This window comes from Chaetodon trifascialis, chromosome 6 (assembly GCF_039877785.1).
Source record: "Chaetodon trifascialis isolate fChaTrf1 chromosome 6, fChaTrf1.hap1, whole genome shotgun sequence".
NCBI classification, from domain to species: Eukaryota; Metazoa; Chordata; class Actinopteri; order Chaetodontiformes; family Chaetodontidae; genus Chaetodon; species Chaetodon trifascialis.
Genome location: NC_092061.1, coordinates 14,941,500 through 15,012,162, shown reverse-complemented (window position 1 = coordinate 15,012,162; position 70,663 = coordinate 14,941,500). Strand labels below are relative to the sequence as shown.

Below are 70,663 nucleotides of genomic sequence, written 5' to 3'. Positions count from 1 at the left end.
ATGTGCAATCCATTACAATAAACATCAAGTCTGCATAGCGTTTGTCAATGTGACAAATCAAACTTGCACTCAAATAGCCAATTCACTTGAAAAGCAAAAACCGATTTTTTCCCATTTGCCTTTTGTCATACATTTGTGTCATTTGAGTGAATTCACCCTTTAAACAGAATTACCACACAACCTCAGTGTAACAATTAAGTTCATCAAATAGGATTCAGATGATAGCTCATTCATTATAATATGGGCCAAAATTAATGTTAACCACTGGCAGACAGGAGCAGGAGAAAAAATAAATTCAACAACTGTGTGAAAACCTTTTCAGTACAAATATGAAGTAAACACGATGGGTTGCTAAAACTAGTAAAAACACCAGTGTTGTCATTTAAAGCTTTAAATTCATCTGATTGGTTGTTGTTGCATATGTTTGTAGGGGTGTCAATCGTATACTCACCCTACAAATAGATACCTCTCTGTCATCTGTCCCTTATTCTCGCATACACAGACACAGAAACACACACACACACACACACACTTTTGGGGACATTACTCATTTCCTGGAGACTTACCCTAACCATAACTCTAACCTTAAGCCAAGCCTTCACCCTTAAATTTAACGATTTACATTATGGACACCTGCATTTTGTCCCCATAAGTAAGGTGAGTCCCCACAATGTAAGGACTACAAAGACACACACACACATATACACACCTATGCATAAAAGCCCTGTCCTGCTGCTGGGAAGTGGCCTCTTGACTTTGGCTGTTAAACCAATAAAAGACAGCTTCATTATGGTCTCACCCCCAGCAATTGGACAGTTACACCGTGGCAATAAGTCGACAGGCAATAAAATCATGAGCTACCTCAAGGGGACAGATGAATGCACACACACATGCACGTAAATGGATTTGATAATCTTCACTGTGGGTCTTTACAAACACACACACATGTACATTGGATTAAAGGTAAACTCAGCATTTTTTGCGTGTTTCGTCTACTAAAGCACATTTTCTTTTTTGCGTTTCTTCATGAGTCTGTTGAACCTCTTCCCCTCAAGACTAGACTCTATGACCCTAAACATACTGACAGGATTCGCCCTGGGCTTCCTCTGCAGCCCTTTTCTTCCAGCATTTAAAAGGGGTCAAACTCTGTATCTGTGGTTGACAATTTAAACACCAAATCTGACCAAGCATTGCTCCAAACATTGCAGTTGTGTAATAGTTATGTAATTTCCTGGTGTGTTTCCTTAAAAAAGTTAACAATTTGCTAATGAGTTTTGCTTTATGGATATGCAGGCAGGGAGGATGCAGAGGAGGGAGATGATTTAGCTTGCAATGGCTTTACTCAGTATACCTCAGCAGTTTTCTCTTTTGGTGTGGTCTCAGTGGCCTTCTCACCTCCTTCGCTCGCCAATCCACAACACCCACCTTCCCCTTCCCTTAATCATAGTGACCCAGCCCACCTTGAGCCTATGTGCTTTAGCATACTCAGCAGTACTGTGGTAATCAGTAATCAGCCTATGGGTCTAAGCCTCTCTCAACACCAACAGCACAGACTCCTCAGTCATCTCATCCCAGTCAGAGGAACATAGGCAGAGCATCATTGTGCCTGCCTTTTGCTCACACAGGAATAGGCTAATGATGACAGTATGAGTGGCTTTGAGGCATTGCAAAATCTACAAGATGATGAAACCTCCCCATTTAAAAGATAAACTTTAGATGATTGATAACGAGCCCAATTGTCAAGCATTCGTACCCTGCAGATAAACTGAGAACCCATGCAGACAGCACAATGTTTGCAGAGTGGCACCAGGATGAGTATGCACAGACACACAGGGACACATCCACACATTTATGCATGTGTAAACACACGTTCAGCAAGAGGAATCCGACACGTGAAAATACCGATCATAAAACTTTCACAAACACGTCAGTTTTGTCACTTGAAAACCTTTCAGGTCCACATCTGCTGGTTTTCACCTTTTCACTTCACCTGCATCATTACATAGCTCTCCTTGTGAACACAAAAACGCACAGTCTTTGTTCTTGAGAAGATGAAATGACAGTGAAAACATATAACTCTGTGAGACTTTTACATTTTGTCAGCTGATTATCCATTTGTGCTTGTAACTCCAGTAAGTCATTTCGTCAGAGGAACACTGTGGTAAATGTTTGTTTCAGCGTTTGCACCCTAATGAATTGTTTTTATAGCTGTATGCGCTCTGTGATCAGATAATGAGAACATGCTCCATCAGAATGCCTTGGGTGCTTTGTTTTCCATTTGTTGATGTTTTAAGACTTTTGCTCCAGCTTGATTAACTCAAATATATCACAGTCTTGGCACTTTCATTTTCAGTGTTTGGCAGCGACTTGTTCAAGATTGCAAATCTTAACTGTGAGAGAAAAAAAAGGTGTATTTTTGTGGAATTTTCTTCCTGAGACATCACACACACACACACACACACACACACACACACACACACACACACACACACACACACACACACACACACACACACACACACACACACACACCATGTTAAATCAAATGCTTTTCCATAAGGGTTTGCACTGGCAGCCGCAATTACATAGTATGTTGAGGAAAGGACCAGCACACACAGACAGAAGAGGTGGGTATCATTAGCGTTGCCACAGCAACCTCCATCACCCCACCACCACCTCCACCCCACCTCATTTTATGAATTTCCCCCACTAATCTCGCCCAGATACAGGGAAGCGGCAGTAAATGATTTATTAACAAGCTGATGGAATTATTTCTGATCATCATTCATGTGCATTAATTCTCAGAGTGCTCAAATGTGACATTGTACATGCATTCATTTGCTGTACAAATAGGCATTTATTGGTTGGGCATTCACCGAGGTCATCATTATCATCTTACCTTGGTTCTCTTTCATTTAACACAGAATGCTGGAGCGCAACATCTGCAGTGCTATCAGATTTAATAATCTTGTCATCACTGTTTCACTCAAGGCTGACTGCACTGTACAGTCTGTGTGATACAAGGCTGTTTGAAAGATGGAATGAGCCCATTCCCATCCTACATTTGCCAGCAAATAATGACATTTCTATAGCTTTTTAATATAACTCAGAAATCACAGAAGTATGAACACTTTTATTGGGCACAAAGGAGTACATGCTACATTTGTAAGAGGAAAGGGCTCCAGGGGAGCTTGGTCATCTGCAGGTCCAAATTGTAAGTGCATGCAGGCGATGACAGAATAGCTCATTGTTAATTTATTTTATCTTGTACTTAAAAACATACCATAAATCTCTAAAACATATATTTATTGGGGATGGAAACACAATGAAGCCCTATGCTTTATTTCCACTGTAGTCCTCCAACATACAACAAACACAAACAATAACACCAGATTAACCAACACATCAGCATAATAAAGGTAGAATGTCTATTCTTAGATTCTCCAAGCTCTTTTGTTGGACAATATGAATTCTTTTGTACTAAGGGAAAATAAAGAAATATTATTTTCCCTGTCAAACCTGAAACAGAATAAGAAGAAAATCTGTTGGACTCCCTTTCTATTGTCTAATCATGAACAAAGCTAAGGCCTTGACCACACATATACGGATATATGGATTAAAAAAAAAATCAGACTTTCATTTTACAGAATTTCTCCGTACACATGGGAACGATTCCAAACGTTCAAAAAGCATGTGGGCCAATAGATGCTAATAAAATCTACATCAAATACATCAAATACCAGAGAAAAACATCATCATCATCATCATCATCATCATCATCATCATCATCATCATCTTGTTGTGTATGCTTGACTTTTGTTGACAGCAGTAACTAAAAACACAAACAATAATGGCTAATTATCTATTTATTTGCCGTATTTAATGACTTTCTGGTTTACGGCCTAACAGAGCTAACCAAACGTTAACTAACCAGTAGTATGCTACGTATGCTAGCAGTATTGTTGCTCTTCCAGACACATGCACATTGCACAAAGCAACAATGGGCATGCATGAATTGATGTGATGGTGCAACTGTTGGGAGAGTGGGTAGACTGATGGGGCTGCTCCATAGCAGCACCCCACAGGCATTTAGGGGTTTATTGCCTTGCTCGAGGGCACTTCAGCAGTGCCCAAGAGGAGAACTGGTACTTTTCCAGTGACCAGTGCACGCTATTAAAGCCATACAGTAGTATGTTGAATTTAAATGAATGGCAATTCAGTCAGTTGACGCTACTGTTACAGTATATTTGCAACTATAACACAAACCCACTGTGTTTGCGGGCCATTATTTATTCACATTTTTTCCTTTTTAAACTCTGATATGCAGGTTAGACCCCTCTTCATACAGTGTATAGTGCACTTCACGTTTTCTCCACTGGAAGGGCATCCTGTTTTCTCTACTAAAAAGGCATTGTACAGGTCAATTGATTATGTTTTCTCCAATACAAGCTACTCCAAAGAGCTCTTATCACATTTTCTCCAGTAAAAGGGCACCCTAGAGGATGCTTCATCACTTCTTGCACACTGGGCCACTACAGAGGGCACTCTGTCATGTTTTATCTACCACAGAGGCATTCAACAGGGCACTTTTACAGTGTTCACCAGTGATGCTGTCATAATAAAACATGATTGCTATAATATCTGATGGCTGCCTGGGTAAAATGACAAAATCTCTGATTAATCCTTTTCTTCTGTAGCCTCCTCTGTTTGTGCTGTCCTCTCTTACTTCATTCCCTTATTAATATCCTTTCTCCTATCTTGCGATCTCCCTCTCATTTTTTCGTAACCATCCCCTCTCTCTTTCTTCTCCCGCTCTTTTCTCTTTCCCTGCTTTCTGGCATGTTCATTAGTCTGACAGGAGAGTGCTGTTAATCGTGGCGAGCGGAGGAGGGAGGCGAGAGAACCCTGGGTCCATAATGGGAACCAGCATGGTGCACGCGGTACATAAACACATCATTGCTGCCACCTTAGACACCCTGCAGAAAGGGAAAGGGACTGTATGTGTGCACATTCTCAACAAAACAGTCATTATCATGACATTAACAGATAGGTTACACACATGACTGAGGGCTGGTCTACCAGATCTGGATCAACACTTCCCTACACACACACACACACACACACACACACACACACACACACACACACACACACACACACACACACACACACACACACACACACACACACTCAGACACACTGTCACTACACTGTAAGGCACAGGTCTGTACATGAAGGTACTGTGTTTTATTCTGTAGCTGTGTTTTTCAGGAATGCATTACATCCCTCTTGGATAACCATCTCAAATAGATGCTGTAGCTAAATATGGTGGTCATAAGGTCCCATCACTCCATAAGCCTGAAACTACCCACATCCCACACTACGTAACAGTCTCTAACAGTCATTTTCTTGATGATGTAAAAGAGTCCACTAAAAGAGCTTTTCAAAGTTTAGTTACTGCTCCGTCTTTCCCAGTTTGAAGGTGTATTTTCACATTGCATTATTCACTCAAATTGTCTGAGTGTTTTAGCAGTCGGTATTATTATTTACCATATAGAGTGTCTTTATGGGTTAATGAACCAGCTCAGACAATGACTGAACTAAATGAAATTAACTCCCCAGACTCCAGTCAACACACTCGGAAAGCCTAATTATGGCCTATGATCTAGTTTTTCCACCAATATTTAGTTAAATCTTTTAAATGTTTCTTGAGATCTTGCTAACAGACAAACAAGACAAAAAAACAAACAAAAAAAAAAAAACAGTGGAAACATGAAAAATAAACTGCTATGCTGCTTTTAAACTCGTCCATTTCATCCTTGAGCTTTGGAACCATTTAATCCAGTTAAAGTCCTTTGTTAGGAATTGTAGAAAAACATCAGAAAGACAAAGAGCTCAGAAAATATGGGGAAAGTTCTAGTCATGCACATAAAGAAGCTTTTTAATTAAATAGGTTGCCCAGATCCCTGACATTTCATAACATATAGCTCCTACTTGTTGTTTCATACTTGTGCCGTGTCGTGTATGGCGATAACATACAAGCTTATTTCAGCTGTAATCAGATTTTGAAAGGACCCCAAGCTGAAACAGCCCTCCTGTTATCAGCAGCCTAGAAAGCACCTGGCAATATTTGATTCTGCTTTATCTTTCTTATTTCTTTATTTGGGGCTGCACGGTGGCGCAGCAGGTAGTGCGCGTGCCTCACAGCAAGAAGGTTGCCGGTTCGATCCCCGGGTCAGGCGGGGCCTTTCTGTGTGAAGTTTGCATGTTCTTCCCGTGCATGCGTGGGTTCTCTCCGGGTACTCCAGCTTCCTCCCACAGACCAAAAACATGCTCATTAGGTTAATTGATGACTCTAAATTGTCCGTAGGTGTGAGTGTGAATGTTTGTTTGTCCTTTCATGTGGCCCTGCAATCGGCTGGCGACCGGTTCAGGGTGTACCCCGCCTCTCGCCCATTGTAGCTGGGATAGGCTCCAGCCCCCCGCAACCCCGAAAGGGATAGGCGGTATAGATAATGGATGGATGGATGGATTTCTTTATTTGTTTTTAGAAATATCACCCTTTCTGTTGGGAAAACTAATTGAGAGAACAGTGTCATGAAGTAATCATTAAGTAACACCAAAGATGAGCACTTTAGCTCTTGTTGCTCCAGCTCTGGTGTGGATATGTGACACAGAGCACAAGGAGAAATCATGAATAACCCCTCTTATGAAACCTTCATTAGGATCTGTCAGGGCTGCGTTATTAACATTAATGGAACCAGGCCCCATTTTTAAAACCATTGCTCCTGCTTCCTCCTCCTTCTTCTTCTTCTGCAGAACCCTCTCCTGCCCATCGCTCCTCCCTCCGTGTGCATCTTTTCTCCTCCTTTTTTTCTTTCTCACTTTATTCTGTCTTCTTTCAGTGTCGTCATTCTCTTGTCTTTTCCGTCCTCTCACCTTAATGATCTCCTCCATCCTCACCACCGATTCAGATTTTGTGCCAGTGAAGAGTATTCTTTCCCTCCTCCCTCTCCTCCTCCCTCTTGACCTATTCCAGCACCTGCACCCCGCCCCCCAACTAGTTCCTCCTTTCCCTCATGTTGTCTATTTCTCTCTCTCTCTCTCTCTCCTCACCCCTGCAGTCTCCCCTCTCTCCCTCTCTTTTCTCTCCTCACCTACATGTTCTCCATTTCTTCTCTCTTTGCCTTTTTATGCAGATAGCTCCCTCCGCTCTCTGCTCTCCGGACCCTTCATTGCTGAAAACCGTGTGGTCCAGCTCCATTCATCTTTGTCTGACTGCATTAGTGCTACAGGGAGGCACGCAAACACACACACACACACACACACACACATAGGTCCCTGGTCTGGTCTGCCATGGGGGTTGGGGAGGCCATGACAGCAGGCCTCTCCAAAGCTGGCCAATGAATATAGATCACCTTGCTATTCTGAACCACTGGGGCCCTGAGACCCTCTCTGGCCCTCTGGGACTCCCAGCCCTTAGACTGGGTCAGACCTGCTCTGTGTGGACTTGCAGATAGAGTTTTCACCAGTACAGCACCAGCACCCATGCACCGTGTGTGCATGTATGACTCGTATGACCATTTTTGCAGGCAATAAATGGGCAATTGCACAATTTCTATGTGGTGTTATTCGACAGCACACCCCAATTTGATTTTTATAGGAAACTGTAGTGCTACTGTGTTGTAGCTCTGGAAGGAAACAGCATCCTTGGGATAATGGAGGGAATCACAGGCAACAGCCATGTTTACTTTTCGCTCAGCAGAGCAGATGGGCATGTGTCACATGAGAAATTTTCAGTCAGTCTTTTTTGATTCCACATATAGTTCATATGAATACTTGCTCATGACAGGGGCTGTAGGTACCACTGAGGCCACTGAGGTCATGGCCTCTGTATTTTTGTGGGATTTGAGGGGATTCAGGAATCTAGTTTGCATTAATGCTAAAACCTCACACATGGTTGGTATTTCAAAAGGTAATTTCCGTATTTTCAGGCAATATTTGAATTTTACTACTTATATGACTTAAAAATGAATAATTCAGGGTTTCCTCACCAGGAATTTAAATCCTTGCAGTGTTGAGATGGTTTTAACAGCATTCAGACCTTTTTAGGAAATAAAAAAAGATGCTTAGAAAATGTATTCTAATAATGTAAATACTCATGTCCTCAGAACTCCTAAAAACCTGGCTATGGCCATAGTGTATGTAAAGGGAGGGACAAAATATTAGGAACACCTCTCAATATAATTCAGTGTGGTTCAACACCAGAGCAAACTACAGCCTCAATAATAAACAGGAAGTTAAATGAATACCTCTCTGCCACTGTCAATCAAAACCGGTGAGTGTATATTCAACAGTCATAAAGGGAGAAATCATACATGCCAATTTCCCCAGTGAGTACAGGTGCAGCAGACCAGCATACATTGCAGTCACAGGATATTTTGATTTGAATATCTGCTGTGGTTCTCAGCTGTATATTACTCTGTCTCACTACTGCTTTTACATGCTGCATATATAACCTGCAGCTGAATGAACTAGACACTTTGATGGTTGGTTGTTTATAGGCATTTTGGGAAATGTAGGAAATCATAAGCAGTAAATGAAGCCGGTTTTAAAAACTGGATATACTACATTTAAATAAATTGTTGAATGCACTGTAGAAAAACAAGGTTGGCATTTCTACTTTAAATGAACATTAGCACCCCAGAGCAGATTATCTCTGAGGTGGAAACAAGCCTTGCTACTTGCATGTGAACGCTCATATATTTGTTTTTGTAGATAATACTATGTATTGTTAAGAATGTAATATGACCTCTGTACAAACAGAAGAGATCAACACCAGATGATCAGGCTCAGGGTACTGGTGTGTGCAGGGTAAGTGCACATGCGTGTTCATGTTGGTATGTGTGCTGGCATGTGTGCTTTTCTGTGTGTGCATTGTACAGTATGCATGTGCTACATATCTGGAAAGAGTTGCATCATGTGTGTTTGTGGATGCCTGAGTGGTTTTAAATGTAAGACTGTAAGAGGAGGAAATCAGCAGTAATACGTCTCTACCATTGCTGCGGTCAGCCGTGTGCCACTGTGGATAGGTAATCTGTCTTGTTGTATTGTTGGACTCTGTGCTTGTGTGCCCAATCCCCTGCAAGCATGCAGTAGGCATCCTAATCTGCTTGGAGAATTAGTAAACCAGCTCTAAGCTCAATGCTGCTGTTTCTTGAAAAACAATGAAAGAAAAAGAGCTATTGGTGTTTTGGACGTTTTGTAAAACCTTGTGGTTAATGGGCATGCTGCCTATTTGCAGTTATTTATGCAAAACTAATAATTTTGATCTTTCATTAGATTGTATTCTATGCTGGAAACAAATCTATGATTAAATAAGTACAAGAAAGAAAGAGTTTGTGTTGTACACAGGTACAGTATACAGTGTATTCAAGTGTAAAGTGCTGTTAGTGTGATCTCAAGCTCAAAGCATTGGATCACCCCTCCTTGATCTCATTAGGGACAAATGACCCAGTTGGTGTAAGCAGATTGCTGATGCCTGGGCCACTCTGAGGGCCAAGTGCCAGTAGTGTAAGAAGGACAAGGTAAGAGTCAGAATTATATTGTGGCGGAGGATGGATTATAAAACGATTGTGAGGGCCAGCGCTCATGCTGTTGTTCCACTGTTCAGTCAACTTTTTTATTCCATACATTCTGTGGTATCTAACTAGTCCCATATGCGCTGTGCTACAAATATCACATGAACATCAAGCTGTGCAGCTCATTCACCAGATGCGTGCTATTACTTGTGGTTTTCAAGCATATTCCAGTGATTTCATACACATTTTTGAAAATCATGATTTTATAATGCAAGCTCGTGAGAGGAATGATCCAGCTTGGTGCAGACCTGATGACAGACGCTGGGCTACAGACTCCTTTTGAACTGTAAACTTCCAAAGCACTCTTTGTGGTGAAGGCTTTTTTGAGATTTTTTGGGGTTTTGTGATTTCATCACTATATCATGTGATGAGCTAGAGTGTGGAGAAGTGTTTTCTCTAAACCAGAATAACCCTAAAATGTATCCACAAGCCTTCCCTCTCTCTCTAAATGTAAACCTCTAAGCCACAGCAGACATAGTTCTGTTGATATAAACCTTATTTGATTGGTAGAGCACCATTAAGCTCTCATTTGCAGTCATATAAACTGCAGGCTGATACCGTTCTGTTTCTTAAACTTACAATTTCCTAAGTTTTAACACTGTATAAGACATTTATCATTGTACTCTGCTTCCCCCACTGCCATTAATATTGCTAGAAATCATAGCAGTACTTTCTAACTGAGGATTGTAACCTTTCCACACATTCACACTCTTAACATCTTTATATTTTACCTAATGTAACCACAGTATATCTGCATGACTGTTTGCTGATTGCTTATTCTTCTTCTGCTTCCTTACATGTTGTAAACACCTTCTCATAACTTCATCTTTCACGGCAAATAAAATTATTCTAGTAATGTGAATTTGTGAGGTGTTTTGCTTGAGGTGTTGGCTCTGTGCCGAGCACTGCTGTCTCATCGCCAACGCCTCCAGGTTCATAGTCACCCGCTCTGGGTGTGTTGCTCGTAATTGACATGGATCCTCCAGGTAATATTGTTCTGATTGTTGAAGTTGGGCACATCTTCATGCCTTCACAACACTATTAGGCTCACAGGTGTGAAGCTTTTTGCTCTCCCTTTGTCTACCATTGTGGATATGAATGCCATTACATATGTCACTGGCACTAAAGCAAAGTTATTATTTACTAATACAGAAATGTTCTCCATAAATTCACATATCAGAACAACAGAAAAAAGCAATTCATATTCTGATAAATCTATGATTTAGGAATTGCCTCAATGATAAAAAATTGCCTTGGCTTCTCATAAATGTCCTAATGAAACCTGTTGCGAAAGAGAAGGCATGTCGTTTGAGAACGCAGCAGACTTACCTAAGTTCACTTCATGGGTAATGCCTCACATGTCCTCAGCCTGTGAGGCACTTCTGTCACAGTGAGAGCTGTCCCCTTGCAGTGTGTGTCACTCCGTCACACTAAATGTGATCTGTTCTTAATGATTTATGTTCAATGACATTCCAAAGAGCAAAAAACCCACAGCCTGTTTATAATTTATTCATTTGTTAACAATCATGTTGGGAGTAGACTTTAGACTTTAGACTGCTTCTTTATCGATCTCAATTTGGGAAATTATTTTGTTGCAGTAGCAATTAAAGATACAGACAAACACAGAATGTATACAACATAGTTGTAAAGCATGCTTGTAGTAGAGATCAAATAAGCTGCGTGCATGTGTACATATTTGTTTTTCTTCTTGTCTCTCTTTTTTCAATGTCTCTGTCTGTCTGCCCATGTAAATGTTCGTCTCACTATGGGCAGATGTTTGCTGACACCCAGACACACAAAATGCCCCCAAACATATTGTACACACAAACTGTCAGGAAGCAGTAGAAGAAGTGCCACTAGACATGCAGCATAACACACATGAATATTAACTCTCTAATACTCTAAAATGGTAATTGTGTTTGGACAGCCCCAAAGGTAGTCAGTGTCACACCGGAAGGTGTTTCATCATTCCTTCCAAGAAGCAGAATTGCCATCCAGAGATGAGTAGCGTTTCCCAGGGCTATTTGAGATTCAAACAGACAGTTGAACTGCTCACACACCCACTCCTAGCATGCAAATATAAAGGGATTGGCCCGCAGGCCCTCGGGGGGAATTGCAGAGGGTAGCTATTAGAGAGAGAGGAAAAAAAAGAATAACAGATTACAGGCAGAAAACAGACAGAATGAGAGAGAGAACGAGCCACATTCCTCCATGCCAGGGGACTCTTTACTGCAAAGACAATTACTTCCTGACAACACGTACCTGTCAGTGTGAGCAGAGTGAGGCTGTACATCCAAACCTGTGGTACAGGTTGCCCTGTTGAGAGCTTTATGCGAGATGCAGCTGGAGATTATTTGCAAGTACATTTGTATATACAACTCTGTGGTAGAAAGTCATGTGTTTATGTGCACACAGCTTTGTGGCTGTTAGCCATCAACAGGAAAGCTGACACAGAAAGTGAAAACCAGAAACAAATGAGTTCAACTTTGTAGTCATATAAACTTGAGTCATTATGTAACAGCTAGTTGTAGTTCGGGTTTTTTATTGTATATGCTGCCCTGCTCGGGGCGAAGCAGACTAATTATGACTTCATGTGCCAACTCCACTTCAGATGCCAGCATGCGTCTATAAATACCAACCTGATAAATGCAGTCATGACTGACATGTAAGCAAGTGATGCTGCCCGACAAGGTTTTTTAATACATCCCAAAAGAATTTACATTTAAATTTATTCCACTGACACTTTTATACAAAGCCACTTACAAACCGCGAGGAAAAAGTCTCATTACGCACATATCATCAACAAACCACTAACTGAGCCATGTTTTGCTTTTTTCTGTCGTCTGGCACCACTGGTCAGCAGGTATCACTGACTGTTACCATGGAAACGGGGAACATGAACCTGCCTGAGACGGATCTAAGGGCACAAATTAAAATTGGCCTTACAGATGAATCTTAAATGTCTTTGTGAAACTGGCCCCAAGTCTCAAAAATTAAGTTAGTGAGTGATATTTTATCATTACCACTGGAGTGATGTCCAAATCCATGAAGATAGGATACAATAATTCAGTAATACTGAAGCTGATGCTTCCCTTAGAGCAGCTTCAGTTTACCTTGCTGATGTACAGTATGGCAGTCAATATGTTATTCAATGAAACAGTATCTTTGACAGAATGAACAAAGTCAACTTTGGCACTAAAAATGAACTTCAGTCTAGTTCTGTCACACACCGAGACGGTAGCAGAGAGGAAAGGTAATATTTCGAGTGTGCGCCTTGTTTCTTCCTTGACCTCTGTTTATGCATGCATGCGTGTGTGTGTGTGTGTGTGTGTGCATGTGTTTGAAGTTAAAGAGAGAGAGAGAGAGAGAGAGAGAGAGAGAGAGAGAGAGAGAGAGAGAGAGAGAGAGAGAGTTGTTGCCTGCTCCCTGACCCCTCTCGTGTAAACACGGACACACTCCGGCGAGGTGCTGAATGGCAGTGATTATGAGAGAGCTCTGCAACACACACACACACACACACACACACACACACACACACACACACGCACGCATGCACGCATACTGGGAGCTTGGCCAAGGAGGGAAGACCTACAGAGCAAGGCTTCCCCTGGCTCGCTGCCAACAGTCCATTACCAGACGGAGGAGGAGAAGGAGAGCGGGAGGGAGGGAGGGAGGGAGGAGGGAGTGGGAAAAGAGGAGGTGAAGAGGAAGGAAAAAGAGAGGGAAAAGTATTAACAGAGGGGAAGGAAAAGGAGTGGAAAAAGTTGATTGTATTGGGAGGATAGAATGAATGTCCCAGTGGCTGTGTATTCCTTTTATAATCTGAGGATTAGAGCTGAGTTGATAGGATAAGAAGGTTGATGGAGCAAATGACTTTAACAAGATTAATAAGTTTAAAAACAGTTCTCCATCACAATTGCTAGGAAATACAGTAATCAGATTATCAATATTTTCGTGATTTGGCAGACATTAAATATAATTGTTTTCAGTGACATGTTCTGTAGATGGAAACTGTGGCTGTGATGAATGAAAGAAATTGTTTATTTCACATTAAGTTAAAGGGTTTTCAGAGCCACTTACTGTGAGACAAAACTGGATGAAAGGGCTGTGAAATGCTCCAAACGGCAGCATTAGTATTGATTGAACAGCTAAAGAGCTAAAAAGAGATGGAAAGTTTACTGGAGACAATTATTAGTGCACTGTGTCGTGGCTCTGAGAGCTATGCTAAACTGTTTTACTTATGAGTTATATAACTGGTGCATTTTGTTTGCCTTTTTGTACCTGGTCGGGTTTTTATCAGGGTGTTAGCAATCTGAGCAACAAACATTTGAGGAGTAACAATGACAGCGTTAAAAATGGAAACGATCCAAAAATAAAAAGGGCAAAAGTTCTCATTACTTCCGGGTCATCAGGTCCAAGAAACTCATCTCTCTCAAGGAAGCGATGCTACAGATCCCAACAACATGTTAATAATTCAGAAGAAATCGGTGGAGCACTTGGCTTCAGTGTACTGAGAGAGAGCCCAGCGTAACGCACTTCAAAGGAGAGTGACAGAGAGAGTCTGAGAGAACCAAATGGACAAACAAGGTCAAACAGACAAAGACATTTGTAGGGGTCATGTGTTGTTTGCCAAATCATGCTCTTCCTGTCCTTTGCCCGTCTGGCCTGTTATCACAGAGTGGCTCAGCCACTTGTCAGCTGACTACAGATGACCATGCATTGACCTCTGCAACCTCCAGTCAAATCATATGATGCATTTGCTCCAGAGCCACAGGCAGCTGGACACACTCATCTTCCAGCACAAGAGAACTGTGAACTGTGAATCCCCTAAAAACGGATGCGCTCAAGTCAAAGCAGGGGCCTCAAGACCAGGAGACGCCATAGCTCATAAAGAGTTCCACCATTTATCAGCAGCATAGATTGTTGTGAAGGCAAACACTACGATAAGACATGCACTTCAAAGTCTTTCCTTCTGCTGTGATTTGATTTTCAACACCCCCAGCATCCAGCTGACAGGAGTCACATGTGGTTGTTTTGTTTGTCAGTGCTATTTATAGAAAAGTTTGGATGCATACAGTAAGATCTACACATGCACATCAGCTTCACCTGATGTCAGGCTTTGGTATAGAGCTGTGTCCTGTATCACAGAATGGGAGGAATGGCCTTCTTCCCAGCTGAGGTAGCTCAGTGTAGGTTTGATCTCATTTCAAAGAATGAAAGGCTTGTGTTTTGTATGAACACTGGTGGGAACAGTCACAGTCCTGGCTGCAGCCAGGATATTAGAAATGCAGAGGTGTCAGTGGTCCCCAGCCCTGCACCTGCAGGAATAAAATGTTATTTTTAAGTATGCTGATTCCAAAAAATACTGGAATCCGAATGGAGTGGAATAAAATATCCACTGTGTGTGTGTTTCCTAAAAACACAGAGGACATGACCTCAGTGCCCTCGATGATGGCTACAGCCCTGGATGTGAATACATCAAGTGACATTTTGAACTGTTTCTTCAACAGAAGACAGAGAAGAAACTGTGTTTAATCAGATCTAATTCTTCACCATTTGTTAAAAATGAGCGTGCAGTTTCTTTAGCTGGCTGTAAATTGATTTCTGACCAAAATTGCTCAGAGTAGCTTTATTTTTTTATGATTCATGTTGCACCAGACTGTGTAGTTTTACCAAATTCAACTAGGAATTACAAATCAATGTGAAAATTGTTTTGCAGCCTCACTGATCCACCATGTCTTCATGGAGTGGCCTGCTGGAGCAAGAACCAATTGCATGAGTGTCGTGAGACAGTGTTTTCCTTTCCTCCAACATCACATTTGATGTCATTTCTCATGAGGCTGCTGATTACAAGCCAGCTGATAGAGATACAGCAATCACTGTTCATGACATTATTTAATGCACTTACACAAATCCTCCTCATTAAAGATGACCAACACAGGAAATCGGCAATAACTCCATGTAATGACCAGAACACAAGGCGCAGCGGTGTGCTACTGTGTCTGATCCAGAGCGCACATCTCTTGACTGAATTCAACACAACAGGCCGACGTTGCCACATTTCAAAGGTTCCTGTAAATGTGGCAGAGACAGTGAATCCCCCATACGACCTCATATGACCACAAAAGTCGAATCCTTTGCAGCCCTCAGTATCCCATAATCCACCAGTGACCATTTGAGTCACTTCTTCTGGATGAAAAATGGACTGCAAGAGCTTCACAGCGAGGAGTCCAAGTCTGTCGAGTGAGAGACATGAAAAAAAAAAAAAAATCAATGTGAACAACTAAAAATAAGATGAGCAGGCTTCTGATGTGTATTTTTCCCCACTTGACAGAATGAGTGATGTTATTTGAGAACATAAGAGAAATTTCCCACATTAGATGCAACAATAAAATCACCGTTGTTCTTGTATGCCAGCATCCTGACAGAGCAGCTAAAGATATCAGACCACCGGCCTCTTGTTTAATGGAGCGTCCAGGAGATCCTCATCAGCCCATAAAGCAGACATGACCGTGTCAAACAGCTCAGATGGTCATTGATCACCAGTAATAATAGTATCACTTGACCTAATGAATTCAGTTGTATATATTTAACCTACACTCTATTTTCCAGAACTCAGGTGCCTTCTGTGCTGTTTGAGGTAAAGAAAAGCGAGACTGACCCTTTTCTCACTTTGTGAAATTGGAAATACATTTTTTTTATTTTTTTTTTAAAGGCAAAATGGTGCTTTCCTTGGTCCATTGAACACCACACCGGCAATATGAGCCTCCCTATGTATGTGTGTGTTAATGGATTCAAAGCTCAATTTTCTGTAATGCTGCTAAGATACACCAGCAGACTGCAAAATGGAATTTGACCCATGTGATGTCCTTTTTAATCAGAGGTAATTGACACAGATAGACCTTCATCATAACTGCCTTTGCCCTTGCCAGCCATGCAGGAGCCCTGCAGTGCTCTGCCTCCACAGCTTCCTCCACTCATAGTAGATTGACAAAATAAAGTCCTGCAGTCCAAAGACAAGAAGCCACCTGGCCTTTAGTGCTACAACAAATCACTTTTATGTCATGATTTTGACAGAAAAAGGCATGTTTGTTCAGATTATGTCCTTCTAAACATCACATGAATTCGACAGAGCCTCTCAGTAAACGTCTGCAGCTCATCTGCAGCTTTCCTGCATGCAAAAACGTGCACTTCTTTTCTCCAAGCTCCCTTTTTTTCATGCTAGCCTTGCACAGTTATGTGAGAACTTTGTGCCACTGGATGGTTCAATTAATATACAGTAACCAGTTTCTCCTTTTACCCTCCATTCTCCTCCCTCCCCTGCTGAGGGGAAAAATGTGTCTCATTCCAATTTAATGCATGGCCAATTCCCACCTCGACAGAGCAGTAATTAAAATCCACACGCAAAGCCCCATTCATCAGCAGAGATGACAGAGAGAGAGAGAAGAGGTGGGGGACAAGGGGCTCTGTTGCTGTACCCTTGAATTTAGGAATCCAAACTAGCTTGAGTGAAAAACAGAGGAAGGAGAGTTGCGGCTGATTTCTCCAGACATGCGATTCATGGTCCAGACTCATTCCTTAAACATTCCCATTCCTGAAGTTTGTTGTGTGTTCAAATGAACATGTGTGTGAACATGTTATATTCCTCTGAGTAACTGCAGCTCTGTTTGGTTCACTCTCCAGTACCTGCAGTGTTTGCCTCTCATTAGCATAGCACCCACCCATTTAAGCCCCTCCTCTCATATTAGTCATTTCTCCCCTCCCTTATTACAGATCCCCCACCTCTTGCACCCCATGGCAGATTTTCTGTTTTGACAGCAGTCCTGCTGTGCTCTCTCACACACACACACACACACACACACACACATGCACACACATACTGCATGACCATGACCCTCAGAGAGCCCTGTGTAAAATGTCCTTCGGGGGTGTAGGGACACCAGAGGGGCTCTGGGAGGCTGACGGGTGTGTGTGTCATTGTTTGCTGTCTGTGATTACGCATGTTGCCACCCGGCAGCTGTTTGCATGTTTTATCCTGCTGTCCATCTACACACGAATGGGGCCGTGTCTGGTGCCGTGGTGACATCACATCACTCTTGAAGTCACTTACATCTTTCAAAAATGCACCAAAAAATGTACTAACAGGGGATGCATGCTGTGCCTGATTTTCTTTTTTGTGTAATAAGGAAGGAGGGCCATGAAATTGTACAGTAGACATGCAGAGTTTCAAGAGGTGATTCAAAATGGAAAATGTTTGCATCGTTCTGCACGTTGCTTTGGTAATTTGCACTGTTTTTGTATTTATTTCACATTTGGAAAAAGACAGCACTTTTAAGATTTAGGAGCAGAGCTATGTCTCCCTGCAGCCTCTCCAGTCCCAGTGGTGGTGGCATATGTCCAAGCCCCCCCCCGACTCCCAACCTTCTCTCTGTCTGCCTTTTTTCTCTCTGTCCTGCAGTGGACTGCACTTGAGCTTGAATGGCCAGAGCGGGACAGGCAGCTGCTTGGGCCCTGTGCTCCAGAGAGAGAAGGAGGGAGGAGAGAGGAGCGGGTTGGGGGGGTACACAGATTTTAATGAGATGCACAGTGTCAATGGCCACTCTCTCTGAAGAGGGCAAGAAGAAAAGAGTGCTCTCTCTTTCCCTCCACTCCCCTCTCCTCTGTGCCCCTTCCTGCAGCTCCCTCTCTCTCTCTCTATCTCCTGCCCTCCTCCCCAGCTGGCGAGGGGCTTTGTTAGGCGCCAGATGATACCCCAGATGCCCCGGCCCAGCCGCCCCTTTCAGCTACATTCACCAGCCTTCCCTCAGGTCAGAGGTCAGCACCGGGCATCTGAATGGGTCTCCGTGGCAACAGTGGCCATGGCGGTTGAGAGAGTGGCAGAGGCTTTTTGTTGTCGCCTGGTTGCCGTGGACAGTGCTTAATGAATCTGATTCAGGCCCACAGTGAAAACTGAAGTATGATTTAGGAAGAAAATCACTCATTTTCAGTTTAAAGTGCTCTGTAAAGTGGAGAATTGATTCAGATTAGCATTAAAAGGAAGCATTCATTAAAGTGGATCTAAAAGCAGGACATTTAGGAGAAAACAGTGTTTGACAGGAGTCTCGCACATTTCATACAGTCCCTCCAGCCTGTTTGGACCTTTTTGTTTCTGTGCTGACACTCCTGCAGTCTGGTGCTGCTTCAGCCCTCTGCTGGGCAAACACACCACAGCATGGTTTCACATCATCAGTCCAACGCCGGCCGGCAAACTGTGGGAAAGCTTCAATGCACCGAATCCCTTTTAATGTTTGGGAAAAACTGTTGTGTGATGCTGATTAATTCAGCTTGTTTCCTTTCGTTTTTCTTTTTTTGATGACAGATCAAGTGAAAATTTTCCAGCAATGTTCCAGCAAAATGGGGAAAAAGAGGGGCAGAGTATAATCATGACAACATACATATTTAATCATGACAAGAATTAAAGAGAATTGTAAAATTCTTCTTAAAGTATAAGAAAAAGCAGCCAGTTGACAAAGAATGGCATCACGTTCAGTGTCAGGAACATGTAGAAAAAACACACACACACAAGAAAATAAGGATGAGATCTACGTGGTTTCCAGTCTAAATGTTTCAGTCCACTGTTCTTACAGTTTAATGAGTCTGGATTGTCAACTGTAAAGTGGCAAAAAAAGTGGGGAGTATTACAGTAAGTCAGTAGAAGAGAAGCAGAAGCGGGGCATGAGAGGCAAAAGAGGTGAGAGTGTGGTGAGAGGACAGCAGTGAGGGAGGAACCACAGAGTTAAGAAGGCAGAGGCGGAATATGCGATTCTTAACCCAACTGTGCACCCAAGAGCAGCGGCTTCCTCAATGCACAAGAGCCATTCTAATTTATGAGTCATGGAGAAATTTTATGAGGAAAATACAGAGTTGAGCAGGGACACAGTGTAGCCCTGAAAGTGTATTTCAAATAACTTTTATCATATTTTCACTGAATCTACAGAAATGTGCACTCGATGCTTGTTACATGCCTGCATTTCATTTAGTGCCTTTACAACTGAGCTGCGCCAGGTTTCCTCTGCGGTGACTCGAGTGTCTCTTGGCTCTCTTCTCCTCGCAGTCTCTGTTGGTCACGCTGTCCAAACAGATCAAAGGTCACATGATAAGGAGAGGGCGAACACTGGGGCCCATTCAGCAGCCCAGACCAATAGCGTATGACATGTGGGCACCAAGAACCAAAAAAAAAAAAAAAAGAAACAGAGAGAAAGGAAAAAAGAGAGTTTGGCCCAGTGTGTGTCTTGACAAGCCCTTAGAGAGTTCTGGGAAAGTCTTTTCACAGAGGGGCTTTATAAAACATTGATTTGTTATGCTAATACCCCAAATTGTATTGAATACAGTGAAATATATCATTATGATGGCTTAGCCTTACTGTTGGGATAAATGGGACTTGTGCATGTCCTCTGTTTGAGTGTGCATATGTGTGTTTCCGTGTTTAAATGTACAGTGTTTGTTTCCCAGTGGCCTTTAGCTTGCAGGCAAACAGTGAGCGTATGTTGGTTAAGCCTGTGGCTCTGACCCCTCCCTTAAGTCATCACAGCATCAGATAACACAACTGATCAACAGTGAAAACACTGCAGAGGAGAGGTTGATCCTGCCACCGCCCTCCTGTCACATGCAAGCTGCAGCACACAGCCACCGAACAAAAATGGCAGTAGTGAAAGTGTTTGGTTTGGGGGGGTTTATCTGCTCCTCCCTCTTACTTATTAATGAGCTAAACTGATGCACACAATTTACAACTTACTAAAACTAGTTAATGGAATAGATCCTGCCTTCATTGAGGTGGTGATTTAACAGTATGGTCATTTTGCAGGATGCAGTTTGTGGTCCTGAGAGGTGTTTCTAATATTTTGTACACACTGTTTATATCAATGAGGATTGCACGTGAATTCTCACAGTAACATTAGAGCAGGAGCTATTTTCCAATAACACAAAACCTATCCATCTTGCGTTCTGTGAAAGCATGCCATCAGAAAATGGATTGGACACTTGATATGATCTTTGTTAATAAGTCACTTGATATATATGCAAATTACAACATGCATTCATTAGGGCCAGCCATCCATCTTTGGAGAAGTCTAAAAGTGGTCAAGTGCTACTTGATCCCGTAAACATCCATGATTTGTGCTAAGCTATGCTAACATTATGGTTGAGCATCGGTGAGTAGGTTACACTCTGATTAATCGGGAATGATAGTAAATGATCTCTGTAAAACCAAGTTTCTCAGTTTCCTTAGACGCTACACTTTTATTGGATGCCCCACTGATGTGAAAATAAAAAACTCTGACTATGGCAGTGGTGACGAAGGGGACAGTCTGACTTTTGTGTGGTACTGGTTTCCCTTCTTCCACTAAAAAACACATCAACGCTGCTATTCAGGGCACAGCAGCCACTATTCCTGATTAGCTCCAGCATCTCATCAATAGGCCTGACTGTCTGCTCTGGCCTTTGGACAAATAGCCCTTTCAACTCAACTTCACTTCTTACAGATTTAATGGCTGGAACGGCTCAGGGAAGAGTTAATTATTGCATAGCACATGGCTGGCATACAGCACTGTGGCTGCACCAGTTCAAGACACATGAATGTGTCACAAGACGGGCCGCAGTTTGACGCATGTGAAGAACGAGGGTTTACGGAGCCACTGTGTATGTTTGTACAAAAAGAGAGGAAAAGATATTGGGTGGTTTTACCAAATTATATGATTCGCGCATGAGCTGATATAAACAAAAAACACCCCAGTATGCACATGGTGGATAATGACTCACATGTGCTGACCATTCAAATATCAGTCCCTCCTACACAGCCACCCACACACTAGCATATGCCACACAAGGCGAGGCACACCACTCACATTAACACACACACTGTCAGTATGGCTTTGTGGAGTATGTGGTGTGAAATCCAGAACATTAATTACTTTTCCCATTCTTTAAAGCTCTCAGCATCCTTCTCTCACGGATTGATTTTAATGGACTCTGAAATTGACTCAGAGGAGGTTAAACCCAGCGAGACATTGGAATATGTAGGTATATTGCTTCCAGTCCTTCCTCTCTCTCTTTGATCATTATCCACATCCAGTTGATGTTTATTTATGTCATTGCTCATGTGCTGTTGTCACCTTGTTGTGCCATTCAAGGTCTTGAAGCTTATCCACTTTTTCTTGGATGTTTTCTCTCTCGGCTGAACAATGTGTGTTGACATTCTTGTCTATTTTCACTGCTTTTTTTTTTCTTGCCATTTGTCTACATGAAATAATCCTATAAAGGAGACAAGATTCCTTTCATTAATGAGATAGTATGATCAACTGATGTGTGCCATTGCTAGTGTAACTGAGGAAAATTATGCACATGGTGGACAACAAGAGCGTGAATGACAATCAGAAATTCACGATTTGTGAGTAACCTAAGCTTTAAAGTTACATGTGTTTGTCTTCTGCTATTGTTCAGACTTTAGGTTTTCATCACCTGTGGGGACATTACATAGACTTACAGTCATTTCCTGGAGACTTTCCATGAGCATAACCAGTACTTTCCTCACCTTAACCTTAACCTAAACCTGACCTTACCCTAACCTTCACCCTAAAATGTACTGATTACATTATGGGGGATTGCATTATGTCCCCATAAGGAAAGGGAGTCCCCACAATGTGACAGTGTGAACAGATTTATGTCCACGCAACATCAGCAATGCATGGCCACACACACACACACACACACTGAATCTGAATCTCTGTGTGAAGCTGCATGGATTAGATCAGTACACCTGCAGGACCACAGGGAGTAGCCATGACAGTCAGTGATCTGATCTCATCAAAAATACATCAAGGTTTTTCCCCTCTGGACATCTGTATGCACTGAAATATTAACCAAACAGAGCATCGAGAATTCACCCATAAGCAACAATCTGCAATTATTTCTTCATTTAAATTTGTAGGTTTTTCATTAAAACCCCCCGTATATCAGCTGTGAGAGCGAAAAGCACGAGCAGCCCAGTGTGCGGTCATGAGACCTACATCTCCCCGTCTTTCTTACACTCATTGTCTCCATCTCCCTCTCATTGTTTGGCCTCCATGCTGACTTGAGCTGTGTCAGCTCTTTCCTCAGGACCCCCACTCTCCTCCCCCCAAAACACACACACACACCTGTAAGTTATATGAATGCTCAGGGAGTTTTGAGTTTTCCAACTTTCACTTTGAAAAGACCCAAACAGTCATTCAACAAATGTTGCATTTGCTGAACGTCTCCAATAATTCACTGATTTCACCTCTCTGACACTGAGTTTAGGTGTACAGTATTTTCTTGTAGCACACACCACTCCCATGTGCTGCTGTACATCAAAGTTTAACACACCTCTTGAACTGAAGTGATGCCTGCCAGTTTGTAATAACTTGTGGGTTGGGTTTTTTTATTCCAGTCTTTTTCCTGTGTCAGTGTGTTTAACATAACCTGCTTTGCAAGAACATACAGAGCATGTCACATGAGGCTGTCTCCAGTCCGTGCCTCACAGCAGTAGAAACAGGCACGCTCATGTTAACCTCCATTTAGTCATGCCTGTGTCAGAGGACAAGATCTACTTCAGAGTGCAGGCACTCATTGCATCTGTAAATTCCCCTCATTGTCTGAGAGGGACACACACTGACAGCTGTAACGCCTGAGCTCCGTTTCAGGCTTGTTTCCTGCTTTTACTTTCAAGGAATATTGCGGTAGCTGATATTGTTTGCACACTAGTTAAGAGTGATATTTGAATTAATCAGAGCGGGCACCAACTCAGAACTTGGAGACACATTAAATATGTCTGCACATTAAATGTTATCTGCTGCCATCTAGTGGTTGTAAATATAACATACAGAATGCCGGCACTGAGAAGAAAAAAGATTGCACATCTTCAGTTGCTGGCGTGCATGACATGACCCTAAACCCCCTCTCATGCGTTTTACGTAATGGTCTAGGAACCTCACTGGAAGAGCCAATCCAAAAAATAGAAAAAACACAAGTGAGTTTAACAGCAGCTAAACAAAAATAAAGAACTTCTTAAGAGGTTTTTTGATCCCAACTGTAAACATATATAACTAATACCCTTTTTAAATGATACATTTTTGGACCACACTATCAATAGATCAAATTAGGCTCCCATTGCCAGTGTCAGGCATTTAAACAGGCCTGTACCCCTGTGCCATGAAGTGTAACACCCTCTAGTAAGGAAGGAACTTTTTTTTTTTTTTTTTTCAAAATTAAGACCACAAGAAAGACTAAGACAGTTTCTTTAAGTTCATAGATCTTTATTTGATTTCATATCTTATGCATTCTCATTCAAAAGGCATGAAGATAGAAAAGGAGACAGAAAATGGGTCATGGATATAAATATACAAAGAGAGGCAAAATCTTTACAATCAGTAACATTACATAAAGGCTTAAGCCATATGGACATGGGGCACAGCACTTTGGATTACGAAAATAACTTTCACCACAAGCCACATCGTACACAGGCTACATGGTAGTTAACGCATAACTTCATGCAACTGCCCAACATTCAAGCTGTGCCTTAATTTCATTCATAAATAATAGAAAAGTTTGATTTATGTGCATCATCTTCCCTCCCCTTTGGCAACGCTAAATATACAAAACTCAGCCCCAGTGTTTCCCAGAACTTGTGTGCCTTGTTTCTCCCGAGGTAACTGCAAATACGGAAACCCATAAATATAGACAGTGCAACCCATGTCTATACAGTCAGACGTCACTGTAAAATACAAGACGAGTACCATGCTACAGATCAAAGAAATCTGACTGGTCCTTTAGAAAGAGAAGCACAGTAGTACAGTCAAGTATGAGATGACAGAAGAGGCCACGTTGGTCAGAAATGAAACCGGTCTACTACAGCTACTTCAAGTATCCAATTACATTTCAAACCCCATCTAAAATCAACAGCTTTAAGAATCCACATTCACGAACATTACGAATCATTTAAAATTGGCACAGACTCTCACTGAGTATTTACTGAGCGTGCAGATTACCAAGAGTTTTTTTTTCTCTAAGTGCACAGAAGTCAAGATGCTAGTGCAGTAGTACAATAATAATTAATAACTACATTGATGTCAATGTAACATAATAAATAAAGGAACAGACAATTAATATAAAGAAAGTATGCTTTGAGAGGAAACGAGAAGCTAAAGCGAACACAAAGGATGACATCCAACACTCAGCAGAAACAATGAGCCACAATCTTCAACGGTGTACATCAACAAAGGCACACACGCAAACTCACGCACGCACGGACCATGTACCAGCCAATATATGCACATGCTCAGGTACACATGTTTAGTATGGGATCTGATTTTGGTAATACTGGATCATGTCGTAGGTTCTACTCCTGCAAGTCAAAAAAGAGCAGTTGTAAATAATGGGCAACATGAACAAGAATTTAATGTTTTCTATGTAAACTGTTTGGGTTTCGTACTGACCTGTTGCTGAGGAAGCAGTTCTGAATGACTTTGATGATGAAGGAAGCTGCATCTTTCTCACTCAAACCAGGGTTGAACCGCTGCCTAGAGGTGACGAAAGAGACAGCAAATGACATTCAAACTGCTTATTCTCCTTCACATTGGCTAACACATGCAGACACACGCCTGACTCACTTGAGCAATTTGATGGTCTGTCCTCGGAAGCAGGGGAGACCCGTGTCCAGCATGAGTGTCACTAAGGAGACCACACCGTCCATGTAGGGCCTGATCCACCAGAGGAACTTGTGTTAATGTTACACGTTAGCCATCTTCAAAGTGCTGTGAACATTTGCTTTAGCACTTGTGCATACTCACCTGACAGCCAGGTATCCCCTGACACACATCTCCATGAACCACTTGAAAGGCGTCGCCTCCATCTTGCCACCCATGATCATCACCATCTCATCGGTTAGCTTGATGTCTGGCTCCCAGCCGAGGTTCCCGCCAGGAGAACTTTCAAACATGAAGCCGAAGTCTGGACACACACACACACACACACACACACACACACACACACACACACACACACACACACACACACACACACACACACACACACACACACACACACACACACACAAACACACACACAGGATTTCTAATTGAATGCTCCAGTATCATTTTGCAGCATGAAGACAATGTCTGGCACTAACAATACAAATCTAATGAATTACAAAGGGTTATAATTCAAAGATTCTCTCAAAAATGGTCTGAAAAATTCCAAAAAGTCCAAGGTTCAGATACACTCTGACAAAGTTAAAGGACCACTGTATAAGATTTTGGTGGATCTATTGGCAACATAATATTTGAAGGAATGAGGAAATGCCCACAATACACACCGATATGGATGAGGTGGCCCTGGCTGTCCAGCATGATGTTGCCGTTGTGTCTGTCTTTTATCTGCAGCAGGAAGAGCAGCAAGCTGTAAGCTGCCATGCTGCGGATGAAGTTGTACCGCGCCTGAGAAGACAGGTGTTGGAAGGAATATAAGATTAAACTGAGCACTGAGAAATATGATGGTGTAAATGAGTGATGATGAAAAAGCCTGTACAAGGCTGTGAAGTTTGGCATTTACTTTCTGGAATGCTAGCGTGGATTCATCTCCATACTGGTTCCTGAAGTAGTCGTACATGCCGAAGTCTGTCTGTCGGCCCAGCTGGTCACGAGACTTGCAGTCTGGGATGCACTCGATGACTCCACACTGTGGCGACACGTCAAAACAGGAAGAATGAGAAGCGGTTTGATTACAGGGGAAAGTTAGACGTGCGGTTTCATCATCTTAGTGAAATATCTGTTTTGAACATTGTAGAAGTGTTCCTGTTGGGAAGTAAGACAGAGGAACATATGAAAAATTTCATTTGAACTCACTCCCGGGGCTGTGGCCACCACCCTGTAAGGAAACACATAGAGATCCAGGCCGACCAGCTGGAAGATGTTCTTAAACAGGCTGATGATCTGAAGAGCCAGCATGTCCTGTGTGCAACGAGGACGAAATGACAAAGTGAAGGAATTCAGCAAAATAAAGTCACATCAAGGGAACATATCAGGAAGTGGAGGGCAGATAGCAGTGTGAAAATGAGACCTGTCTGCAGTCGTCTCCCACTTTAAAGATGGCTGCCTGCCAGTAGATCCTGTCGGCCTCTTCTTCACTCTTCGATTCATCTACAGAATCTGAGCGACACTGCAGGCCTGCGGGGAAGATGTCATGACACACTGTTTGCCTGTGCCAACATTTGAGAAATATGAGATCTACTTTGGGCTCATTTAACATTAGCAGTACCTTCTTTTTCCAGCTCACTGACTCCACACCTCCTAACTTTGAACTTGGCCAGGTAGGGAGCTTTGGCAGCACTAAACAGAGACAGAGAGGGATACAAACATGCTTTTGAAAAAAGTTCAGAGAAGCCGTCACATTTCTTTGTGAATTCTGGTAAATGTTATGAGCATTGCAGAAGATGGTTTTGAGGCCCACCTCTGCATGGGGGTCCCAGACTTGTAGTCTATATCCAAAACTATGGCCTCTGGGTTACTGGGAAGATAACAGCCAGGTTGGACTTTGATCTGTGACATGGCTTCCAGGCAAGCCCTCTTCCTCTCCTCCCCTTTGGGAAAAGGTCTAATGAAGACAAACAAAAGCAACTTAAACACAGAGTTTCCACACCTATGTCTGACTGTACTGAGAATAGTATGCATGGGTATCTCGCTGAATGACTCCAGAGCACAAGTGACAGTCGGGCTCGACTGTTATTCACAGAGGGGAGTCACCGGGGTGGAAAGTAAGAGAGAGTGGAAACCAGGGGACAGTACAAGTTTCTCCCCTGGACAGTTGCAATTAGTGCTGTAATGAGGGCTGGGGGGAATTCTGTGCGCTTCTAGTGGGCTGACAAAACACTCTCTGCTCCAGGCAGCAATAATGGGAGCTGTCAGAACTCTACACATCAGCTGCGAAGTGTACACACTGGTAGACAGGTATTCATGCGCACAGCATAGTGTCTTCCAGACTGGTGCTTAATCAGAGAGACATTACAACAAATAATAGCCAAGTAAATGAACAACAAAGGGATTTAGAGAGTACGTCTCTGGTGGTACGAAACAGAGAAAAGAACAAAACATTTCGGCACGGGGGGAAAGTTGTTATCACTTCATAAACATATTTTGGATGAACTGCAGCAGAGCTGTGTTTATAATATATCTAAAATGTTCTGTAACTTTGGAAAAAGGTGCAGCAGTAATGGAAAGGATATGCTACTGTAATGGATGGCCTAAAGCATGCCAAAGAAAGTCAGAAACAATAAAAGTGTGTTCATACTTAATAATGGCCGACACATTGGTGATCTTGTTGAAGAAGTCAAACTCTCTCTGGTAGAAGTCTTTGGCTGGGCCAGACAGAGAGCCGGTGATCTCCTCCACCATCTGCTCCAGCAGCTCACCTATGTCAGCTGCACGGAGAGACAAGACCGTAGTGTTTTACATTTGTATGTTCACAGGTTGTGTTGCGGCGTGATGTGCATGTGTCGAGTCAGAAAGAGATAGTGAGAAGGAATATCTCACGGTCTTTCTGGTTTCCTTCCTCGTCCAGGAATATGTTGGTCTTCATGTTCCAGATGAACTGGTGAGCCAGAAGCTGAGACTTCTGAGCGGCCCACAGGATGTACTCTCTCACGTAACCCATCTACATGAGGTTGTAACAGGAAAGAAAGAAAAAGACGTCCTGAACATTTAAAGGAGCAGTGTAGGATTTAGAGGCATCTAGCAGTGAGGTTGCATTTCGACCTCCGCTGGCCGAGCTGGCTAACTTCCAGTTTAAAGACCTCTGCTGACTTGAATGGGAATGAAACTCAGATTTTCCAAATGTTGTCAGACTGAATGGATCAAATTCTGATTGTGAAATTTTTCATCTTGGACGGATTTGTGCTCAAAAAATGTATCCACCATGTCTATGGGAAAAAGCCCTTTCGGGCCCTTGTGCATCACATGACGTTGTAATTACAGGTTTGGCCACTATATCAAATTGGCTTCTAAGCCAGGAACAATTCCTGGGTTCCTACCTTCTCCCCCTGCAGATATAAAGGGCCCATTCTACATGATTTTTATTTTCAGGTGATATACAGACGTATATCACGTTATTAACGCGTTAACGCAAATCAATTTAAACACGTCATTTTTTTTAATCGCTAGATTAACGCTCTTTGTGACCTCGTGAACTTGTAGTTTTTTATAAGCTGTGGCCGCTGCTAGTAAACTACAGGATCAGATTGTACCGAAAACAAAACAATAGGCACGTCCCACGCACTTGTTTGGTCTTGTCTGCTCGCTAGCTGTAAAAGAGTAGGCTACTAGTTTGAGTGGATGTCAAGCACAAAACGCCGAAATAGATGTGAACAAGATTCTGAATGGAAAGTTTAGTTTCAAAAAGCTGCCAGATGGGTCGACTGACAAGACCAAAGTTATCTGTGTGTATTGTCGGTGTGACACACAGCGAATGTGAATTCTCCGCTGCCTCCTTGTCAAAACCAGGCGACAATGGATGACTTTGGACAGAGGCATATGGATGCTGTTATGTTCAATGGAAACTTAAGAAAGGAAAGTTTAAGCCATGGTTTAACCGCACTATAGGCTGAGTCCTAGTTTACAATGATGTGCACTTTGTAACTTTATCTTGTATCACCCTGTTTTGATCCCTTGCAAAGGGTTGTTGAAGGGGCATTTTTGTAACATTTTTTGTAACGTGTTAAGTATTTATTTTCTTGTCATCTGTTTATTGACAGTGTTGTGTGAGATTTGATTCATTAAAATGTGAATGACTGCTCAAAGTGAGAATGTTAGTGTGAAATATAAATACACTACACGTTGTTGTTTTCAATAAAAAGCATTTGCACAAAGAAAGCCTATCCACTTTTCCATGTTGATAACAGTATTAAAATAATAATTCAAGGGACATTTAGAATAGATGAAAATGTGTGATTAATTTGCGATTAATCGCGAGTTAACTATGAAATTCATGAGATTAATCGCGATTAAATATTTTGATCGATTGACAGCACTACTACTAAGTATTATATATCAGTAAGAATATACTTATGAATATCATCTTCCATTTCTTCCACCTTTAATAATCCGAAGATATGTGGCCTTTAAATGCAATTGTTGACTCAGGACATCTGATATTTACCTTGTCGTATCGAAGTGCTTGAACAATCTGAGGAATGTAAAACAAAATGGCATCCTAGAAAGAATGGAAAAAAATATTTTACCAATAAGAAAAGAAAAAGAAATGTCATAACTGTATCATTGTGTTCAAATGAATCTCCAACATATAATGTACAGAGAGCAAAAACAAATGCTTGTGCTGTATGTGACCCTACCGGAGGAAAGGAACGGAGCACTTTGACCCCGTACTGGGCTGTGAGGGGGTGGGGAGGGTACAGGGAGGAGAAATAGGACAGTCCAGTTGGGGGATCTGCCGGAGCCCAGCACAAGATGTGACTGAGCTCTGGAGAGTCTGCGTCAATGGTGTGCCATGTCACCAGGAACTGAAGACAAGAAATGAAAGAAAACTGAGATATATGTGAAAAAACCCCAACTCAGTCAACATCCACATGAGTACTTAGGTACTACTCTATGTGCAGCATGTATCACAAGATCCATATCTCTGCACAAAATATGACAGCAATCTGATGTAAGGTTATGACCCCAAGACTGATGGTGTGCTAACTAGCCTCGAGAGGAATCTGTGTTCATTAGCTGCTGAAGTGCCTGGGATAAACAACTGTGAGATGTCAAGGAGGATCATCTGTTAGATTATAGTGGCCTTCAGGGAAGGTTGTTCTCTGCCCCCCCTGCTTCTTCCATAGACAGGTACGTGGCTCATTAAGAGCTCAGTCAGGCAGAATTACATGAAGAGGAAGCTGGAGGGAAAAGGGATAACTTCAATAACACCACCACATCCCGAGTGAGAATATGGCCACTTGAAAGCAAAACAACTTCCAAACCAAAACTTTTTAGTTTGTTTAACTTTTGCAGCTACTTCAAGGAAACACAGCAGAGGGAACTCCAAAACCACCAATCAAACTCCACAATGTGTCTATACATGTTGGAAGCTACCATGTCTAGTTTCTTAACTGTCGGGTCCAACCTCCACTCAAAACACACTGATAGAATACTTAAATCCACTTGGCGTACGTTTGTCCTTGCTCCTGTGATCAGGACACAAGCAGCATGAATGAAACCAAAAGAATGGCGGACACGACAGCCACCCTGTTCATTTGTGATGGCAGGCAGAGGACCTCACCTTGACCGCTTCTGGAACGTCACACACAGCCGCTGGATCCATCCGCACTAGACGAGTCACTTCAGAGACGATAGCCTCTGTGTTTTTAAATCTGAAAAACAATTAACCAAGCTGAATAGCTGCTTGTCCAATGAATGAAAACACTGCGTCCATTATTTCATAAACTTGAAGCATCATTCAATTCCTTCGTGTTGCAACCAAAGTTAAATGTGCACAAAGTGACAGATTCTGGCTTTGTAAACTTCCTTACTGGCACTATTATTGAAGATTTTCATATTTTTGATGTGGTAAGACAAAATCTACACTGTCAACTTTCTCTGCGTACCTTGCAGGCAGCTGCAGGGCGAGGTAAGGTGCTATGCTCCAGGCCAGGTTGACATTGTCCTTCCACTGTTTCTCTGTCAGACTAATGTATTTGGACCTCCAGTTGGCGATGCTGGTCTCCACAGACTGTTCAGTAGCAATAGCAAGCTCCTGAGTGGACAACGGGTTGTACCATATCGTCAGCCGCTCAATCTCGCTGGCCTGGACAAAGACATACAGGGAATGGGACTCATCAGATTTGCCCAGTGAGGTGTCAAGTATAGATGTAGAACTGTAATAACTAGATGTTACTTTCTTTATTACCACAGAGTTGTGAAAATGTACAGTGGGCGAGAAAACCTAAATACCAGTAAAGCCAGTAAAAGAGTCCGGCGTTTCATGTAGTACTTGTGCAGCTGGGAGCCTCTGTTGCTTTTTTTAGACAGTCCTGAAACAGCAATACAACAGTAATACAGTAAGATACAGGAAATATTGTATAACTGGAGACCTCATCTATAAAGCAGGTTGAGGTTATGTTTCACTATCTTTGCAGCACATGGCGCACTCCAGCATAGCTCATTTACGTTTATCATCCTGTGTGTGTTGTACCTGATTTCTTGGATATGGTGGACATCCCGGAGGACAGAGGGTAGGTGTTGATCCATCCCTGAGTCACCTGCTGCCTCTGGCCAACAGCTGCATCAAGACTGCTCCGGCTATCCGTCACTGCCACGACAGACAGGCTGTTCACCGACATGTCCTGGGGATCTATACAAAAGAAATCTATCATTAATACAGCCTTCAAATCAATTATTTGTCTATCAAGAGCATTGAAACGTAAGGCTAAGATACCAACTTCATGGTTAATCTGTAACCTGGGCCTTCAACACAAACAAAAAAGCCCAGGTGGTATAACTACTGCAATACCCCTGTGTGTATGGTAAAAGGTCGATGTAATACATTTTCAGCTCCAGTTAACACACAGATTAGATACTTGGGTCTCTGGACAGGTTTGGTCTTCATACTATGGATTACACATGACCAAATCTGCCTCAAATTACAGAGGTAATAAAATGCAATTAAGTTAAAAAAAGGATAGAAATTCACAATCACACAAAAGGAAAATCTAACCCCTATATAAAGTGTGAACTGTCATGCTGTGTGATGGTGCTAATTCAGTTCTTATCATTGACAGATTAGGCCACTGTTTTCTCCGTCCTGTACCTGGGGGAACCAGCTGGCTGGCAGCCAGATACTTCTTATCAGATTGCAGACTGGCATAGAACTTGATCATTATACTGATGTCTTCTCTCAGCCTCTTATCTGTCTGAGTGGGAAATTTTGGCATGACACTGCACAGAGACAGAGACGAGAGACAGAGCAAAGAGATTAGAGAGAGGCGGATTTAAAATCACACTAAAAGACTTTTCCTTTTAGCCAACAAAACACTGATTTTCTCTACCTGAAGTAGTCAAAAGCTGTGGAATAGATCTTTTCTCGAAGCACATTTCTGATGGTGGCATTTGTCACAACATCAGCATGCAGGAGAGTCAGACCCAGAGTCAGCAGTCTAAAAAAAGGAAAGTGATAACAGATTAGGCTTACTAAGTTTAGGATTCAGTGTTTCTCATTGCTGACTATTAGGGCATGTAAGGTTAAACCAATTTGCTTTTGTAATAATAAACATGGCACCTGAATCTTGGTCCAATGGCAGCAACGTGACGATTCAGGCTGCTTTTGGGCCCTCCGACGCTCAGGGACAGAGATCTCTGCAAAATGGCGGTGAAAATCTCCACCTGGTCAGCGCTGCTGTATTTGGCTATCTCAAACCTCTGCACCAGAAACTGGAGGGAGAGAGAGAGAAGGAAAAACGAGGTGATAGCTTGCAGCCCTTTTACTCTTAATGTAATGAGCTTAATTCAATTTTATGAAAAATACATCAAAATTAAAGATATAAGATATAAAGATATATCATCTACGTCTGCGTGTCACTCACCTCAATCCAGAGGAAGTGCGGGATGACGTCAGGTGCACAGGGTGCAGGTTGACTCTCCTCTGAGACAGCCAGAGGGCCGGCCTCCACCTTAGCCATCGAAAACAAACCCATCTTCAGCTCTACCGTCATCTGCCAAGCTCCTGCCATCTCACGCATAAACTAGGCAGACGGAAAAGAGAAGATAAAAATGAATCATTTCTACAATGCATCTCGAAACAAACAACACGCCAGTGTAACAAATCATTTACACGATTTCATGAAAAGTGATAAATATACACACTGGCACTTCCACCCCGTTGTGTGCAGCCAGGAGCCATTCCCAGCAGGCGATGGCAGTTTCCATGCCGTGTTCTGTAAACATCTTCAGAGGAGACCAACACAGATGGTGCAGGAGTAGAGGATCGCAGTCTGAAAGGCAGCATATGGAAAAATTAACATACAATTAGAACAACAAACAACAGCCACTATTGCTGAAAGACCTCACATATGGATTCAAATTAGGCAGAGCTGCGCACTTTTGGTAGTAATAAGCAGAGCAGCCATCTTGAACATGGCCTGGGTGAAGGCCTCTGGGTCTTTTCTGTCCAGAGCACTGGTCATCTGATGGATCATAAGCTTGTTGAGGTCTGACTGGCTGTGAGTCGCCTCTGAGAACTGAATCATACCAGCCACCTGGACGGCACATAAACAGACAGCTATGAATCACACAGGATGTAGACAGTCGCAGAACGTCACAGCGCTGTTATCATAGTGTGACTTCACCTCTCCAGTGTAGCGGTTGCGAAGGTTGAGTGATGCCATGAAGTTGGAGTAGTCCTTTTTCACACATGCTGGTCTCTCGGTCAGCTGGGTGGTCTAATGGAAAACACAGTTTAGGGACCACTCAGGGCCACGCAGTCAAGAACTAGGAAAGCAGGACACGTAGCTGCACTGTTTTACTTCTGGTTATACTGAATGTATCATGCCTGAGCTCTGTCTCTTTATATTTAGTGTTCAGACCAACCTGAGGGAAAGCAGCCTATGGTTGGCCACATGGTGGAGGACAGCACCAGCACAACCAGTTAGCCAAATGGGCAACCAGCCAGCCAACCAACCCACCCGTCCATTGCAGGTAAGTAACCAGGTAACCAGCAAATCCGTAAACCAGCCAAGCAACCAGGTACGCAGTTCGATGCAGTTTAATAAAGACAAAATACAACAAATGAAGCAAATGAAAAGACAGATACAGCACAATGCAAGCCCAAGAACACATAGGAAATGCAGAGCAAGCAAAGTAATGTCACACAGACAAGTAAGCATGCACACAGAGACAAACAGTACTGTAAACAACTGAACTCTCAGTGTTTACAGAACTACAGAACACAGTACAGACAGATTAAAACATATAATAAAACACATATGTGCACCAAGGATATGAGACACTTCTGCTCAGTGTTAACACAACAGTAAAGGCTTTGACAAAGCAACTAAATGGCGCGTGTGTTAAACCAAAAAGCCATTAATGTTGACAAATGTTAATAAGCATCAAATCAACAAGCCTGTGAGGCAAACAGTAGCAACCACATGTTGGTTTTTAAGTTTGCAATATGTTCCAAGGATCTTACAAAAGCGCTGCGTCTTGTTCTTGATGCCTCAGGAAGTGACACGGCATTTGTCACTTCCTGTGTCGTCCTCATTGTTTAGTCGGTCCAGACAGACACTGTGCTCGTGTGGTTGTTTGTTTTTTTGATAATGTGTCTCTAAACAATGTTTCAGTAGCTCAGATTATGATCTCACCTATAATTTGGGAAGTGTACTTTTGTCTAAATTCAACCAGCCTTAAATCTGAGGAAAACGGTTTTGTGCAAACATGCAGGGATGCCCGCATGCGTGTGTGACTCACGCCAAGTGTAGTACTCTGTCTGTTGTAGCCTGCTAAGTGCAGTATGCTCTCTGTGGCCATGGCCAGCCCAGTGTGCTGCGACAGTCCTGACACCCAGTTCTGGTGCTTGTTCAGGTACTCCTGCATGAGACACAGCACAAAGGTGAGATATCAGAATGAACAAAAAGAGAGAAAAGGGCAAAAGAGAAGCAGCAATGGAACAACAATGACTGATATAATTTGTAGTTAAAATACACAATGATTTCCCTTAAAAACCTAAACTCGATAAGTAATTTGGGGTCTTCAGCAACAAAGACCATCAATAATTTACTTTAGAGCAAAGCCACTTTTATGATATTTTTCAGAATTAAGTGGAAGCTGTCGCTAAAATTAAATTTACCCTTTTAATTGAGTGTGTGTTGACCCTCTCTTAAACTCTTTCTGATCAAAGACCTCTGAGGAAATAAAAAGGTAAGGAAACTCACCTGTAGGTGGGACTTTGTGACTGAAGGGGCCCATTTCATAGCTTCTCTCAGGATCTCACCACAGCGAGCAGCAAAGTCCTTCACTATGCTCTACAAGGACACGAGGAATATTTACAAAATACAGAAGGAATCCTGGACAATTTGAATAAAATGTATCCCAACACAAAGGGTTGAGATTAAGCTGAGATGGTACATATGAATGTAAGGGGCTAAGTAAGTTGAACAAATTATGTCATCACCATAAAAACATCACAAAGGATCATTTATCTGATAAAGGGATCAAACAATTCAAAAAGAGCTAAGTGAACACAGTACAAGGCTCCGGTGTCTTCAAAACTAACAGTCTGCTGTCCTCTAGTGGTGAGAAGTGTAATAACAGTTCAAACTCACCTCACGGGCCTCATATGTGTCAGGAACAGTGATCCTGTAAGGGGTGTCTGGGATGTCATAGTATGGCTGATCCTTGTGGATGTCCTAAATGAACAGAGACATCATTTGTTACAACTGAAGCTCATAACTCTTCCCTGGAGTTTCATAACACTCCAAGCAAGAATAATTCCACTCTGCTTTTGTTTAATCAACACTTGAGGTCAACTAAAAGCTGCACCAGAAGAGAATTTCATTTCCTACCCACTGTTTTCTATTCTAGGGATTCAAACCAACAACCTAGCACTGTGTTGTTCACCTCTGCTCTGCACTGACACTTACAGCACTTAGTGACAGAGAGAGCGTCTGCAGGATGTCCAACATGGTCTTTAACACACGGCCGCTCCACAGCAGATGGGGGAACCTGGTAAAGGTAAACCACATGAGAAATAGGATTCATATTGTATATATCATGACGGGAGACAAGGTTCTCGGATTAATGACACTCACGTCTCAGCCAAACCAGAGAGGTATTTGTCCGCCACTCTGCGGATCCTCTTGTGTGTGTGGTTGAAGTTGACCAGTAAGAATTGAGCATGTCGCTCCAACTCCTCCTCGTGCTCTTTGGTCTTGGGCTAAAACAAATGAGAAAAACATTTTGATTGTTATTCACTGAGACTAAAAAATAAAATGTACGGTCAATAAGACGCTCAAGCCTTTGAGAAACCACGCTACCTACCTTCTCTGCCATCATCTGGAGGAAGACGTCGAACACCTTATCGCCAACACAAATAATGCACTGCATCATACCTTTGAACATGAAAAAAGAGAATTTGAAGAAAATTAATAACATCAAATGAGTAATAAGAGTGGCAGCAGGTGTAGCGAGTGTAAAGTCCTCACCGGATTTGTCTTTCTGGATGGCTTTGTCTTCAAAGTATCGAAACATGACCTGGAACCTGTCAGGATCATTGGATCGCAGCATCCTGAAAGAGTGATATTACAAATCTCCATAATCTGACCTCACAGTATACAAAAATGTGACAGTGTAAAGTGTAATGAAGCTGACCTCATGTATTCTAGTCTGTAGACTGACAGCAGGTACGTGGACATGGCAAAGTCGAGCTTGTTAATGAGGGCAGATCCTTCGGGAGGCGGGTCGAGGAGATTGCTGATGGTTGCCCGCAGCTCACTCAACTCGGCCTGGAGGACAGAAATTGACAATTTAAAAGTTAGTCTTGGTGTTTCTGTTTTCAAAAGTATTTTAACAACCCTGCAAGACAAAAGTGTAGACTGCGAATGCTGTACCGGCGTGACTGTATCATTTTTCAGGGCAGAGTTGTACTGCAGTTCGGAGCGAAGAGGTTCTCCGCTGGGGAAGGTGAGAAGAGGAGACTTGGTGGCAATCTCACACACACCTTCATACCACTCCTCTGGCCAAAGCCCTGAAAGGACAAAACATGTATCCAGAAATGCACAGGACTGCAATAACTGACACTGATGCTGGCATGCTAATTTAATGAACCCTTCTCTCTCACGTAAAACATTTCTATTTCCCCATTTGGTGTGAAATAAATCACTGTGTGACTTGGGGATGCTACTGGCCGCTAAAACAAAATCAGGGAGAGTACCTTTAAATACCAACTCCCACTCATTTCATGTGATCTAGTGCAGAATTGCAGAGCTTTCTCCTAAACATGACTAACATCAGTTCATACCTGATCCTTCCACAGCAAAACCCATGACCACAGAGTACAACCAAAAGTCCCTGAACAGCTTCTGCAGCCGGGGCTTGGCCTCTTTGATTGGTGGAAGCCGCCTGGTCAACTGTGAATTAGAAAAACAGACAGAAGAAGGGTGAAAAAAGTACAGCAAATCAGTCAAAAGTGATTCTAAAGGAATGCTAAAATACAAACTCCTTCAAATACAAATAGCTACATTCTTCCTGGATATGCTGCACACTCAATAAAATACAGACAAACAATGTAAACAAGCAACTGCAAAATACCTCCTACCACACTATTAGCCCTCTAATAGTTAATTAGCATTATATCTTCTTAACAGATAAGCTGAATTGTGAAGAGTTAAAGCTTTCAGTCAATCACAGTGCTTTCTGCTCTGTTTGATCTGGTCTATTTGTTCAGGAGGAGCCCACATCAAAGTTCAGTTTTGTATTCAATTCTTTGCTCTTAGTCCTACAAACAGAAGCAACACAGCACTTCCCGCCAGCACACAGTGAAGGTAAGACCCTTTACAGACTGCTACTAAGGGAATTTTACATAAAGTCCTTTGTATTTGTAGCCAGTGATAACGTGATTTTGTTCCTACAGATTAATTAAAATGTAATTTAATCAAGTTTGCTAAATGTTGATCAGATTATGAACTAGGCCGTACTAAATGTCTATTCCCTCCTCCACAGCCTTCAGGATGTGGGTCATCACTGTCATGTCTGTGGCCTGTCTGATGGTCAGTTCATCCCTGGCTGGCATCAAAGACCTCAGCTCTCACTTCAGTGACCCTAAACCAGACCCCAGAGGCTTTGAAGAGGGGACAGTGGACATAGAGGCCATTCCCCTGGAGTACCACAAAGAAAACACAGTCACAAATGACCTAGTTTTTGATGGCTTTGAGGATGAAGATTATATTGATTTTGATAAGATTCTGGCTGCGGGCAGTGACGACTACATGTGAGTATGAACTGTTGTTACTTAAGGTGGGTTATACCAAAAATGAAATGTTGAGGAAAGAAGTTGAGACGTAAAGCTGTGTGTAATAAAGCAAAAGAAGTGAATTATCATTAACTTGGTGCCGACAAGTCTTATACCGAGATTTTCCCTATTTATTATTGGGAATATTTCTATGTATAAAAGTGTATATAAACAATGCTAAAAACAATCAGTTTCCTATAAAGAGTGATTCTACTTTTGAACGGCTGGATGATGAGTTTATGGTATTTTTCAGTGAGGGGGATGAGATAGATGAGATTGCCACACCAGCACCTGACATCGACATCTTTGCCGAACCCTCTGACCCAAAGATTCGCCGTGCCAGACTCCTGCGACTGTTCCACGGTCGGACTCGCCTCCAACGCATCAACATTGTTAACGCTCATTTCGGTTTTAACCTCTATCGAAGTCTTCGTAACGACGTCAACCAGAGTGACAACATCCTGCTAGCACCTGCCGGCATCTCCATCGCTATGGGGATGATGTCTTTAGGAGCGGGACCTGGAACTCACGATCAGATCTACAAAGCTCTGGGATTCGCCGAGTTTGTCAATGCCAGCCATCACTATGACAACACAACAGTGCACAAGCTGTTCAGGAAGCTGACGCACAGGCTCTTCAGGAGGAACTTTGGTTACACGCTACGCTCTGTAAATGACGTCTACGTGAAGAAGGATGTCTCAGTGAAAGACGCCTTCCGTGCAGAAACGAAGGCTTATTATTTTGCAGAGCCGCAGTCAGTGGATTTCAGGGACCCCACCTTCCTGGACAAGGCCAACCGTCGTATCCTAAAACTGACCAAAGGGCTGATCAGGGAACCGCTCAAGAGTGTCGACCCAAATATGGTGCTGATGCTGCTCAACTACCTGTACTTCAAAGGTGAGTGAAACAGGGACACACACACACATTATTTCAATTGAAGTAAAATTGCAGCACACAGCTGCTTTGTTTGGTTATTTGAATTGAAAAGTAAACATATGACTCCTCATTTGTTTGTATGAACAGGTACATGGGAACAGAAATTTCCCAAAGAAATGACTCACTATCGCAACTTCCGAGTTAACGAAAAAACAAATGTGCGCGTGCCAATGATGACCAACAAGGGGAACTACCTGGCTGCTGCCGATCATGAACTGGAGTGTGACATCCTACAGGTGAGCGGCCTTACACTGATTTGAAATTGTAACTGAGCGGCAAACTTCTTCAACAACTGTTTGCTAAACACACACACCGATCCATAAACAAATCAACTGAGCTGCATAACAATCATGCAAACTTTCTTATGTTCAGCTCCCATACACAGGAAACATCAGCATGCTGATCGCTTTGCCGAGGAAGATCACTGGCATGAGGACTTTGGAGCAGGAGATCTCTCCCACTGTTGTCAACAAGTGGCTCAAAAACATGACTAACAGGTCAGCAGCACTCTCCCAACAAACTGATGTATAGCTGAGAAAGCAACCTGAAAATAATATGTATTGACATTTTCCTTTAGAGTCAATGGCTTGACATGCTGAAAATGTTTGGAGATTTAAAAGCTATGCCATGAGGTAACTTTTCTGTGCCTCCCTCCAGAACGCGAGAGGTGGTGCTGCCTCGGTTTAAACTGGAGCAGAACTACGACCTGATTGAAAATTTGAAGGAGATGGGCCTCACCGACTTGTTCCAGGAGAGTGGAGATTTCTCTGATATGACCTCTGAAAAGGTGGCCATGAACTGGGTGAGTAATACTAAATCAGTCGTGATTTCACTGGGAAATCATGACTAATACTAAAGGCAAACGTCAAAACAAAAGAGAAGGTCACCCACTCACCTGGACACCTTACCAACTGCAATCAATAATCCTTCCACACTATGTCAAAATAATAGAAGCCTTCTGATCTTCCTCCCCAGCTGAAGCACCAGGGAACCATCACTGTGAATGAAGAGGGCACAGAGGCTGCTGCTTTGACCCAAGTGGGCTTCATGCCCCTCTCCTCTCAGATCCGCTTCACTGTGGACCATCCCTTCCTCTTCCTCATCTACGAGCACCGCACAGACTGCCTTGTGTTCATGGGCCGGGTGGTCAATCCTTCACAGACCTAAACTTGACCAAAAAGCCCGTTCAAACAGCTAAACTATACCCTAAAAAAGCCCCCATTTTAATCTGCTTTTAATAGCTGAGGTGTTCTTATTTCTATTAGTATATTATGTAGGAGTAACATCAAGAGTCTTTATGTGTATGTAGTCTGACTGAACATATTAACTTCTCCTTCACATTTCTCTAAAGGGTGCAAGTCTGTCAAGTGACTCAGTGACTCAGTGAATGCTTGTTATCTGTCTGTTAATGTTTTATCTTCTGCAATGAGGCTAGTGGAGAAATGTTCTCAAAAAACTGTCATTATATAACTGTCATTACCTAACGCCATACTGTATTAATTGCAGAGGGCCAACAGGAACACAAATAAGACAAGGACGGGGAGAATAAAATGATGTATGACACTATAAGACAAGAATTTCTGTGACAAAAAATTATATCATTACTTTTATAAAGGGAGTGCCTTAATAAAAAAGTTATCTTATCTATCGTATTACTATTAATTATAATTACATAATTCTAATGATCATAAATTCAACTGACAACAGAAATACAATTGCAGCACTACAAATACATAACATAATATTCAGCAGTGAACCGGTGACACAGATGTTTGTACTGCAGCTAACAGGGTAAATATTTGTTGATTGAGTTAAATGCTAACTAACCGCTCAGATTCACCTGAAGCACTCACATACTCCTGCACATCATTTAATCCTGGGCAGTTTTCAAACAGAAATTCTTGTCTTCAATTAATGGAAAACGTCTCAAAGGGGGCAGCAGTTTGTGCAGACATCACACACTCACCACAGCAATCACTGGTATGAGGACTCCAAGATTTCCGGCGCTACTTGATGCCTACGGGAGATAAAGAGCCAAGACCAGTGATTCAACATTGCTGTTTTCAATTTTCTGTTGTGTATAGACGTTCATGCATTTAAGCGTGTACCTTAAGTGCCGGTCCCTTGTCCGAGGCCCTCTCACTGGCTCTCTTTCCTTCTAGGCCCAGTTGGACAAACAGCTCTAAAAGGTTCACCATCAGTTCGTCCACGAGTTGCTCCCCCTGCAGGTTGGCTGCAATGTTGGCCAGAGCATTTATCACTGCCAGAGAGCAGTGCCTTGTGGGGGAAAAAGAGCACAGATGGAGGGAACAGTTAAACACAGTCATACTCACTACTATAGTGCCCTGGTGCAACTGGTAGTGGTCTGTGAATAGGATGAGAGCAGACCTGTAGCCGTGATCTCTGTAGTCTTTGGTAGCAGAGTAGACCACTGAACTGGCCTTCACACTGATCTGCTGGAACAGGTTCCACACCTCCTGATAGATGTATTGCTGCAAGACAGACAGACAGGACTAAGACTGTGCAGGCACCAATAGTTAAACTCAAAATAAAATGATTTATTTTTGTCATATTTGTTGGATAATAATCTTCTTACTTACTACTCATAACATTTACAATTTTCCCAATCAAAAATCCCATTATTAGGGATAAGATGAGCAAATGTGCAAGACCTGTATCAGCACTGAGGAAAGCATTTTGTAAGTGAGCTGTATCTGTTGTATCCGGTCAGATCCTTTTCCAGTCCTTTGTTAATTGTAATGTATCACATTCTGGGTACACGGGCTGTCAAAAACGCCCCATTACACTCCAGTGGGGTGTGAACTACATACTGGAACCTATTCTTTATGCACAGTGCACTGAGCAAGTAAACAGCAGCCAGTAGGTGTCCAGTAATTACAGCATGCCAACCCCTCTGGGTTAAGAAAAACAGGTTACAAAGCTTCTATTTAAGCAGCAGGAAAAAAAAAATCAGTCTTACATAACACTGTTCCTATCAAATAAACGTGTATCCCCTCTCTAGCTTTTACGCTTTTGAATGATCCCCCGTGGTTATGTACTGGCCTAATATCCCTTTCCAGCCTAAATGTGTGAAAATACTCTAAAAATGTGCTATCATTGTGTCTTTGAACTCACATTTCCTGTAATGACCATGCAGCCAAGCTGGTCGATGATGAGGACGTCCAGCTGTGATATAGGCTGGCAGAACTTCTGTTGAAGGATTTGTAGGATGTGCTCCATGACTTTAGGAGTGTCTCTCAGAGCCACTGCGATGTGGCCCAGTGCTCGAATGGTGTGATCTGGGATCAGATGGGCATCCCTGGCAGAAAGACAAGTTTTATTTTTAGAGTAGCTCTTCATCTGTGTCAAGGACATGAAAATATTCAGACTGAATTCAAAGCACAATGTAGCTTTTATCCCAACCAGGAAAATCTGCTCACTTGTCATTCTCCTGTGAAATGTATAGTCGGTTGGACAGACTGGCCAGAAAGGCCTCCACGATCACTTGGTCCATGGTTAGACCAGCTTTCAGACATCTGAGCAATAAGAAATACACACAAATATGAACAACGAGAGATTAAAAAATATCATTTTATGATCTCACCTGTGCCAAGTGTCTGTGTCTCACCTGCATATGTTGTCAATAGAGATGTCTCTGAGCTGCTCGTACATGGACGGCTGGTCTTTCCTGTTCGACAGGAGGTTGAAGGTCGACTGAGAGTGCTCATTGGTCACATTTATCCTAATTTCTCCTGTGCCTTAAAAAAAAGAAGAGTGGCAACAGCACAAAGACAGAAACGTCAACACAAAAGCAGTGCACTGTGGAGGACAACACAGAAAAGTCATATGTAGGAGTTCATCAGCGAGCACTCTGTTCAGATCAATAGTGGATGAGAGCCGAATGTGACAATGACACTGTTATTGATGTATATCTGTCACTGTATCATCGGCACTGTTGTCCCATTTACTTTTGGTTCGGATCATTGGTGCTGTGCTTGGAATAAGAAGGTTCCTGGTGGACATGTCAATTTTGATTGGTTAAATGTTACATTTCAAAACGTCTTTTTCTCATATTTCACACTACTTTCAATCAGGGGCTGAAGATGAAAATTTGCTTTAAGATAACTCTGACACAATACATCCAATAATAACATTTGTGTTTAGTATCACATATGCTCCCTTTCAAATAAAATAAATAGGTGAATATCTGTACCTGTACTGTACTGGCTGTGATACTTGTAGAGTTTTATAAGAACAGGGGAAGGAACCACCAGGAAATCCCTGAGAGAGGTTGTGGCAGAGTGAGCAACTACTGGAAACCTCTCACACAGACGACCCAAGCCCTAAAACGGAGACAATCAGAGGAAATGAAAAATTGATATCCATTAAATAACAGAAATTTATGACACGCTACACGCCTGAATCAGCTTCAGAACCATAAAGTCCTACAATCTACTGCCTTGTACAGCGATTTGCTCGTATTTGAGCACATGTCTTAGTGCTCTTATACCTGCAGGCAACAGATGAGCAGGGGCATGTGAGCAATGATGACTTTACTGGAAGTTTTCGACTGCAGCTTCTCTGACAGCTTGGTGCACAGATTCTCGGCTCCTGGAAAAAAGACACAGGGAGGGAAACATGATGCAGCCAGAACAAATGAAACACATCCAGTATTCCTCTGATGACCACATCTGAACACGCTGCTCTGCTCACGCTCTGCTGCGATTGATTACCTTGCTCATCTTTGACGGCCCACACCATGAGGTCCACGCAGGCAGCGTTGGCTTGGCAACGAAGCTTGAGGGGGCTCTGTTCCCCCGGCAACCCCCCTGTGTCATGAAGTACCCGCTGCAGCTCTGATTGACTGCTGCTAAACTGTTCCAGTACAAAGTCGTGCACTTCCCGTACAAATGCAGGCTGCAAGGCTAAGCAACATGAAGACAGTATGAAAAGTCAATTTAATAGACTACAAAATACAACAATACGTGCAGGGCTGTGCGGCGCATTATAAATAAGCTATTTCTAACCCTTTACCTTTCATGTAGTACAGTGTGTCCCGCAGCATTTTGAACACACACACATAGAGAGGGTCACTGAAGGTTTTGTAACAGAGGTTGATTCCAGGATTAGACTTAACAACAAAACAGAAGAGACAACGATAGAGAAGATTATTCAACTGAAAATTTTACTTTAAATTTACTATTTAGAATTACTGACAGTGGTTATTATGTTTACCTCTGTAACTTCTGTCATTGTGGCGTCCAGAGTTTTCAAAAAAGAGTCGGAAACAAACTTCTTCACCTGTAAATCAAAAATACGCACAACCACTGGTGATGCAGTACACTGTAGGTTTACAGAACAGGAGACTGAAGAGGCAGTATCTTGAGAAAAACAGGCAGCGGCTAATGTACCATGCCAAGGAGCTGTCGGAGCAGATCAACAGGCACCTCCACCTCGTTTTCTCCTGCTCCCAAGAAGAGAGGAGACACTGAGAAACTGGAGCTGACTGTGGAAAAATAGTAGTCAGGATCTACTGCGCTGCTGTCTGGGAGGTAGGCACCTGGAATGAAGAGACCAGAGGACATTAACAACATGTGACAACGTCTCCTTCAGGGTGCAATGGGTAGCATCTAAATGGCATAAAATAAGGATAGGACATTACTGCCAATGGTGAGCTTAATATCTGTGTCTATAATGGATTTCTTAGTATGTGACTGTTGATCATTAGTGCAGAATGGTGACACACCACAGACTAGTCGCTACCTTCATGATAAGAAAAGTGTGTCATGACTGAGCACTTGTATAAAGACAAGACCAGTGTGCATCCAAGCTGTGGAGAATTACGGCTTTAAGGCAAAAGGTAGTATTTGCTACCAAGCAAGAAATGTTTCACCCAGCTTAAATCACCTTTACTGGGTGCATTACTGGATTAATACAGCATGTGAGATATGCAAGCCCCAATCATTCATTCAGAATACATGCAAGCACAGATAAGCAATATGCAAGTACCTAGCTGTTACATAATGTTGATGGCTGACAATAATAAGCTAGAATTGGTTGACAGAATCCAGGTTTACATCAAAAGAGTTCTACCTTCAAAGTAATGCAGGCCAGGGGCTGTAGGAGAGCAGGGTGAGTGGCCTCCGGGATCATTACAGCCCTGTGAGACAGCACATTACAGAACATTTCTTTAACCTCCAATCAAACATAACAAAGTCATTGAAAATGAATTAAACCAAATTAAAAAACACCTGTTTGGAACCCTCCACAGGTAAACAGGTTCATTGGTAACATTCACATTTTACACAGCATCCCATTTTTGTTGGAATCAGGGTTTAAGATTATTAGAGCTCTGCGGTCACCTCTAATTGTCCTGAGTTGTCAGACGAGCTCTATAACAACATACACGCACCTGTGCAGAAGGGTCCAGGTTGGCCCCAGTGCTTCTGCGTAGAGTGTCACTCTGGCACACTGTAAGCAGTGAGGATGGCAGGATAGAACGAAAGTCATTGAAGGACCTGCGGCGCACTCCCTCTGTTTCCTCTGTGACGCAGCGGGCCTGGGGCGAGTCTTTGGGGAACAACTTGGACAGCAGGGCCTCGTCCGTGTTGCTGTAGCGGCCAAATGCTCGAGTCATGCCGAGCAGGGTGGGAACAATATACCTGCACAGGTAGACTAGAGAAAAGAGAGCATCTATGAAGCCTTTTGAAGGACTGGTGTTGCACAGTTTGTTGCCTTTGTGTGTATGTGTGTGTGTGTGTGTGTGTGTGTGTGTGTGTGTGTGTGTGTGTGTGTGTGTGTGTGTGTGTGTGTGTATACCTTTGTCATGATTATCAGGTGTTTGGCACATATCCTGCAATGTCTGCATGACCTCCATTATAGTGTTCAAGATCTGGAGGGGACACAGTAGAAACAAAACTTAGCATTTCACTGCAACGCACCCTAACCTAAGAATGATTCATTATCACCACTTTTTCAGCTGACCTCTTGGCGGGAGTCTGGGTCTCTCTGAGCCACATCTGCCAAAAGAGTCACTAGACAGAAACTGAAGTTTTCTGCAACTGGGAGAAATTCTGAAGAACAAGAAAAAGAATGATAAGCAGATTACATCAAAAGATGAAAACGCAATCCAGCAGTGAAAACTGTTCAACAAGTGGAATAGACAAATGAGTGGAAACTGCTGTCTCAAGGCATTTTGTGGACGATTGAAAATGAGTAAGAATGACGAAAACATTACATACTACACTGTTAGAGCAAGTAAAAAGAGGCCATTGTAATACAAAATAAGAGGATTATTCTTACCCTTTCCTTTCTTTCCCGAGCTCTCTTCGATCCATTGGACCCGTGGTAGCCCTCTCAATAGGCTCAGCAAGTAGGAAACAAGTATGTCTTTGTGCTGCCAGAGTAAAGCAAATCATTACACACCACAAACAAATGCACTTGTGGGCACAGAGCAGCACTTCTGTTTGCCTAAGAAGCACCAGCCAATCAAAAATATGAGCAATTGTTGAAATCTGGAATAAAGAAATTATATCAAGCATTTCTGTCACACTGAGAGGTGAAGCTACTGTCTCTACTTAATCAGATGTTTGGGAGGCTTCCACACTGCGTCTCAGTGTGATGAGGTTAGAGGCTTACATGGCCAGCTGCATGTCTAATCGCCAGTTTAATCAGATTATGAGAATAAGCTTATCATGGCGATATGTGTGGAGTCCTGCGAGAGGCTGGCAGCAAAAAGCGGTCTAATAGTACTAATATCAAAATACTAATAATTTGTAAATTTATCACGCCACTGCATCTGTATGTAATAAACTCATGGGCTGTTTGGATCTTAAATCCACTGGATCTTTTAACAACCATCTTAAAGACCTAATCTGAAATGCACCCACTGTGTTAAAAAGGCTCTGCAGCTCCATTTTTGACTGATCACCACCCACCTGTAAGCCAGATTCCACCAGAAACACAGCCAGCGCAATAACTGCATCTCTGCGACGAACATCTAGGGTGAACACCCCTCGGACCTCCACTGGACACATACATTGTAGCTTCTGGACCTGAAGGAGAACAAAACAGCCGTGTGCATGTAGTTACTGCATTAGAAAACATAACACATTTAGATTTAACTGTCTAGTGTTGCAGGGATTATATGAAAATACCTGCTGGAGCGAGACTGCATGTTCCAGCATTGAGTTTTGATCTTTACTAGACTCATGGGAGGAATATCAGGAAACTGCACTACTGGTTTTACAAATACGTTACATTTATGCACACTGATCAGAACACTTTTTATACCTTTCTAAGCTGGATTTTTTTTTTTTGTTTCTATTTGTCTGTATTCTGTTCTTGTCGTTTCTGTTTCCCTACTGAAGATCAATAAAGTTCACTGTAAGTTGCCATCCAGGAGGGAACCACAACAAAATGACGCTGCTACTCACTATAATAATGCCATCATTGGTATTTAGAATATTTGATATGGTGCAAGACACGAGAGCTCAAAACTGGTCACTCCCACAAAAACACACTGAAACGGAACATTATATAACCGATATGGCAATGTATTGATGATTGCCTCGATATGTTTCTGTTCATTTTATCTGATCCATCAAATCTAACAATTACTTTGCGCAACGCAGCTCTTTTTCCAAACTTCCTGTTTTGGCCGAAACAACCTGTTTAATTTAGATTTCATCATCTTTGCAACAGGTTATTCACTGTCTATGAACACACTGTGAAGCCTTGTGCATCGTCTCTCGGTCCTCACTGTGTAAACCTGTTTGACTGCAGTGCCGATCAAGCCGGACTCTGCTGTGTGATGCAGTAACAGGCACCACACAAGCAGCGACGCCACTTTCTTCTGCAATGCTCTCTTCCTCTATTACAGGGAAAACTGTCGAACAGACCCAGCTTCACTGATTCATAACTACAGACGCGGACACACCTGTCAAATGGTAGCCTGGCTGCCGAGTCAGTGATCAAAAGAAGATATGGACTGTGCGGAAGCGCAGCTACACCCTGAGCAACCCTGTTGCTTAACGTTTAACGTTACTAATGTAGCTAATTATTACAAATGTGACTTTTGGAGCTCACTCGGTTTTCTCCTTCCTCACCTTTTCGACGGGTGCGGGACGGTGAACAGCTAAAGAGCGTGCCAGCGACAGGACTGTGTTAAAATAAAACCCTCTCGTACCACCTCCCATTACAGACATGTTTACCCTACATCAAACGAGCTCAATTCAGCAAGCAGAGGAAACAAGCAAGCAGCGGCAGCTGGCGCTAGCAAGCCGCAGTACGGCAGCCCTGCAGGGACAGTCTTAACTAGGGCTTGTAGTTTTATTGGTGGTATTGTATTACACCATAATTAAACTGTTTTGACCAGAGTGAAAGGTACAACATCAGACTCTGTTGTCTAGTGTTACGTTTAAGGATTTTTCTTAAGCCCATGAAATCAGTATCACCATGTGCGTTTTTACTGCGCAGGATGACAGTTGGGACAGCACGCTCCAACGTCACCAAACGCGTGACCGGAAGTGTGCCGCTGCTAATAATCAGCTGATAGAGCAACAACAACGTCTAACATTACAGCCCAGACGGTCAAAGGTTTGTCTCTTAAACTGGTTGTACATATGAAGTTAACAGTTTTACTTCAGACATAATCTGTTCTACGAGTCAAACCGCCAATGTTGTCACACCGCCGTCTTATATTGGCTCATAGACGTGCTATTTGCTTTGCTGGCAATCCTCGTTAATTACCTAGCGGTTAGCTAGCTAGCCAACACCCTTTAGCTTTAACTGTGTGTGTGTGTAATAATGTACATTATTTTGCGTTGATATAATCCAGAAGTTGTTTTAGTGGATGATTAGTATGAAACGTTTTCATCGATTCCCTCAGTTGTTCAAAACTTCTGTCTTTTCTGTGTGGAAGTTGTAGCTAGGAGAGGTGAAGCTAACAGTATAAAGCTAGCTTTAATGGATATATCTCGAAGTCGTGATACCAGTTGTCTAATCAAATGTAAAGTGAGCATCACACAATTCTTAATTTTTTTTTATTGTAGGGATACAACGAAGCATTATTTTCAAAATTGTTGTAACCCAATGTACTTTTTGTGTAGTGAGCTAACTGAGGAGCTGACTAGATAGTAGATTCGTTTGAAACTTGTCAAAACATTGTGTCTCTGCCCCACAGATGGCCTACCCTAAATCCCACAACCCGTTTGCAGATGATGACGATGAGGAAGATTTTAAGCCTAAAAGTAGAGGCTTTAATGACGACCCAGATGACAGCGGGTTGAGTGAAGCTGAGAGAAGGCAGAGGTACCTCCAGCAGGAAGTGATGCGTACTGCTCAGTCTGCTGTGGACAGCAGTTACCGTTCCCTGGGCCTCATCTATGAATCAGAGAAGATGGGTGTGGAAACGGCAGAGGTATGTTGAAATAATCAGCTTCACACTGACACACAAAGATGCTCCTTGTCTGAGAGGGTGACAGTCAACAAAGAAAAGTCTTGTAGTTTCTCTCATTCTCCTTTCTCACTCTCTTGGTCTGTAGGAGCTGGTGCGACAGGGTGAGGTTCTGAAGAGGACAGACAAGATGTTGGACAACATGGATCAGGACTTGAAGACTAGTCAGAGCCACATTAACAGTATCAAGAGTGTGTGGGGCGGCCTTGTCAATTACTTCAAGGGCAAACCAGAGACAAAGCCACCACCTGAGCAGCCAAAAGCCTACCAGGCCACCGAGGGGTAAGATTCAGTATGGTATAGTTAGTTAGTTAGTTAGTTAGTTAGTTAGTTAGTTTATTGATTTAAATATTGCAATTCAAATATGTTTATAAATAACTGTATATGATTACATAACGTCCAAGCAGTATTCCATATGCAATACAATTCTGTCGGCACATTAATAAAATACACTTTACCAACAACATGATCAACTTCTAACATTTTCAAGCAATTAGGCAAACATAACTAAGACTCGTGCTCTCTAATCTCTTATCTAGCTTGATTAAGTCAGCAAAGTTCTTCAAGGTCTTCAAGTCACATGCAGATCACTTTTTTTTATTTGAGATTTCTGGAGCCAAGTTGGAGATGATATTTCACAACAAAGCCATTATAATTAGTGTTTGAGTAATGCTACCATAAAATTTGTGCTTTTGCCATTTCCAGCCACTAGTCATTGGCTATAAATGGCTGAATAATGCTTATCTGACCTTCTCAGATTACAGAGCGCCTTGTCCAACAGCAGACAGCATGAAGATAAGTACCAAGCCAGCCACCCCAACCTAAGAAAGTTGGATACAGGAGGTAAGAGTTTGTACAAGAACCTCAGGATTGCATAACCACAGCAAAAACCGGCTGCCACCATTTCTCATTTGTGTGTTCCAGGATTTGGAGGTGCTGCATCACTGGATGACAGCTCATCTAGACAGAATGGATACCGTCAGAACAGACACCTCAAGGAGGCTCACCAGACCCTTGACAAAAATTTAGGTAAAAAAAAAAAACAAAATCTGTTTTAATGTAAAAATACAAAAGCTTAACCAAAACCCTAAATTTGCTTTCCTTTCCTTTGTGAATTTTCCCAGATGAGATGTGTGGTGGCTTGAGCAGACTGAAGAACCTTGGTCTAGGTCTCCAGTCTGAGATTGACAACCAGGATGACTCCATTGATTCTCTTCTGAATAAAGTGGACAAGATGGATGTCAAGATCCACAACACAAACCAACAGATTAAAAACCTCAAATAAAACAAACACTTGGACTCGCACAGACAAAAGACGACAACAGGTCATCCTCTCACGTGATTCTCCATCCTGGCCTCTGTTGACTAAACTCTGTGTTCTTTGAGTTTTTTATGAATGAAAACTTGTAACTCTAGCAGATAAGCAAGTGAGCCAATTTTTATCCGTGTTATTTTCATCTTTAATGTCTGAAAGGTCATTCCTTGTTTCAGATTTGCCCACGAATTCAAGTTTCCGTAGAAATTCCTCCTGCCTCTTCACTGATTTTTTACTTTTGTGTTTTGAAGGGATGACTCGGTTCCATGTGGGTATTGGTGAAAGAGACTGTCTTTGTCCAGGTTAAAGCTGTTTGTTGTCCCCATCAAGCTCCACTGCATTTCTGTGTGAATGGAGTTTGCTGAATTTGCATTCGTTTGGGTGATTAGAGCATTGGATCGAACAGCTTTTCTTGATTACCAAACATGTACCAGTGGCTCCTAGTAGGCAGGAATTACGGCCTACATCTAAAGCTGCAATGTTTTGTGTTTATGATTCATATGTCAGTGCTAACTAATACCTGGACCTGCCTTCACATATGTACAGAAACACTATGGATATCTGTTCAAGTCACTTTTGCCTTACAGATCGCGTGTATGTACCGTAGACTAGCTTTTGGTGTCCACTGGTATTTCTCACCATAGGATGCTTCACTTTGTTCAAGTATGTTCACGTTCCTCGGTGCTTTCCCTAGCTTCACTTTGATTGTTCATATAAATATTTTATTGAATGCTGCAGAATGTGATTGAGTGAATGATTGTGCATCATATGAACAAGCTAGCTGTGAATATAAAAGTTAAAAACTGAAACAATATCCCCATTGTCATCATCATACGTCTTCCCTGGGATGCATTTTCGAGAAGATTAACCACTTAAGTTTTTCTGAATTAAAACATATGGCTATCCTAAGGAAACAGTCAAAAATAAGATGATAAATTAGGATTTATGGTCACAAGGTTTCATTTTTGGCATGTTTATCATGTATTCTTTTCAGAACCACATACTTAATAAAAAACATTTGTAAGGGGAGTCACAGCTGTCCTACAAATTGTGTTTCTGTTAAATTGGTGCAGGAAATCAACAGCACCACAAGGTGACGCTGCATGTCTAGGCTGGAATTTGCATAAGCCTCTACAGGGAGAGAGCCCTGTCAATCAATCATTAGACAGTGTGTCAGCACAGTGTCTTTTCATTTTTGATGCATTGTGATATAACAGCAGGGTGATATTTTTAGATGAAGGTATAATAGGTGCTATTTTAGAAACCAAGTACACTAAACTAAGTACTCTCAAAGTAAACTTTGCAAAGTAAACTGCAGTTTACAGCAACACACCAAAAGCCTTGAAATAGTCTGACTTGCCATGATGTGTGATTGTTCAGAACACAACATTGATGACAGTGGAGTTTATTTTCCAATATGATGATCATAGGATTTTTACTATACTGGCTCTGTTGTGTACCAGCTGTGATGCTGCGTGTTGCGTCTATTCATTATCATTCCTCTGCACTGGACCAGCTGCTCCTGCAGAGGCCCTCATTAGGATGACTTGCTAATTACAGTACACACTTCGCAAAAACACATATATATCAGCAACACAGGGGCGACACAGAGGGGAATATGGGGTACCAACTACCCACGGCCCCAAGCTGATTGAGGCCCCTACATGTCAGAACTGGATGGGCCTTTTTTTTGTTCGTTTTGTTTTTTTGTGACTTGTCAGGCATGTATTTGTAGATATTTATTTTGCTTTATGTTTATTTGAAGCCAGACTTGGTTGAATGCTGCAGGACCAACTGCTCTCAAAAATAACCAAGGAGAAGGCATAGAGGAACAGTTATAGCTCTCAAGATGTCAAAAAACAAATTTTGTGTCATCAATTGATCAGTAAATGAATGCACTGGGTTGTGTTTGAGTTGTGGATGGGCGGACACAGATGGTGAAAGGGTGTGCAGGGCAGATCATTCCTGACTATAACCCTGCACTGGAACACAGAAAATGGGATTCCTCCTATTGCATGTGTGGTGTACACACACAAAAACAAGTAGACAAGGTAGATGGAAGCATCACTTACATGTTAGGAAAGGAAGGAAAAAGTCAAGGTTGTTCCAGAAGGTATAGCAGTTCAGATTAATCAATTTCACCTTGGTTGAGCAGATGGCAGGAATATTTTTATAGCTGCAGGATAGAAATGTTTCACTTGCTTTTGTGGCTCAAAGGTAATCATCGAAACAGTGTGGTTCACTCAGATGCACAAACTGGGGCTCCACTGGAGATAAATATAATGCTGAAGTGACCTCAGGTGGAGGTGGCAGCGACACCACCATTAAACGGAAGTCACCCCTGGGTTCTTTCCCTTCACGCCATCCGTGGGGGCCGGGAGGGCTTTGAACAGCTGTCTTGTCAAAAGCAAACAGTGGCCGTGCTGTGACAAAGGCCGCCGGTGCTGGAATGCCCCCCTTTTCACCGGGCGTAATCCCAGAACACACTGCTGTCGGAGCCCATCAGGCACTGGGCCAGAGATGGGCCTTCCTGCCCTTTGGAAAACGGGTTAGCAGCAGAGGCAGGCAGCCAGGGGGGTAAAGCCTGCTTCAGAGTGGATGGACTGTCAGGCTGACAGCACTCTATTGCCACTGTTGTAGTAAGAGAAAATAAAGAGTTGTGCTGACGGAGGGGAGTTTGGTAGGGAGCCGGTGAGAGGGAGGGAGGGAGGGAGAGAGGGAGGAGTGCAGAAAAAAGAGGTAGGATGGCTGGAGAGATTAATGGAGGTGAAGTTCAAGTGCCTCTGAGATGAAACACGTGAAAGGAGCCAGGAGTACAAATCTTCCTCAAAGTGTGGATTTTGTTAGATCTTGGGTTGTCACATTTCCACATACGCCATGTTTTTCAAAGATCATTAAGATATTGAGTGGGATTTAATTGTGTCTCAACTTAAAGCCTAATGTGATGTTTACATCCTCAAATCCATCCGAAACTGTTCTTTACCTCCCCTCTCCTCTGCTGAGTCTCATTACCTTCCTGCTTGTGATGGAGGGCTAGACTGTGTAACACGGGTGCATCAGTGGGTGAGAACGAGAAAAGATAATATGGAAAACTTTAGAAGGTCGTGACATTTTGGTTTAAAACTGTCAGCAAGGACGACGAGCAACGACTTCATAAACAACTTTCAGGGTCAGAGTCAAGGCTTAGACACATCCTCCTCCATGTTCACTGAGCTAATCCATATATCACATGAAGGAGGAAGCAAACTGGCTTTCAAATCTGGCGTCTTGGTATTCTCTGCTCAGAGCTGCTGTAAAAACAAACCCCAAAAGAAAGCGGCAGATGTATTTTCAGATGATGTAAGATGTCTCATGCCTCATGTTTAGTCTGTCCGCACATCATCTCTGGCAGTTACATCACAGAACTGCAGATCGTAGGAGAATGTCACACCAAAAAACATGATTATACACATTAGTTGTAAATTTGCTTGTCGTCATCGCGTTTAAAGCACAGGGGGAAAAATGTCAAGAATGCAACACAAATACGTTAATGGGTACATGTTTGCATTAACTTACGTATGTTCAACAGCGTTCTTCTTTAACTGTGAGGTGCTGCATGTAAACACCGGTAATGAGAGGTATACTTAGCAGTGCTGTGGTCATAGTAGTAATTGCACAGGGAAGAAGTCAGAAATGTTAACGGTGGTCTGTGTAACTGTTCCAAGTGTTGCTTAATCTGACTGCCATGATGCAATAAAATACCCACACTAGAAAATATGACAAGCGAGGAGAAATGACAGTATAGTTGTTTATTTTCACTAATGGACAGTGTACAGAGTATGCTGTGCTGCACTAATAAAATCGTCACTTGTTTTATAATAAATAAACACACAAACACAGACAGAGACTGGGGAGAGAAAGAGAAAGTCACAGCTTTCCAGAGAGAAAAGCCATTTCCTGGCACTGCACTTGTCCTCCTCTTAAACCAGCAGTACAGGAGGTGCGGGAAGGCGTACCGAGCCAGTTGACTGACTCCTCTTTTTCATTCAAGAAGGTAAAGCTGTGGTTAATCTGCAATTCTTTTCAGTCTTGGACACAGAGGACAGAGAGAACCACAGTGAAATTCTCTTAAATGGCTCTTTTTCCTCTCCAACAATATTCGGTCTGAACAGATGGGACTGAGAGGCGGACATGAAAGAGGGAGCTTGATGGGAGACAAAGACGCAAATCTCAGCACCTGAGAATCAATACCTGATATTCAACGTGACTTGCAGGTATGAATGTTTTTGTTGAAAAAAAATAATAATAGGGACAAAACTGCAAAACACAGATATATTGACTGGAGGATTCTAGCAATGGGTACAGTTTGGATGAACCAGTTTCAGCATCTCCAACCTGCAGCTGATTTAGGACCCTTTGGACTGGGGCTCGAACTGGGTGCAGCAACTGCTGTTTGGTGTTTAAACTGTGGGATACAAATAAGTGTAGCTATATGGACACATATACATAACACATAAACAATCAAAAGTAGAAAATGTATAAAGCAAAATAATATATTTATATATTTATACATTATGCATTAACAAATGCACTTGCATTGATGGAGGTAGATAGCAAAGATCGAGAGGTAAAAAGGCATATAGATGTTGCTGTGCTTTGGAGGAGAATAAGTACATAACGTGGCTGTAAAATCTGAAATTAAATGCAAGAATTTCTGAGTGCTTAGCAATAGTGTATACAGTACAGAGTATGAGGTGAAAGGAAAAAGTGGCAGGATGCTGCTGATCTCCTTGAGTTACCCATCCAGTAATCTGGATCAGAGGGGTCTGGCTTGGCTGGCAGGGCTGTAGCTCCACAGTTAACAGGAGGTGTTGAGGGAAATCTCGTCCCTGTATACAGATGTCTGGAGTCGGCTCACACGAAGAGCACGGAGTATGGAGGACACCGGCAAGCCTCTGAAGACGACTCCCGCACCCAGGAACCATGGCAGCCCGGGACTGAAGCTGCTGCCCAGAACGTTCTTGGAAGAAAAGGACCAAACAGGCATGAAACAGGGAGTGGCAATTTGGTTAAAGGTTACGGTTAAAGAGCCTCGCTCAGGGCTTTTCACCTAGTTGTTACTAGTGGGGGAAAATAAATTGTTTCAGTCAGTCTGCAGATGGCCAAGCTACAGGAAAACCTACACAATCTAATGGATGAACATGTGTTGAGTTTTGACCGTTTGGTTTACCTGGTGCTCTCTAGGCCGTCGCCTCCACAGCGGTCTGACTTTGACATGGCATCACTCTGACACTCCGCACACACCAGCCTCTCTCTCACCAGATGAGCACTCCACAGTTTGAGTTTACACGCTGCACTGGCCTGTTTCACCCGCAGGTACACACAGTAACTGCAAGCACAGAGTGCAGAGAAGGAGAGGAAGGAAAGTGTCAAAAATAATAGATTTCACTTAGATTTCATTCTGAAATATGGGAAAAGATACAGGGGTCATTAAGTGAAGTCCAACAGTTTTAGAGTACAGATGTTTTCCTATGAGAACTCACGCTGCTCTGTCAGCAAGATCTCAACATCTAATATTTTCTTCTTTGAACTGAGCTTTGGATAGTTATCTTTCACTCAAATATGCCACTACATCATCAGCAACAAAACAGGCAAATAAAAAATACCAAGATGAAGACTCAAAGAGGCAAGAAAGATTTAAACGCCCTAAAAAAATGCATCTCTCCTCTTTCCTCCCCTTGGAGTAGTTCAAGGGCAATCCAACATGGCTTGATTAATGAAAGCCAAGTGGTCATCCAACCCAGCCAGCTGGGCTTGATCACGACTATAACCAGACAAAGGACAAATCAAACAGCCGGATCAGAGATTTGTTCCATTTGAAGGTGATCCAGCAGTGTCATGGTCACCTGCAGGACCCTAATATCAACACAGCTCACTCTGTGCACTGGAAACAATAATAAGGTCGTGTTTTTCAGCTCACTGTGTTCTCTGGCCGGCACTTTGAACTCGTGCACTATTTATTTTGTCTCTGATTCAGACAGCTGTGACAAAACACCATCCCCAGTGGGACGGTTTGTCAAAGAAAACATGAAGCCGCAGTTTTTTCTCAGAGCGATGCTTGAAGACTTTGTCCACAAGTAACATTGGAAAGTAAGTTTTTAAAGACCATATGATTATTGATATTTAGGATATTATTATTCAGGTCAGATTTGGAGTGTTCAGGCTTGTATTTTGAGAGAAGTTTTGCTCCATGGAAAATGAGCAAACGTTAGTGAGAGCATAAGAAAAGTGAAGAAAACATGAATCACTTACTCTCTATGGGCTTTCAGCAACGTTTACACCTTTATGTCTTCATTCCTGACAGATACTCGCACAGGTGAAGTCCAAAATAAATCAATATCCTTGCGAAATATTACTCATTCAGATTAGATCACAGATATAACTCGAGATCTAGGGACTACTACCGGTCATCATTTCATGTCATCTCAACCCCTCGTCTCCTCGGTCAGTTTCGATGACAGCAGCGGGGCACCAGATGTGCATGTGAAATCACCCTAACTCTGAGTCACTCATGTTGAATTGCTCTCATTAATGAGTAACATGACCCCAATCCCCTGATGCTTTGTACTTCAGTCAACACAAAGGTATCCAATGTCAGTTTTAATCAAGGCTGTAGGCTGTCAGGAGACCAGCTGTGATTTTATTCCCTGGTCTCTGATTTTTTCCAGCTCTGAGAACATCTGCAATAAGCTCAGATCCAAGATGACATCTACGCAGGGACGGTTTACCTTTTACGTGGATTACAGTTGCCTTATCAGTAAAGGTCATTGCACGATGCAAAAATTCAATGACAGTGTTCATGTTTCACAGTCAAAGCAACTTCGAGTCTCTGCGTGTTATGGCAACCTTGGCCCTGGTCTGTACTCTCTAATCTTCTGGAGCACAAAGTTGATCTTAAAGTGACCTTTGAAACTATGTTAAAAGTGAGGAGTAAAATCCAGCTTTATCAGAGAGGCTGCAACGCAGCTTTGGAGCTGGAAAAAAAGAGGTTTATGCCAGACTGAGGACGCAAACATCTGCAAGTTTTCTTATGCAAAATGATTGCTGGCAAAAAAAAAAAGGAGTAGCATGTTGTTGGTTATAATTACACTCAGAATCAGAATTGGCCAAGTATGTGTGCACATACATACTTGCATAAGAAAAAAAGACTCTGAAAGACATGATAACATGAGTAGGAGTTGTTGTTATAAAGATATAGTCAAATCTCCTTTTTTTTACACACTGAGCTGGAAAGTTTCATGCAAAATAAACAGATAGCATTATGGAAATGAAACTCTTCAGTTGCCCTAAAATCTCAATCTCTGTCCAGGACATGTGATCTTTCTACACTCCAGACGTTTCAGCTGTAATTACCCCCTCTCTGCATCGATTGCACAGGAAAGCCAGCGCCACAGACAAGAACAAAGAGGGCTGGCTGGGTCAGCCCTGTGTGTTTGTTTGCAGTGTGATAATAGAGGCCTTACCTGGCCTTCTCCTCCTTCATCAGCATGTGTGGTCGCCTCCAAGGGTCCTTGAAGTTCCTCTTGAAAGAATCAGGCAGGATCTTTGCCACCTCTGCAGGTCAGGTGCAGGGATGAAAAAGCGGAAATGAAAAAGGCAATAATCATGTCAGATAAGCTCTTGTTTCCGCCGAAGAGCAGCAGGGGTGGGCAGTAACACAGTAAGTTTACTTGAGTACTGTACTTTAGCACAAGTATCTATACTTCAGTTGACTATTTTTTTCAAACGTATGACTTCTACTTCACATCATTTTTTAATACAAATATTGTACTTTTGACTCCACTATCTCTGTGAAGAGACCATGCTGTCTGCGCTTGTAGAAGTTGCAGTTTTTATGCTGTGGTTGGATTTTCAGTGTTACTGATTAAAGTCCTTTCAGAGATATGCATATACATTTTGGTGTAACTTGGTCACTCTGCAGCCTCTCTCCTGCATGCACGCACGCATGCACACACGTACACACACACAGCAAACAGCAGATTCTACAAGCTGTTTAGTTTACAGGTTCTACAAGCAGTCAGTGCATTTCGGTGGGTGGTTTGAGTCATTAGGTTCTCTAAATGTACTGAGGCAACAATAACACAATGCATTGACATTAAAAAGAAAATGTGCCTTTGAATATTTAAGTATTTTTAAAAGCAGGTACTCCAATACCTTAACTCAAGTAAAAATTTGAAAGCAACTTTTTTTGTATTGCAGTAATATTTGATGTAGGAGTATTTGCACTTTGACTCAACTAATGGAGTTTGCACTTCGTCCAAAAAAAAAAGCAGAAAGCTCGGTGGAGGTATAAACACGTCCCGCATTTCAACCACAGCAGCTGATCCCTTGACTCAAAATGACTCAGCGTATGAAATGTATCAAAGTGGTGTGAAGTGCAGTGGTGCTTAGTTTTCCTTGGAAATCTCCCACATGGAAAAGTGTTTATCTGTGTTCTGGTGTTTTTTACCGGGTAAGTGATTCGCTGAAACTGAGGCATTGAAACAGAGCAGCTGGAGATAAGGCGTCAGAACAGATGTATTACTTACAGTAAAAGTGTTAACAAGCGGTACCCCAGAGACCACTGAAACCCCAAATGAATATGTAACAGAGGTCAGAGCAGGAGTGCATGCATAAAAGCGTGATTGTAGGGATGCGTAGAAAAGGTTCTCACCTTTCGCGGTGCTGCATATGGCGTTGTTTCCAAAGCATCCTCGACGCTGTTTGAGGTCAGGACAGGGCGTGCCTCCGTTTCTAGGGGGTACAGATACTTGGCGACTCCTTTCTGTGCTGCCAACTCCACACGGTGATGTGCATGATGACCAGGGGCCCCAAGATCCCACCACACAGTCAATGGCTGCTAGGGGAGCAGGGAGACAGAGAGATCAGCTGAGGGTTTCACATAAACGTCCGGAGAAACATTCAAAGATGGGGGAAGTCTTAAAATATCCATGGCCTCTAGTGGTTTTAGACTGTTTTAGAATCAGAATTGGCTTTATTGGCCAAGCATGTGTGCACACACAAGGAATCTGGCTTGAAAGATCACACAATGTACTTGCATAGGAAAAAAGGACATAAAGCTCAACTTGGACAAAACAAAAAAAAGACTGACTTTAGGTTTTCTCTTAGTGTTACATATAGAGAAGTACATTTATGGAAAGTGAGATGAGTTTCAGGTCAGGAGGATTTAACGGCCTGAGGTCAGAAAGGGAAGAACAAGGGGGTGCTACCAAAACAAATGCACTAATTAAGACGAATGAATTGATCTTTACCCCAGAGGTAGTTGTAAATGTTCCCCTAATCTTTGCTGCCATGCTCAACTGCATGGCTGAAAGCAGCAACACACACACCCTGATATAGAGTTGCATAATATTGCAGTGAGCCTTTACTGAGGTTGGTGGGCAGCAAACGATAGACTGGGTCATTACCATCCACAACTACCAGATCAGCCAAACCCCAGACTCAGGAAGTCTGCGACCCAGGGCAAACGTGGGGGCCATTTAAATAGGGGGCTAATTTTGCATCCTGTTCTCTCTGGTTTTGCTCGACCCCACACACAAATACAGCACAACACATAAACACCGCAGCAGTAGCAATCAGGCTTCCCGTTCTGTGGGCTGATTTAGCCAATTACATCAGGCTAAGAGGAAGCTGTGTTTCTTAGATGGCTGCTTTGATCAAAGCCAAGAGTCTCCAGCAGCAATCAAGCCTTGTCCAACACAGACTTTTAATAGCAGCAGACATTTAACCGCTTTGTTTTAGGGAGGAAGTGCCCTCTCCATTAACAAATAAGGAGAGGCACTCAAACACTCACACACTAATTAATGAATAAAAACATGCCCCCACAATACTTTCCTCAAAAAGCCTGATATTGGTGTGGAGCTTTGTAGACAACAGAAGTTTAATACAATGAGAGCAGGTGCACACAGCGTGAAGCTCTTAGATGTTATTATGTAATTATAGGGAGGGAGAGGATAAATATACCATAACTGAATCTAATCCTCCCTCGCCATCTAATCTACCTAACTCTGTCTTTATAATACACGCTCACCCCACAGTACAATGCTGCAAGTGGATAAGTATGTGTGTGTGTGAACAGGAGAAAGAGAGAGAGAGAGCTTTCAAGGTGCCGCCTGTTCGGTTCATTCCCATGGTCCTGTTGGGGTTTTGGAGGGGGGGCGGCTGTCTCAGTGACACAGCCGATCCACAAAGCCACTGTGGAATCTCTGCATTCCTGCACATTAGTGCTGCCCACCTGACACTCGCCTTTCCCAGATCATCGTGCACACACACACACACACACACACACACACACACCGAAAACAATTTCTGTCAGATTACACCCACCCACTTGGGCTTGTTCCACCTCCAGTCATCACCCTAAAACACACAGACGTACACATTACCCTGTGTAGGCTTGCAGAGTGACATAAACTTTCTTGAAAGAATATCGAGGGGGTGTGACCAAATCAAACACCACAACCATATCGGCTTCCCTTCTTCTGCCTCCTCCACCTCCTCTTATCCTCACTCCTGCCTCCTCGCCTTTCCTTCCCTCTTCTACTTCCTGTGACGTTCATGGGGACAGTTTTTATGTTGCTGTTTTTCTTTCTCATAGTGGGAAAAAACGTGAGTAAGCAGGGCAGATGAGGTCTTCACTGCAGAGGGTGTGCAATGGAACCAATAGGGTCAGCGAGTTCCCGCACCCGAGGGGAAACAGAGCTATTACTCCTCCAATCGACGCGGCATACGCACCAATAAGACAGGATTGAGGCCCTGTCTGGAGCCTTCAGCCTGCTGGCCTCAAGCCACCAGAGGTCAGAAGGCAATTACCCAAACTGCAGTGGTCCCCCTGCTCTGTTTCTGGTACTACGAGTGCGAGAGCCCTACCACCCACATGATAACCCTGCTGACTGTCTGACACAGCCTGACCCTCAGAGCTTACAGCCGCTGTTGTCGCCCTGTCCCCATTGTTGACGAGAAAGTCCCCAGTTGGAAAGCATGCCACCACCTCTGACCTCTGACCCCAATACAGGAAACAAATGGCACTCGTTGTCAGCATGTTCAGCTTTTGTCTTTCTGATCAGCTGATATTTTTACAGCGTGTTTTCAAGTACCTAAAGTTTCTCTGCTAAGAAGACACCTAATTAAATAGTGTTTTATCTGCCACTGACTTCAGAGCTGTTTTCTCTGCTCTTTGAGAGCACAACATTCATGGTATACTGACTACACTGAACACTAAAAAACTGATACAGAGAACTTAAAGGCCCCGAAAAGACATTTTCTCAACCAGCTTCTTTCTATGAATGAAGGGATCCTACACACACACACACACACACACACACACACACACACACACACACACACACACACACACACACACACACACACACACACACACACACTTTTCTGCCAAAATCAAACTTCTGTTCACTAAGTTTTCGTTGTTTCACATGAGAGATTTCTGTATTTCTTTTTTCATTTGAAGAAGGCAGACCAAGTTAGAAAAAGGTGAAGTCCCAAATTTCTATGCACCATTCAGGAATTACTAACATTAGAATCTAACCGCTGGTTATTTCCCTGTGGTCACTGTCAATTAAGTCTGAGCAAACCACACAAATACATGCCAAGGCTTTAAAGCATAGATAGGATGCATTGCCTTGTTTGAAATATTAGAAAATAGTTGGGAGTAATAGGAGTTTGAGCGGTGTCTGTGGCAGCGAACTGTCAGTTGGCAGAGCTTCAGACAAACATCACTGGCTGAACCAAACCACTGAATGTGTATCCAGCATCAGCACTTTTATCTCCCGACTTGTCAGCCCATCTCCAGTCACACTTGTTACAGTGAGATAACAGGGTACTATCTGGCTTTTCAGATTCGTTCACCTTTCCTCTGACTCTCCCTGAATTCTGCTTCCATTTTAGGGTTTCATAACAAAAGAGTTATCAGACCTGCCTGCCCAATTTCCTTTATCTTCGCCTCCCTTTATTATCCCACACTGTCTCTTGTTCTTTCTCCCCCATCTGTCTCCTTTTTTTGGTCCTCTCTTTCACTCTCCCACCCCCTCCATCCACCCCCCCATCTCCTCTCTGATGGGACCCAGATGTCCAGCTGCTCTGGAGGACCACTGCACCCCAAAACCTCCCCTGCTAACTTCCCTCCCATGTACAGAGTTGGGCTTTGGTCCCATCAGACAAGCCTCCTAATGTTGAGCAACACAGGGGAGAACCATAAGCCTGTTAATAGAGGTGAAGGACACGGGACTGAGCCCTAATGACAGGTTAGCACATAAATGTTTCCTGCAGACACCTTGAAAACAGGAGCCAAGAAAACCAACTAATTAAAAGGATTCATTACAAACACAGCTGAGAGAGATTTTCTAGGAACTAAGAAGGGTTAGCATTGCATGGCTTTGCAACACACATAAGAAAGATCAGCTCTGAATACTGACTTCTCTTCCTAAAAATAATAAAACAACAAAAACAAGGAAGCAAAAAAAAAGGAACAGAAAATGTGCTGTTGTCAGTGTAAGGTTCACCTGCTGACCTTCATCATTCAAAGACAAAGTGAATGTTACTTCACAGACTTGTGGCAACATCTTAAGAATGAAAGAAACAATGACAGTGGGAACTCTAGTGTGGCAGCTTGATGAAGGACAACAAAAACTGTAACTACGAGCATCTATCACAATGCGAGCAGTATCTGAGTACCTGGAAAAACTGCACACAAGCTGCTTGTCCCAAAAACTACGGCAGCTTGCTCATTTCAGCCAAGCTGGGTAAAAACATTCACTTCTCACAGAGGTTACAGAAAGATCATGTGGGAAGCAAGGAAGAAAAAGAGGGAGTGAACGTAGGTGGAAAGAAGCAAACATGACAGTGCACCGCGCCCTAAAGGAAAGCAAGAGAAGCAGAAGTTCCTGCAGGAGAGACAGAAGAATGATGAGCAAACCTCTGGTCTATCTGAGGCAGAGGCTACAGTACGTCTTCCTGCTGAAGTGAGAACTACCAGATGCCACGGTAAGAGACGAGAGGAGCTGCCCTTTCCATCCTCCTGTGGGCCAGTTTCATCTCTAGGGTCTACGAATGAGCGATGTAGGGCTGACACGGGAATTATGTGATATTATTATTATGTGATACTCCTACAACAGGATTTCTAGCACTGTACACATTGGTGTATCCAGTTTGCTTTCAGCTGTCTCCTCCTCTTCTGCTTTATACAGTGATATCCTGCATTTTCTGTTAACAACCATTAGTTCCTTGTAGTAATAGCATTGCAAAGTGAAGAAAGCTTAAGTTTTTCCAGGCTTATCATCTGCCTTATTGAGGAAGCAACGGCTGAGGTGGCAGTGAATTGTACTGAGTCCTCTGTCAGGACTTCTCCCATGATGCATTTCTTCCAGTATGTTTCAAAACTTGCTTGTTGTATATCACCTCCCCAACCTCAAAAAAACAACTTTAGGATTGAAAACTAAACATGACTGTAAAATCCCATAACTCAGTTCTAGCCTCAAATCCACCCAGGAACTGATTTTGATGGGTTGTTCTGCTTAAATGTTGTTTCCAGAAATACCACCATATTTTTCCAGTTAGGAAAAATTATGAATCCTCAAGAACATCCCAGTAATTGGCCGGTTCTGCCAGTCTGGTGCGGAAAGACTCACCCTTGTCAAAACATAATGAGTGCATCAAAATGAGCCCAGAAATGCTGAGCACATCACTTCAAGATGCTTAACTGTGTGTGTCGAAGGGAGGATTTTAAAACATTCCACCACTGATTCCACTTGCATACTGCTCAGCTCTTCACAGAGCAATAATAAGTGCACAGGAACATCCTCCACACTGTTTACAACCAACACCAAATCCTGACAAATTCTTCATTTGGACGACATCTCTGGGGAGAACTGTGTCTCACTTCAAAGAGCTTCAACTGTGGTGCAAACAGTCTGCAGTTTTTTTCTGTCTCTCCCCTGATGTCACCCACTCAAAGCTCTTTGCTCGGCTACAGCCAACATGCCTAAATTACAGACTGTGACAGACAGTACACAGACAGGCTCCTTAATGTGTTAAAGAACTACAGGATCAGGATCACATAAAGTCTGGGTGTAATGTGGGTGAGAAAACATCAAGGCACTTTGGAACTGAGCCAAGCTACAAGCTGCATGTGTTTATACTGTACAGATGCGCAGGGTGCAGAGGGAGGAAGACAAGGTGCTTTTCTCAGCATCACTCCGATGCTCACTGATCCAGAAAGCATTTAGAGGTCCTGGCCAAGCTGACAGATAAAACACTGTAAAACCATTAAAAGCACACAATCCCAAAAGCATGTTTTACATTTTACAACTGTGAGAATAAATCACTCCAATTTGCCACATCAGTGTTGCGCAGACATGTCTTGATTTACGGATGTTTTGCAGAGTGAGACATTATCCAACCTGTAACACCTGCATCTCACCATTGTGTGACTGTATGTGTGCCATCTGGACTGACCAGTCAGAGCGACACATGAGGTCCATGGTGCCAAAAATCCCTGTCTGACACGTGCGTGAACTGATGCACATGGCAGCCGTTAGCTGACCTCTGAGGGACCAGCTGCTGTTGAACAGTTCAGTGATGACTCACCACTGACCTGATGCACCTTCCTGTGCTTATTCTGTTCAGTTTCATCTTGGCAGGCACATGGGATGGATCAAGTGATGTCTGAACCGCACTCAGCTGGCGGCTGGATGATAAATACCATCTCTATATGTCTCTTTGACTGATTGGAGGATAAAAAGAAATTTCAATTTTGAACCAACATTATTGTCAAGTCAAGTTAATTTTATTCACATAGCCCAAAATCACAAATCATAAATTTGCATGAACATACGGATCGAGTTTTACTGAAGTTCTACTGAATTGTACCTGAAATTCAGGGACCCTCCATTTGTAAAAATGCATTGAAACACTGATTAACTAAAGCTATATGTCTTACAAAAGGCCATTTGTTATGTAAAATAAAATAGATTTTTGAGAATGACTGCAGTGGTGCAGCATGCTGCAGTTAACCAATGATTAACAGGTGGTTCAGCTATCTTTGCAGTAAACAGTGAGCTCTAATAGGTATTCCATCATAGTAATTTTGTACACACTTTTAACTCAAGTCTGGAGGAGGCAGCCCGTTCACATCACAGCACAGATACAACACTCAAAGGTTCACTGTGTATACACTAAATGTGCCTAAATAGAGGGATTGCAGCATTTTAAGTGCTCTTTGACTCATAGGTCTGACCCTGCAGGTGCTTGTTAGGGTTAGGGCACTTAAGGCGAGGGTCGCACTCTGGGTGTATCTATATACAGATAATCACTCCTTGTGAACTTGAGATATTTCAGTATACTGTAAGAGCTGCCTCTGTCACATCTCAGACACAGCTCTACTGTCAGTAACCCTGACCATCTTTGGCAGTCTGTTCCCATGGTGTCCATTCTCTCATTTGTCCATATATAGCAGCAGGCAGAATGATGAGGGAAGAGGTTGCACACACTCAGATTTTAAGGAATCTGTGAACAATTGACCTCGATCTCCTGATTCAAGCAATGCAGTTTATTCTTTCGTTGTTGATGAGGAAACTGCCATGCTGATTAGTGACTTTGTTATGATTGCTCACTCCCCTTGCAGCCACTTCATGGCCAGGTCAAGGGTCAGTCCTACAAACCTAAAAACACAACCTGAACCAAGAAGTCAGGAGATACCCCTCCAAGTACACCCTTATTAATGGTCACCTCTGGCTTTAAACAAACAGCCTTAATGGGCGTACTGGAGACAGCTATGTGTAGTATGTCGCACTGTCTCCGTGTCACCTCACTGCCAGCCATCTCTGGCTCAAACTGAACAACAATGAACAACAGGCGTCACTGAGCAGGACGCAGTTGAAATCCACGTGAAATCTGCGCAGTACAGTTGTTAATTATTCCCAGACTTTGAGCTGTCAAGCCTGAAAAGCATCGACAATTTTCTGAAGTTAGTTTGAGGTCAAATTTTCAGTGACCAGGAAAGAACAAGAAACTCACCAGATACTTGGCACACACGCTGATAGTCCTCGCAGCAGTCTCCGGTTTTCTGGCAGTATGTGTCGCAGTAGCACACCGTTTTTCTCTTGGTGTACTCGAAACATTCGTTGTTTCGGCCGGTGCAGCAGTTTGGGCTCTCCCTCTCCCTGCAACCTGCCTCAGCCTTGGGAACAAGTTCCCCGCAGAAAAACGCCAAATATCCACAAACGACAAAACCAAGACGCGCCGAGCTCCATCCATGCGCTCCCATGACAGAAACTTTCCTGGGTCCTCTTGCTCCACACACTCCTGCTGGTGTATGCTTCACTTTGGATGGTGCTTAAAACTGAATGATGTTATACAGACGCTGGTGATATTTTCTGTATAAAATCCAAATCCGAGATAACTTCGGCATTGACACCTCCACGAACAACTGATGCGTAAAAGCGGAATCTGTGTGGGCACCAGCTCTCTTCTACCCGTCTGTCGGACACCGCCCCTCAGCGCTACTGTTGGTTAATAGGAAAGGCGTACAGTGCCAACCCCCACCACCACCACCACCACCACATCTCTCTCTCTCTCTCTCTCTCTCTCTCTCTCTCTCTCTCTCTCTCTCTCTCTCTCTCTCTCGGTTGCGCAATTTGTAACCAAACAAATGAGTGCTGTCACAGATGGTCTTTTTATTCTCTCACAGGGTGTTGGACCGTCTCAACTGCAGAGATGCAAATCAACAAGACGTTCATTTTGGCATAGTGCCTCCACCAGGGCTGTGTCTCAGGCCTAATGGAGGCATTTGACGAGATTTGACCAAAGCTGGAGCCAAAAATCAATTAATCCAAAACATTACACACAACTGAAAATGTATCTGTGAAAGAAAAGTGTCTGAAACTGTCTAAATCAGCTGAGCTTCCAATCAGAAAATCAAATTCAGCACCACGGACAGCGGCGCAGCCTCTTTTTTTTTTAATCAAATCAGTAAATAATAGAGAAGTTTATATGAAAATAAGATTGAGTCAACAGATGCAGGGAAGGTCCTCTTTGAGCTGCAGCATCAAAATGTTCTCCACTCATTCAGCAGAACTAAGAGCATCCACCCTTTTGAGAGAAAGACTGGAGAACAATAACATTACTCACCCTTCACTGGCTCTGAGTGAATGGAGGCTCTCGGGGAGAAAGTGAGCAATGGGGGGATACTGTAAAAGCGCATCAGGACGACAAAGACTCAAGACAATCGCCATTATCAAATCCCCCGCTCCAGTGAAAGTAGCAATATCACAGCCCAGTGGAAAAATAATTTTGCATTGTAAATAAACTGCTTCACATTGTATTGTATAAGCAAGTATTAGTACCAAATGTACATGTACTGTAGTCTGTGAGATAAGAGTTAGCTGGCCTGTTTAGAGGCTTTTCAGAGAGGAGCCACTACTGGACTCCCCTCTGAAAAACAGACTTCCCATCTCTTGAGTTCAAAGATGAGCTCAAGGCCTGAGCTGTGTGGCTAGCATCTGTGAAGACGATGACAGATTTTAGGGCAATTTTGGACCAATCCACTCTCCAGTGGCCATGAGGAGAGGAGGGGAGGAGGAGGAGGAGGAGGAGGAGGAGGAGGAGGAGGAGGGAGTGATGATGTTAGGATGAAGGGAAGTTAGTAGGTTCTTTGACCCTTCTCATAAAGCCCTTTGTACAGATATGAGGAGAGAGGAGGTCTCTCTCATCACACCTCGTGTGTGTGTGTGTGTGTGTGTGTGTGTGTGTGTGTGTGTGTGTGTGTGTGTGTGTGTGTGTGTGTGTGTGTGTGTGTGTGTGTCAGAGCAGCAGAGGGAGGGATTCACAGATGTTTTTGAGGATCTGGCAACAGCTCCACCTACTGTTTAAGACGAACTTTTGGCATGTGCTGCAGCATATGTGATATGTACAGTACTGTATCAACATCAATTATAATCCTTGATAGTATATAAATTATTCTGGAATTTTCCATATTGAGTACTTTTACTTTTTGTATTCAAGTGGATTTGATGCTAATTCTTTTGCATGCTTTGAATGCCTCACTGTTACTAATGACAGTATTTCTATAGTGTGGAATTACTACTTTTACTTGAGTAAAAGGTTGGAGTGTTTCTTCCACCACTGACACATAGTATTTCAGTGTACTTCCTCATCCAGGCCAAAATATCCACCACATGCCGTCCTCACTCCCATCTTCTGCAGAGAGCTCTGCATTCCTTCTCACGACAAACACGGGGGCACCGGGGATTTGAAGTGTGTGTGTGTGTGTGTGTGTGTGTGTGTGTGTGTGTGTGTGTGTGTGTGTGTGTGTGTGTGTGTGTGTGAGAGAGAGAGAGAGAGAGAGAGATGGATAGTTGAATCATTCTACATGAGCATCAGCCAAAAGTGGAACAATGAGTTCCCTGTTCGATTCCTCCCCTACCTGCCCCCCATGGTTTGTCCCAACGTGATCTGCTGTAACCAAAAGGGCAGAACAACAGATGAACGACAGAGGGAGGATAAAAAAAAACAACCAGTCTGCATGCTTTCAAGTTTTCAGATGCTTGATTTAATGAGTTTTGAAACCCCCCAACAACAAAGGAGTTAACATTAAGCACAGACAAAAGGAGGGCACAGTGTTTATTGCACAAGCTTCATCATAAAGAACCTACACACAAAGCCTTTGAATACATTGATTTGCTTTGACAATAACATTTTCTCTTGGCTATTTGGCAGTAAAGAACTTTTTCTTTTTCTTGGACAAACTGAAAAATAAAAAAAGCTGAACAGTAATTTATAAATATGTGAAATATGATCCTGTATCTGTTTTGTTAGAATTACATACTCGTTGTAATACATACACTGTTTCACATCACTGCTGATGACACAAGTAGGACAAGCAGTTCTTATCATGTCTTATTATAAAAACAACATGACTGGACCACAGGATTCTCAAATTGCCAGTAAGGTGATTAATGAGTTTAATAGGTTGATAAAAGATGAGGATATTTCTCAAGTACCAACAAACTCAGCAGTAAAAGGCACATGAGTGAGGAGTAACAACAAACCCTGAATGAATCATTGCGCTGGAAAAGCATTGAACAGACTGTGATTCTTGGTGATTTTCGCTGGAAAATCCCTTCACAGTAAATGAAGCCGTGTTAACATACAACCCCCCCTTCACTTGTTAATATCAGCCCAAGAGTGATTTCCTGAAAAACTGAAAAGAAATATATAAAGCAGAAG

At 42.7% G+C, this 70,663-nt stretch overlaps 5 protein-coding genes across 6 annotated transcripts in view; 2 read left to right on the top strand and 3 right to left on the bottom strand.

Annotated features, from left to right (window-relative positions):
- Positions 1-23,935: 23,935 nt before the first annotated feature.
- On the bottom strand, positions 23,936-48,879 carry pi4kab (phosphatidylinositol 4-kinase, catalytic, alpha b). The gene is made up of 54 exons (XM_070963743.1): positions 48,722-48,879; positions 47,552-47,668; positions 46,917-47,010; positions 46,599-46,687; positions 46,434-46,506; positions 46,027-46,289; positions 45,708-45,774; positions 45,026-45,174; positions 44,850-44,915; positions 44,649-44,745; positions 44,348-44,539; positions 44,125-44,225; positions 43,828-43,957; positions 43,243-43,372; positions 43,055-43,150; positions 42,750-42,933; positions 42,003-42,106; positions 41,723-41,891; positions 41,581-41,631; positions 37,689-37,797; positions 37,279-37,415; positions 37,040-37,173; positions 36,874-36,956; positions 36,710-36,780; positions 36,481-36,605; positions 36,313-36,394; positions 35,995-36,078; positions 35,605-35,694; positions 35,141-35,260; positions 34,021-34,113; positions 33,774-33,930; positions 33,539-33,666; positions 33,259-33,417; positions 32,955-33,106; positions 32,725-32,832; positions 32,487-32,614; positions 31,872-32,030; positions 31,631-31,710; positions 31,285-31,484; positions 30,960-31,050; positions 30,034-30,201; positions 29,841-29,894; positions 28,220-28,340; positions 27,978-28,107; positions 27,141-27,284; positions 26,949-27,019; positions 26,751-26,857; positions 26,537-26,641; positions 26,244-26,369; positions 26,008-26,128; positions 25,484-25,643; positions 25,304-25,393; positions 25,130-25,213; positions 23,936-25,038 (listed from the first exon to the last, which is right to left on the bottom strand). Exons 1-54 carry the CDS (start codon positions 48,818-48,820, stop codon positions 24,987-24,989), a joined length of 6,294 nt encoding a protein of 2,097 aa, XP_070819844.1. The 5' UTR covers positions 48,821-48,879; the 3' UTR covers positions 23,936-24,986.
- serpind1 (serpin peptidase inhibitor, clade D (heparin cofactor), member 1) lies at positions 38,398-41,140 on the top strand. The gene is made up of 6 exons (XM_070965009.1): positions 38,398-38,657; positions 38,932-39,575; positions 39,702-39,850; positions 39,987-40,111; positions 40,272-40,416; positions 40,590-41,140. The coding sequence occupies exons 1-6, from the start codon at positions 38,398-38,400 to the stop codon at positions 40,779-40,781; spliced, it is 1,515 nt and encodes a 504-aa protein (XP_070821110.1). The 3' UTR covers positions 40,782-41,140.
- A 255-nt stretch (positions 48,880-49,134) lies between the features above and the next one.
- On the top strand, positions 49,135-52,445 carry snap29 (synaptosome associated protein 29). Its single transcript, XM_070963744.1, has 6 exons — positions 49,135-49,211; positions 49,798-50,034; positions 50,159-50,352; positions 50,828-50,913; positions 50,995-51,099; positions 51,195-52,445. Exons 2-6 carry the CDS (start codon positions 49,798-49,800, stop codon positions 51,353-51,355), a joined length of 783 nt encoding a protein of 260 aa, XP_070819845.1. The 5' UTR covers positions 49,135-49,211; the 3' UTR covers positions 51,356-52,445.
- Positions 52,446-55,158: 2,713 nt separating this feature from the next.
- On the bottom strand, positions 55,159-67,940 carry LOC139332814 (somatomedin-B and thrombospondin type-1 domain-containing protein). Of its 2 annotated transcripts, none has more exons than XM_070964924.1 (5): positions 67,454-67,940; positions 60,078-60,263; positions 58,888-58,978; positions 56,595-56,753; positions 55,159-56,384 (listed from the first exon to the last, which is right to left on the bottom strand). In XM_070964924.1, the coding sequence occupies exons 1-5, from the start codon at positions 67,701-67,703 to the stop codon at positions 56,279-56,281; spliced, it is 792 nt and encodes a 263-aa protein (XP_070821025.1). In that variant the 5' UTR covers positions 67,704-67,940; the 3' UTR covers positions 55,159-56,278. The 2 variants fall into 2 exon arrangements, with proteins under 2 accessions (XP_070821025.1, XP_070821026.1); XM_070964925.1 differs by having other exon boundaries at positions 60,078-60,260; positions 67,454-67,917.
- Positions 67,941-69,968: 2,028 nt separating this feature from the next.
- Positions 69,969-70,663, bottom strand: part of LOC139332639 (tricarboxylate transport protein B, mitochondrial) — an 18,046-nt gene continuing 17,351 nt past the window's right edge. The window contains exon 9 of the mRNA XM_070964690.1: positions 69,969-70,663. This exon is cut by the window's right edge and continues 1,472 nt beyond it. The gene's annotated coding sequence lies outside the window, so the exon portion shown is untranslated.

Excerpts from the sequence above, each read along its gene's own strand:
- snap29 (XM_070963744.1), top strand. The coding sequence starts at position 49,798 with ATGGCCTACCCTAAATCCCACAACCCGTTTGCAGATGATGACGATGAG. Across the intron at positions 50,914-50,994 it reads AAGAAAGTTGGATACAGGAG|GATTTGGAGGTGCTGCATCA; the intron begins GTAAGAGTTTGT and ends TGTGTGTTCCAG. Across the intron at positions 51,100-51,194 it reads GACCCTTGACAAAAATTTAG|ATGAGATGTGTGGTGGCTTG; the intron begins GTAAAAAAAAAA and ends GAATTTTCCCAG.
- pi4kab (XM_070963743.1), bottom strand. The coding sequence starts at position 48,820 with ATGTCTGTAATGGGAGGTGGTACGAGAGGGTTTTATTTTAACACAGTC. Across the intron at positions 44,916-45,025 it reads TCCGACAGCTCCTTGGCATG|GTGAAGAAGTTTGTTTCCGA; the intron begins GTACATTAGCCG and ends TTTGATTTACAG. Across the intron at positions 26,642-26,750 it reads TGGGAGACGACTGCAGACAG|GACATGCTGGCTCTTCAGAT; the intron begins GTCTCATTTTCA and ends CGTTGCACACAG.
- serpind1 (XM_070965009.1), top strand. The coding sequence starts at position 38,398 with ATGTGGGTCATCACTGTCATGTCTGTGGCCTGTCTGATGGTCAGTTCA. Across the intron at positions 39,851-39,986 it reads TGGAGTGTGACATCCTACAG|CTCCCATACACAGGAAACAT; the intron begins GTGAGCGGCCTT and ends TCTTATGTTCAG. Across the intron at positions 40,112-40,271 it reads CTCAAAAACATGACTAACAG|AACGCGAGAGGTGGTGCTGC; the intron begins GTCAGCAGCACT and ends GCCTCCCTCCAG.
- LOC139332814 (XM_070964924.1), bottom strand. The coding sequence starts at position 67,703 with ATGGGAGCGCATGGATGGAGCTCGGCGCGTCTTGGTTTTGTCGTTTGT. Across the intron at positions 60,264-67,453 it reads GCGTGTGTGCCAAGTATCTG|CAGCCATTGACTGTGTGGTG; the intron begins GTGAGTTTCTTG and ends CTGCTCCCCTAG. Across the intron at positions 56,385-56,594 it reads GACGGCCTAGAGAGCACCAG|AACGTTCTGGGCAGCAGCTT; the intron begins GTAAACCAAACG and ends TTTTCTTCCAAG.